The sequence below is a fragment of the Mobula birostris genome, chromosome 13 (genome assembly GCF_030028105.1).
Source record: "Mobula birostris isolate sMobBir1 chromosome 13, sMobBir1.hap1, whole genome shotgun sequence".
In the NCBI taxonomy this organism is placed as follows: domain Eukaryota; kingdom Metazoa; phylum Chordata; class Chondrichthyes; order Myliobatiformes; family Myliobatidae; genus Mobula; species Mobula birostris.
Window position 1 is genome coordinate 52,935,562 of NC_092382.1, and position 72,089 is coordinate 53,007,650.

The 72,089-nt window shown below is 45.3% G+C and overlaps 4 non-coding genes across 4 annotated transcripts; 2 read left to right on the top strand and 2 right to left on the bottom strand.

Moving 5' to 3' along the window:
* The first annotated feature begins 40,990 nt into the window (after nucleotides 1–40,990).
* trnas-uga (transfer RNA serine (anticodon UGA)) lies at nucleotides 40,991–41,072 on the top strand. Its single transcript has one exon. It is a non-coding gene; the product is annotated as a tRNA-Ser (tRNA).
* A 6,013-nt stretch (nucleotides 41,073–47,085) lies between these two features.
* Nucleotides 47,086–47,157, bottom strand: trnae-cuc (transfer RNA glutamic acid (anticodon CUC)). Its single transcript has one exon. It is a non-coding gene; the product is annotated as a tRNA-Glu (tRNA).
* Nucleotides 47,158–49,464: 2,307 nt separating this feature from the next.
* Nucleotides 49,465–49,557, bottom strand: trnar-ucg (transfer RNA arginine (anticodon UCG)). The gene is made up of 2 exons: nucleotides 49,521–49,557; nucleotides 49,465–49,500 (listed from the first exon to the last, which is right to left on the bottom strand). It is a non-coding gene; the product is annotated as a tRNA-Arg (tRNA).
* An 874-nt stretch (nucleotides 49,558–50,431) lies between these two features.
* Nucleotides 50,432–50,513, top strand: trnas-gcu (transfer RNA serine (anticodon GCU)). The gene has a single exon. It is a non-coding gene; the product is annotated as a tRNA-Ser (tRNA).
* The last annotated feature ends 21,576 nt before the right edge of the window (nucleotides 50,514–72,089 follow it).

Genomic DNA, 72,089 nt, shown 5'->3' on the forward strand with positions numbered 1-72,089 from the left:
GTGTAAGTTTCAGCATAAGAGGAACTTTTGATAGCTATCGTCCTGTACTTTCTGGCATTTAGAAGAATGAGCTGGGATGGGATGGGGGAGGAGTCTCATTGAAACGTAGTGAATGTCAAAATCCTAGACAGTAGATGTGGAGGGGATGTTGCCAATAGGGGGGCGGGAGAGCACAGCCTCAAAATAAAAGAGCATCTATTCAAAGCAGCGATAAGGAATAATATATTTTGCCAGAGGCTGGTGAATCTGTGGAATTCAGTGCCACAGACGGCTGTGGAGGCCAGAGCCCGGGAGAGGTAAGTCGATGGGTGGTGAGGAGGGATTTTTTGTGATAGATGGGCAAAAGTCTAAAGACAGCTGGGATCTGCCGGTCCTCGAACCACAGGGTTGACTCCGCACTGTTCCATGTGCGCTTCAACAAAGACCTTGCACTAATACCGCAACAGTGCTTGACTCTCTCCCTGGCGCTAGAGCAGCAAAACCGGGAAATGTAATGTGACCCGCAGACACCCCCTGTTCCGGACGTCACAATGTGTCCTGTGCAAGGTGAGCCTGAACATCACACCTCAGCCATTGCACCAACTCTCAATCATCATAACGCTTTTCTCCCTGTCCACAGAGTGGAAGATCTAGCATTTTCCACACGTGGAGCGATTGATTACTCTATGTCGGTACCACACTATAGGCGAAACCCACCTCTCCTGCACCCGATCGTACCTTTCATTGTGCCATCGACCGGGTGGAAAGCAAACTGACTGCCCAGCATTTGCTGTTTACAAAAGTCTACCGGCCTAATAGTCTACCAATGCTACCCCAGGGAAAGACGCCTACCGTGGTCCGTGGCAATTCTCGCTGGCACTGCTCCTCGTGGTTTATTCGCATTCGGCGGAATATAAACAACTCTCTACGAGGTGTGGGTCCACCCGCCACGGCTTATTTATAGAAAATACGTTTTTGTTTAACTTCTACATTAAAACAACAAAGAACACCGGAACTAGCAAAGTTAATTAACACAGATTAATTTAAAATAGTCCAATCCTCGGCAAGGATAACATTTTTCCTTGCTTTGCCTACTGTCCCGGAACAACTTCATGGTATCAATGGACGTTTAGGACAGTCTGACACCGTAGGAAAGAGAGATTCGAGAGACTGAGCGCCAGTACAGTGATTCCATTTAGTAACAGTATTAATACAAGCGTCAGAGATTGTTGTTGTAATTGTCAGTGATGTCACTGGATGACGAGGTAGCCGGAACTCACACGCTGATAATCCCCTGATAAGTGTAAACATCACGAAGAGTAAGGATGCAGTTAATCCGAAGATACAGCGTGTGTCTCGGAAGGTCATTCTGCGGCTCTCTCGCAATATTCAGATCCGCAGCAACAAGTCCATTTTATTATTGACATCAACCGAACAGATACGGAAAATAGTTCCTACGTTTACACCTGCCCCTGCGACGTATGGGAACAAAGAGTGCGATCTGTTAAAATTCGCAGAAGGGTGAATTTTAGTGGGGACTGCTCACGTAATGTTTAAGCTTCGAAAGGACGCAGAAAGGATTCACAATGATGTAATTGGAACTTGGAGTTTGAGGTAAACGGGAAGTATGGATAGTTTTTTTTTGTTCTGCGGTAGAGGCTGAAGGGTGAATATATAAAGATTTATATAAACTACGTTGAGACAGCATCATGTAGACAATCAGCATTTCTCCAGCCGAGTGAATTCTAGGACTAGTGGTTATATTTTTTATGCGCATAGGTGAAGTTTTAAAGTGGTTCCTGAGCAACACAATTTTCAGTGTGGTGGGCACAAGGAACGAGATGCCAGTCAGAATTGTTCAGGCAATGTAATTGGAATGTCTCTTTGGCATTTGGACAAGATCATGTTTTGAAAGCTTTGAGAGGATTGTTGTCTAAACACAGGCAAATGGGAGTCACTCAGGAAGGCACCCGCTTCGACACGTTCAATCCTCTTGACAATAAGCTGTGTTAAATCAGGCAGACAGATCGACAAGATTGAAGGGCATTGAAGCTTGCGGAAGGTAAATGCGAGATTGCTGTGCCTCAGTACCCTTTCGACCAGGTGAGAATCAGCTTCGCGTGGCCCGTGTTAATATCCTGAATAAATCTGTTTTCACGCAATCCCGGCATTGTGGGGATGGGGTTCCCGAGCGAACTGTGGAGTGTTGGTGATAGTATTACCTCCCTAAGATATGAACCATATTGAGATTTAATTAAAAAGTGAATGTGGGTCATCTGCACATGATTTAAGAAAATAAATTTGAAAAACAATGCATCGTGTGCTTATTTATTAGTTTTCACAGAAGGTACTCAAATATTTAGGTGTTGATCTCTGTCTTCTGTAAGGGCCAATTTCCATAAACTGACATATTGCGAAGTAACCTCGAGTATAATGTATAGAGGATCGAGAATGGAAGATTGACTTCTATTGCCAATGGGTGGAGTGTTCAATTGAAGAGGTTTTGTTTCAGCTAAGTGGCACTGCGGATCAGGAAGCAAATAGAACAACACAACGTAAGCTTAAATGACACAGGCAATTTACTTCCTAAATTTGTATTCTTCTACTAATTATCGAGAAAGAATATTTTCTATTCTCAATTCCTGCTAACGTTTTTGGAGACGGTTATGCAGTATTCGTACAGTTTTTGTCCCTCATTTTCGCTGTTGCAGATGATACAACTTGACAGATCGGGAAACATGGAATAAGAATGTTATTGACCGTAGCTCTCTGCTGCTTTACAGAGATCCAATGTTGGGCACAAATAATTTGGTTTCTTTAACATTGAAATGGCTCTTGTCCTAATTCAATACTCGATTCCATCCGGCCAATTCCACGCATTCATACATTTTATTTCTACGTTGAGCTAATTCTTATTAGATACGAATGAGGCACTTTAAGTTACCGAGCATCGCGATGTTTTATATGAGAATGTTTACCTTATTATCAAACTGAAAGCGCAGATCCTTTACAAGATGTTTCCTGTTGTAGGACGTGTGCGAGCTGGGACTGAATTCTACTTAGGGGAGAGAGCCTTAGATGAACTTACATTTGTCTTGGTCAATGCCCGGATAAGGGTCCATGGAGACAGTATCAAAGCCTTTAACTCTCTCCTGAAGTTAGTTTGGGTGGCTGCATAAATACACGTGTTTGTACAGGAGCTCATATTCGTGAGCAGAGTCCCGGTTTCAGCAGCAATATATCGGGCAGAGTAATAGTCGCGATCAGAATACATGGTTAGACTGGCGATAAAATGCGTCACTGTCGACGGCAGCCAAAATATCATGAAGCTGCCCGACACACAGAACAGTAACATGATGTCCTTTTTTCTGTTCTCCATTTCCGTGTCACGTTCAATCTTACTCTTATGGATTCGGAAGCCCCTCCGGGATTTGCTGGCCACCAAGATATGCCTGGCTGTCATCCCATTAAATAGAAATATTAAACCAAATGCGCACAGCAAGTTATGAAAGGATTTGAATTTGCTGAGAGCGACAAACATTGGAGAGTTGAAGAATTCCAATTTCAGGCGAATACCCCACGAAATATTTCCAATTATTTTTTAAGGCTGAAATGCAAACAAGAGGGGTACATTCTCCAAACAAAGCACTGCCAGTATTACTGCTGCCAGGATTCTGGCAGTTTTCACTCTGCAGTATTTAGTTTTAAGCTTCTGACAGCATATGGCAACATATCGATCACAGGTGAAGGCGACGGTGTACCACAGTGATAGTTCCAGAGTGACTGCCAACACGTAGATCGTGGCTTTAAGGACTCTCGTATAATGCAGAAATGAATTTGACAGGCGGAATATTAAAATCTCATAGACAAGGACATTGATGAAAATGACCAATAAATCTGCCACTGCCATCATCGTCATGTAGGCAGAGATGCATTTGGAAAGACCGCATTTTCTCCGTGAGAGAATAATAATTGTTAACAAATTAGCTGCAACAGAAAAAAAAAAACAACAGAAAAAGACGTCACTAAGGGAGGAAGACAAGTGAATCTTACAACTTGTTGTTGAAATATGTTCGGATGGATTTCTGTTCAGTCCGTGCACACTGATGGTCTGAGAGTGAGCACAGGCAAGGCAAAATAGGCACTTCGCAGTGTGATCTTCACCAGCTGGAAACGGGCTGAAAAAATAGCAAGTGCAGTTTACTGGAAGCCTGGGTAATGTGTTGCCCATCAGGAAGACAAACCAGGTTACCGTTGCATGGCGAATGGCAGGGTGTGAGCTTCTCCGTACAAAAGAAAATGAGCTGTAAATACAGATCCGTCATTCATTTGAAGTGAAACAATGGGTGACCGGGCGGCACCGTGATCTTTTTGCACATCGCCCATCACAAATCAGGACCTTGAGCACTGCGGTTGTGTTATTGAGTTAAAGTTATACAATACATAATTGAAACCGAATTCCTTGTATTGTTTACATTTGTAGTCACCTTAATACGTGAATTATATCAAAATTACTGACAGAGTTCAGAATATTTACAAGGATACTGACGGGACTGAGAAATCTTTGTATACATTCGGGGTATAGTTCGTCTAAATGCATTCCAGCATTTTCCCCTCAGGTTGTGTGAAACTATTTGGAACGATCATAGGATTAGCGTGAAAGTTGAAATGTTTCGGGGTAATCTGAGAGAAGTTATTTACTCAGAGGGTGCTGGGAGAGGGGAAACAGCTTCCTGCGGAGCGGACGATGCGGGATCTATTGTACCACGTAAGATAAGTTTGGATAGGGACAAGATGGGAAGGAGGTAGACGAATGTTAGTCAGGTGCCGGTTGAGAGGACAACAGAGGTACAGGTCTCTAAGGCGGGCCGAATGGCCGCTTTTTGTGTTGTAGCACACTTTTACTCTATGACAGGGACGATGAAAAATACATTACCTATTGAACGAAGCACTACTGCTATTTCAGGTATGGTATCCCTCCGTTATCTTTGCACCGCACATGAGGAGACCCCTCCTGTGTCCAGAAGAAAGTCTTCTCAGCGGCCGTGTGGACAGGTAACGATAAGGCGCTTACTGAGCAGCTTGTGCAATGGATACATTGTGGTGCATCTCCTGATCATACTTCATAAAAAAAAACAACATTGTCCTGCAGAAGGCCATTAGCTGTTACACAATGTATTAATAAGACTTACCGGGTAAACCAAACACCACTAGTACAGGGTAACAAACGTCTTTCATCTGTAGGATCGCCGGTCGACGCATTTTCAATTGCTTGAATTATCTCCCGTTGTGTAGTTCACATCGGCGTATGACTTGGATCACGAAACTCTGCTAATTTATAGGAAACACGAATTCTCCGTCACGGGTAAACGGGTTGTGCAATAAATGACGTTACTTGCAGCCAATGAACAAACAACGGTTGATATTCCGCTCCAGGTCCACCTGGTCTCCAGTTGAGAGACTGTGCAGCTGGATCATGAAGCTCCTTCACTCACATTCCTAACACAACAGTGTCACCCCCTCCCCCAGGGAGTGACGTCAGCGCTCCCCTCGCCTGCGGAGAGCATCGCTCCAGGTCCACCTGGTCTCCAGTTGACAGACTGTGCAGCTGGATCATGAAGCTCCTTCATTCACATTCCACAACAGAACAGTGTCACCCCCTCCCCCAGGGAGTGACGTCAGCGCTCCCCTCACCTGCGGAGAGCATCGCTCCAGATCGAGCCTTTTGCTGTATCACAGTAATTCAGTGAATAGGTCCTGTTCCGTTCGATAACTGCAATTGTTACACAGCCTTTGCTGATTCCTACTGACCATAACATTACTGATGTTGTACATGTCTTTACATTTCACATAATAATTCTTCAATAACATGTATCATGATGCGTCAAGTCTAATGCCAATCTGTTAGTCTTTGTCTAACCTTATAGGTTGTGATTCCTTCCTGAATGTGACATCATTTAAACCAAACAATTGATGCAGCGTCCCGGCAATGGTGTAGTGACCCTACTCTAACATTACTAATGATACATTCTGTTATAGCTGGTGGAGATTCACTGTTATATTCAATATAGTTACTCCAAACAAGCAGATATAAATCATCTCCAGCAGGACTGAAGATGCTGATATTGAAGCGTTCAGAGTCGCATGTGCCTCCACATTACTTTGGTGTGGGTACCAAAACCACTGGCACTGATGAAACTTCTCATCGGAGAGATTACAAAGTTGCACCTTTACTGGGCAATCGACATTACCAATGAAATAGAAGAGGTTTCCCGTGAGATTTTCTTTCCATTAGCAGACATTAGTATGACAAGAGTATTCGCTATGATATTCAGGATTTAAAGAGCCATGTGGAAGATTGTCTTACACCTTTTCATCTACAAATTTTATGGTCGATAAGGAACTTCATACCTGACGCACTTGGGGGTAGGGAGACACAAAACGTTTTTTTTTTTTTTTGTGTTGTTATGATCTTATAAAATATTATATACAAAATTACCGGCTCATTGCTGGGACCGGGGATTAATGTGCTTGAGCGGAGCAACGTTGGCGTCTCAGCAGTTGTCAGACTGCAAGTGCGAGTAATGATGCATATTGAACTTTATCAGTGATGCCCAGTCCTGAGAATTACATTTTGTAAATTAGATAAATTAGCGCAGTGTGGTAATGAACCACAATATGCATGTGCGCTGGCAGGTACTGTATGTAATATGAAACGAGAGTACGTCAACAGCCATGCTGAACGGCCACTATTCGTGACACAATGTCCATAGATCGTCGACATACAAATGCGTATCCAGGAGTACATCGGAATTAAGTCGATGATGTGTGATATTCTGTTTCCCTTCGGAGCTGAGGTAAATCAAATGACAAGTCCATCTCAGTGCCAGGGTTATTTAAATTAAGCAATTCGCTACAAACATATCAGATTGTTTTGTAAATCAGCACGTTCGCCAATTTGAGCATCAGCCACTGAAAATGTCCTTCATCATTCCAATAGATTCAAATCAGGCAGAAGGCAGCAGTGGTTGGCTGCCAGTGAGTAGTGGTTTTCCTCAGTGGTCAGTATTGGGAAAGCTACTCTTCAAACTGTTTGTCAATGATTTGGATAATGCAACTGATGGCTTTGTGGAAAGGTTTGCAGATGATACAAATATTGCAGGAGGGGTAGGTAGTGCCGAGGAAGCAATGTGATTACAGCAGAACTCAGATAAATTGCAAGAACGGGCAAAAATGTGGCTGATGGAATACAGTGTGGAGCAAAAAATAGATCATCAGTTTGGTAAAAGGAACACCATTGCGGACTGCTATCAAAATGGGGTGAAAATTCAAACATCGGGATGCAGAGGAGCTTAGGAGTCCTTGTGCAAGACTTGCAGAAAGATAAGTTAAAGTCTGAGTCTGTGGTAAAGAAGGCAAATGCAATGAAAGCATTTACTTCAAGAGGAACAGGATTTAAAAGCAAGGAGATAACGCTGAGCCTTTGTAAGTCACTAGTCAGGCCGATCTTGGAGTGTTGTCATCAACTATGGGCCCCATATCTCAGAAAGGATCTGTTGTTATTGGAGAGAGTCAAGAGGACATTGTTGAGAATGATTCCCGGAATGACTGGGTCGGCATATGGAGAGCGTTCGGCAGTTTTGTGTCTGTATTCACTGGAATTTGGAAGTATACATGAGGATCTCACTGAGACCTAAGGGATTTTGAAAGGGCTGGATAGTGTGGATATGGAGAGGATGTTTCCTATGTTTGAGGTACCCAGTCGAGGGTCCATCGACAACGTTGATAGACCACCTTTCCGAACAGAGGCAAAGAGGATTTTTTTTTTCTTTTAGCTAGAGAGTAGTGGATCTGTGGTATACTCTGCCACAGACTGAGGTGGAGGCCACGTCCATGGGTATATAGTGGCATGCAAAAGTTTGGGCTCCTCTGGTCAAAATGTCTGTTGCTGTGAATTGTTAAGTGAGTAGAAGATGAACTGATCTCCAAAAGTCATAATGTTAGAGACCAATCATTCTTTTCAACATTTTAAACAAGATTAGTGTATTATTTTTGTTTTGTACAATTTAAGAGTGAAAAAAGGAAAGGAGAACCATGCAAAAGTTTTGGCACCCCCTAGAGATTTCAGCTCTCAGATAACTTTTACCAATGTCTCAGACCTTAATTAGCTTGTAGGGGCTATGGCTTGTATACAGTCATCGTTAGGAAAGGCCAAGTGATACAAATTTGAAAGCTTCATAAGTACCCTGACTCCTCAAACCATGTCCCAAAAATCAGCAGCAATGGGCTCCTCCAAGCAGCTGCCTAGAACACTGAAAATTAAAATAAATAATGCCCACGACTCAGGAGAAGGCTATAAGATGATAGCACAGCGTTTTCAGGTAGCCGTTTCTCAGTTCGCAATGTAATTAAGAAATGGCAGTTAACAGGAACGGTGGGGGTGAAGTTGAGGTCTGGAAGACCAAGAAAACTTCCCGAGAGAACTGCTAGTAGGATTTATAGAAAGGCAAATCAAAATCCCCGTTTGACAGCAAGAGACCTTCAAGAAGATTTAGCAGACTCTGGAGTGGTGGTACACTCTTCTACTGTGCAGCGACACCTGCACAAATATGATTTTCATGGAAGAGTCATCAGAGGAAAACCTTTCCTGCCTCCTTCACACAAAATTCAGCGTCAGATGTTTGCAAAGAAATATCTAAACAAGCTTCATACATTTTGGAAACTGATGAAGTTAAAATAGAACTTTTTGGCCGCAATGAGCAAAGGTATGTTTGGTGAAAAAAGGCTGCAGAATTTCAACTCTTGAGCACGGCGGTGGATGGATCATGCTCTGGCCTTGAGTTGCAGACAGTGGCACGGGGAACATTTCACTGGTAGAGGGAAGAATTATTTCAATTAAATACCAGAAAATTCTGGAAGCAAACATCACACCGTCTGTAAAAAAAAGCTGAAGATGAAAAGAGAATGGCTTCTGCAACAGGATAATGATCCTAAACACACCTCAAAATCCACAATGGACCACCTCTAGAACCTCATCATCGAAAATCTGTGGATAGATATCAAAAGAGCAGAGCTTGCAAGACGGCCCAGGAATCTCACAGAACTAGAAGCCTTTTGCAAAGAAAAATGGGCGAAAATCCACCGTACAAAAATTGAACGACTCTTCGCTGGCTACAAAAAGCATTTACAAGTTGTGATACAGGGTGCCCAAACTTTCTCTTCAGGCCCTTTTCCTTTTTTTTTGTTATTTTGAAACTATAAAAGCTGGAAATAAAAAAAAAGAAATAATCTTGCTTAAATATTTAAGAAATGTGTCATCTTTTTTGAAATCAGGTCATAATTTACTCGCACACTTTTATACCTGCGGAAGATTATACCTTTACTGTAGTCGATTTGTGCTCAGCACTTTTCTCCCTTGCACAAGGACAGCCAGTATTTAATTACCTTATAAGAAGCAGCCCCAGATTAACACTTCCTTGCACATTTGGCGATAAGAGGGCATAGGGCGTATTTGGAGAAAATACAGTTTTGCCAAGATACATCTAACACCTTGGATTTCAGCTCAGTAAAGGTAGGCGAAGTTTGGGATGCAATCGAATGAAAGCAATAAAGCAGATCCTAGTCCCGAAAACGAAAGTGGAATTTTTTTTTCCTCTCCTGGGAATGGAAGGGTGCCGTCGACAGTGAACTCACGAATTCCGGAAGAAGGATAGATTATTGTGTTCTACTGTGCTGCAAGCGTTGCTCCCCTCCATCATGGACTGGACACCCACCCAAAAGGGAGAAAAGCTTCCACAACCTGAAGCAGGCTTTAGTCACAGCTCCCGCTCGGGTTACCTACCAGGAGCAAGCACTTTCAACAATACAGTGGCATGCGGAAGTTTGGGCACCCGGTCAAATTTTCTGTTACTGTGAATAGCTGAGCGAATAAAAGATGAACTAATTTCCAAAAGGCATAACGTTAAAGATGACACATTTCTTTAATATTTTAAGGAGGATTACATTTTAATTTCCATCTTTCACAGTTTCAATATAACAAAAAATGAAAAAGCTCGAAGCAAGTTTGGGCACCCTTCATGGTCAGTACTTAGCAACAGCCCCTTTGGCAAGTATGACAGCGGCGGATCCAAATGCAAGACACAGACACTGAAGTACTAGGGGCAGGACTAGGAGTGAAAAGGAAGCAAGGGAAGAGGGGAAGAAATGACGCTGGACATTGACCGAGGCCCTGGACGAGACAAGGATTCAGGCCCTGGGCTAGGTCTTGTCTAGGATAGGGGAACCAGGACATGGAACTGGCAACTCGGAGCCTGGACTTAGACTCCGAGCCAGAGACTGGACAAGGACCCAGAACCTGGGTCTTGACTCAGGCTCGGACTCCAGAACTAGGCGAGGACAAGACTTGTCTACAGGAAGGGACAAGAGACTCCACGACAGGACGAGGAATCCCCAGCACCGGGTTGGGCGAGGCGTAAGGACAGGGCGAGAACACGAAGCCTTGACTTGGACAGGACGAGGTTCTTGGAGTTGGCTAGGACAGGACGAGAGACACCAGCACAGGACAAGGGAACACCAGCACCGGGTTGGGCGAGGTACTCCTGGGCTGGCCAACAACACGAAGGCTTGACTTGGTCGAGGGAGACTCAGGAACGCAGAGCCTTGGTCGATGGAGAGACAGGAACATGAAATACAGAGTCGGGACCCCTCTTTGAGAACAGGACGTAGGGCCGGGACTCATTACACAGAATGCAGAATACGACGGGACGGTTCCCAACAAAAGAGGTAGACGGCCGGACCTACCTAGCGAATGCGTGGACACAGAATAATAAAATACATGTATTTTCTTTAAAAATCCCGTGTTAGGAAAGAATTAAGTTAGTCAAAATAACATTTGATCTTCCCTTGGCGGGCGTAAAATGGGAGACAGAGAACGACGGTTCTGAAAGAGAGCGGCATTAGCTTGAAATGTGGAGGTTTTATGAGAGAAAAAAGGACTATCAGCCTTCTGTGCAAACGTGCTCTCATGTGAGACAGGAGTAGCAGGTAGACAAGAAAGGCAGACATGGGGAGGAAGGGATGACAGGGAGTGAGAATGACAGTGAGAGAGGGTGACTGATACAGAAAATAATGGATTTAACTGTTGAGAACTGTGTTTCCTCCAGCACAATGTGGATCAGATCAGTGAGTGGCCGATAATCATTCTTTGCACACAGTCCTTCAGTGCCTTTACAAGTGACTGACTGGTAGTTATCATGTCATCCTGATATATTAGTAGTTTAATGATCTTCAGCATGTGTACTTTGTCCCAATTTGCTGCGAAATCCTGAAGCTGTTGAATCAGAACGGAGGGAGAAAAATAAAATATTTTCCTTGCACCCCATACCCGTACGCATATCCCATACAAGTGGGCACGCAGCAGTCATACAGACTCTGTCACTGTACGGCAGCTGATGCTGTTCCGCTGGGTGCATCGTGTCGGTGTGATAGGACGCACTTTAATCCAGGGGCATCGGCATCTTTCTATGCAATGACTTTGTATTTATTGGCAGTGAAAGGTGACGCTGTGACTTTTCACGATCTACTCTCCATTGAAGATCACACAAGATACCAGTGCTCTAAATCGGATATTCAATTTATTTTGTTATGAATTTTTCTTCTATATTCGAGTCCTTGGAATGCTTCCTCTCACTTGAGCAGTAGACGCAATCATATATTATTTCAATTTTTCTTTTGTTTTTGGAAACTAATGTTGTTTTAGTTTTACCCCAGACTAATGATATGGTATATCTGTGACCCTGCAAAGGCCGAACGGAAACTGGTGAATAACACAGGAATAGCTTATTTCCCTCAGCCATCAGGTTTCTGAATGGATATTGAGCCCATAAAAACTCCCTCACTACATGTTGTCCTCTTTGTGAAGAATTCAATTTAGCTCTTTTACATATTATCTTCTAACGTGATTTTAAACCTCTGTCTGGTTCTGATTGTGTACAGTCTGTGACTCGCTTCTAAGATTCGCGGTTGCTTTATTTAGTATTGCGTAGGGTCGATTTAAGAAATCAACGACGTCTCTGATAGTTGTAACCTTCCAGAAGTTCAAACTATTTCCCTTTTCCTATCTGGCAACGTTCTCAATCTACTGTGCAATATTATCCTCTACCACCAATCATCTTACAATGCGTTTGAGATTCCTTCCGATATATGGTAGGAAAAGTTTTTCTTCAGATCTCTCTGTATTACCAATCCCTTTACACGGTTCTATTGTCCAAATAGTGTCCCGTCGCGCAGGGTGAGAAGGCTCTTCCATTTGCATTATTTCCACCAGCGGGAGCAATGAAGAAGATGCTGATTACGATTTATTCTCTGTATGTGTTTGTGCTACACACGTGGAGACTGAAACGGCTACGCAAAAGCTAAAGTTAAAATGGTCAACATTTGTGACACCAAATTACATCATTGTATTGTTCAATCCCTTCGCTCCGACATCTGGGCTATAAAACAAGTTATTTCTGTTGGTGATCATTTGATATAATTTCCAGTCTGCTGTGCACAGGATGATCTATACAGAAACCATACCAGATGCATGTTGACAAATTGCAATCTCTGTATTGGCATCAGAATAACGGCACATCAGTTGCACTTTTAAGGTAAAAGCAGATATATGGGTTTGGCGGTGATCCTGCTTTTGAGGTTAACGGTGAAGGAGCAGGACAGTAGCACCTGGAAAAATTGTCCACCTGTCTTGCTGGTTACGCTGTCATATGGGGCAGTAACGTACAAAATACAATGCTGCATTTATGGTGCCTTTGATCTAGGTAATCGCGATCAGCTGACTGAAGGGAATTCTCGGGGAGTTGGATAAATCTCCAGTTGAATTCTATGCAGGGAAGAATAATTTAAAATATGGGTGTCTTAGGAATACATTTCAGTGAATGACCAGGGCATGCTGTAACATTATCACTGTGGTCACTGTTATGGCTCAAGAAACAACATTATCATCATGGTCAACTATTGGCCTTGAATAGTAATGACGTCGGCAGCTTGGTCTGCAGTGAGATCATCATCTCAGCTCAGTGAGCTGAGATCCGGAGAAGCAATGACAACATCAGCGTGAGCATTGACCAATTTTGAAAGTGTAGAACACTCTGTTTATTAAAGGCAAGTGCCCGTAATCTTTCTGAAGTTCCAGCATTACACTCAATGTGTCTGTTTCATAACTGCTGTTCGGCATTTCCAATCCAGGGAGTGGCTCTCCATGAGGTCAGAGAGATCAGTTTGCGTGTCAGCGGCTGAGACTTTGGACAGATTCATCAAGGATGTACTTCTCATCCGTCCCCATTTACAGAGAACTCTTCCTTTTCCTCTTTTAGAGCAATGTTTATAAATCATTGCAAGATCTTTAAGAATAGCGTGTTTTTTTTTAAATACAAACTTATGGCGTATTCCATAATTCTGGATGTGCCGAGCTGCAACGGGTTAACTACAGCTATTTCTGACTGCAATTAATCTGATTTGTGATGTGCATTAATTCTCTTTGTTGTTGTACACAGCCTTGTTGAATCAAAACAAACCTGAACATTTATTAGGAACATTCATCACAATACTTTTAAGTGTTTAAATATGTTAAATGTGTGTTTATATTCATACATGATATTTCAAGAAACATATTTGCTATGTCATTACCAATGTGCGAGACCGGAACAAGAAGCTGCTGTATAAAGCTGTAATTGATGTAGACTTAATATTATTATATTCCCATGCGTGTTCCATTATCTGCACCACTGAATACAAGCTGAACCTCCTTTCATACTTCCGGTTTTTTATCCACTTCTCCACTGAACAATGTCAGGAATTTTTTTTGTGCAGATAGACCAAATAAAGGATATGTAAGTCGCGCCTTTCCTCCGCTAGCCTGCAGGTCACACTTGATTATGGTGAGTCCATCTGCTTCGCCCACTACACCCCTCCACCCCACCGATCAGGGTCAGGTGTAGATGTGGGAGCAGGTGGAGGATGGTCCTATGAGCAGATGCGGTATATCACAGGTCCTGGTTACGCGACCATTGACGCCAGGCATACCATCTTTGAAGAGTACTGATTATCCCTGGAGTCCTCGAACACATGGGCGATCTGTTCCCGTTTTTCTCATTCACATTAACGATCAAAATGAGATCACATTTGAGATTGTGGAAGAGATTCTGGGAAAGGTACGATCTGTACCAAAGGGACAAGTTACACCTGAACCCATGGGGTCTAATGTCCTAGCGGGCAAGTTGGCTCGAGGTTTTCTGGTCAGTTTATCTTAATTTGGCATGGAGCAGGGAACCGGCGTGATAGTGCTAAAGATGCGGCAGTTGTTTGAGAAACAGAGGCAATGTGTAACGAGACCGCTAGAAAGGAAAGGCTAATGAGAGAGTAAAATTGCTATTAAGAAGATTAGTTGCAAATTAAAAAGGCGGCGAAATTGAAATGGGTGAATACTGGACTGAAGGTGCTATATTTGAATGCGTGTTGTTTACTGGACATTGTGGAATAAATTCTAGCAGAGCTACATATTGGCATACGTGTGTAAGCTGTGGAAAGAACAACTGAATCATGGAAAGAAGATTATAGCTAGGAGCTTAATGTGAGTGATACACATTGTAGCAAAAGTCCAGGAAAGAATGTAAAAGGGGCGGTGTTGCTGTGTTGGTTAAAACTGAAATCAAGTCATCGGAAAGAGGTGATAGAGGGTCGTGAGGCGTTGTATCATTGTGGGCAGAGCTAATCAACTGTAAGGATAAAACCCCTTGATGCGATTTTTAGACAGACCTCACAGACAAGAGTAGGGATGTGGTATGCAAATTACAACGGGAGATAGATCTCCATGCATAAGGGGTAAAATAACAACCGTCATGAGGGATTTAATATTCAGCACGACTGGGAAAATCATGTTGGTGCTGGATTCCAACAGTGAGAATTTCTAGAATGCCTACGTGATTTTTTTTAGAGCAACTCGAAGTTAACCCACTACGGTATCAGCTATTCTGGAGTGGGTATAGTGTAATGAGCCGGAATTAATTGGAGAGATTCACCAAAGAACGCCTTGAAGAAAGTGATCACAATATGATCTAATTGACCCTGAAATTTGCGAAAAAAAGAGCTGAAGTGGGACGCATCAGAGTTACAGTGGAGTAAATGGAATGAAAGCGGCATGAGAGAGGAGCTGGTCAACATTGTCCTGGAAAGGCACACTGACAGCAACGAACAGCACTGCAGCAATGGCTGTCATTTCCGGAAGGAATCTGGAAGGCACAGGATATGTACTTCCGAAAGAGGAGATGTCTTTTAAAGGGAAGATGGTACAACCGTGGCGAACAAGAGAAGTCAAAGCCAACATAATAGCCATAGAGCAGGTTTGCAATGCAGCGAGAATTACTGGGAAGCATGTTGATCTTCTGATGCCAACGGAAGACAACTAATAAGTCATTAAGAAGTAAAAGAAAATATGGAAGCCAATAAAATTAAAGAAGTTAACAGAAGTTTCTTCAGATACACAGAGTGTATAAGAGAGTCAAGAGTGGACATTGGACTGCTGGAAAGCAATGATCAAGAGGTAGTATGTGAGATAATTGAATGGCGGTCTTTCTGAAAAAGTATTCTACATCTATTTTCACTGTGACTCTGCCAGTATGCTGAAAGTTCCAGTTGTCAGGGGCCGTGAAATGAAATATACAATAATTCCAAAATCAGAGTTGCTAAGTAGATAATGTTTTGCATACCTACGAATAAATTCCCTGTCACATTACAAATACTTCCATGCAACATGAATCGTCATGGCAACAAACCTTCACTAGTCACTTTAGCATAGTAGCACACTAGATACTGGACCATGTTTTTTTTTTTTAACTGCGGATGCTGTGAAGGTTTAATTAAACGGAGGACATTATACACATCATTTTGAAGGGAATTTGGTGCACGATGTTTTGCCGAATTTAACACCACTTTATGCTGAGTGAGGGATTACTCCCTTATTAATAATGATCAGTTCGGCACAGGCACATTCTGTACTTATTGTATCAGCTGAAACACAAGTGAATTTACACAACCGAAAACCTGAGTGAACACGTAGTAATTTCCCAGACACCCTCCCCCATCCCACCAATGAACAACCAAAGAGTGTAAAACCTGGGAAGCAGTCTACACTGGCCAGGTGCTCTTCCTTGTCCCGATCTCATCCACGTGATCTATTTTTTACTTCAGCTCCTTTGCATCCGAAGCTTTATTTTGGAAGCTACGCTAACTGGTGACTGAAGATAATGGTAACATGCCACCAACGTAACCTATCTTGTTTGCTCTATCACGTAACGAGGTTCACCCTCGGCGTTGGTAAACTAAGAGCACAAATAACCTGATATATCTGCCTAACAGGTGCCCGCCACCCTTCAATTGCCAGTGGGAATTTCATTTTACTCGTGTCCGGAGCCTCTCTGCCCACACGACACCCCCTACGCCCCACGCCCCCCCCCCCTCAAAAAATACTTCCTCCTGTGGTGAATTTTAGCGAGACTGCTCAGATAACTAACTTTGCACCTATCCTTCTGCCATATTCTGCGTTGTAAACAATGGTCCTTGTTGATATCTGGATTTTGACAGCTTTGTGCATTGCCCTGATATATGTGTCTAGACAGCCGTGAGCTGAGAACCGTAAACGTTATGCTGTGTCTGAATATCCCTTTATGCTCACGCACCAGAGTTCGTTATGATGTTCCGAGCATAGATCTCTGATGTCACCCGTCCTTCAACATCACCCACTCCAGCACACTTTCAATGGCTTCACTGGAACAGCAACTCGGAAGTCGTTCGGTAAACATTTTTGTGCTGATTGTGAAGTTGTTGAATATCACCGCTCAGGGAATAATGACCCTGGGATGTAAGATTAAGGACCCCATAGGAGCATTCACTTGAACTTAGTTCAATAATTTTCATTGAATAATCTTGTCTCAGAAACATCGATATGTAAAGGTAATAGAATGCTGCCAACTATTGTTTAGTTTGTGCATTTTCGCCATTAATTGTTTTCTCTCTGATCAGTCTGTACCTCTCTGTCACTCCAACCCGATATCAATTCTCAAATATTGGGATTGTTTATTGCCATGCATCAACACACGAACATAATGGAGAACGAAGCCATTATTACTCGATTCCGATGCAGCTTTAAAAAAACAAAGTAAGCATAAAAACACAATAAATATCAATATAAACTTATACTATAAAATAAAACGTACAATGAGGTAGTAAATACATAGGGTTAATTTACATACGTGGACTGAGTGCATGTACTTAAATCGACGCTAGTTATGGGAGTACCTGAACATCAGATGACTCTGACAGAAAATGATAAAGTAATAAATTGAATGACCTCTAAAATGTGCCTACGGCCAGAACGTTATACGGCATAATTGCAAAGACATTTCACACAATACATTAAACCGTTTCGACCCGATCAATTCCCAACTATCGCGGGTCAGTGTCATAACGGGGGTGCTGGTGGCGGTCCCAAATGCAAGACGCAGTCACTGAAGTACAAGGAACTGGACTGAACTAGAGTTAGGGCCCGGACAGGGCATAGACTAGGAACTTGTACAGGAACACAGACTTAGGCTAGGAAAGCGGGACTAGGACAAGGAACTGGGAACTAGGAGCCTGAACTTGGTCTCCGCGTCAGAGAATGGATAAGGACCCAGAACCTGCGTCTTGACTCGCAACTAGGCGAGGACATGACGTGGCTACAGGACAGGACGTGGCTTGTGTTCTTCAACGCTTGGCTGCGGGACAAGACGGGGCTTGGGTTCTTCAAGGCTTGGTTGCAGGACTAGACGAGGAACTCCTGCACAGGACAAAGCACATATACAGGACGATAACCCGACCTTGACGTGGTCTTGGGAGAACAGGAATACGGAGCCGTGGTCTTGGGAGAACGGAAACACAGAGCCTTGGTCTTGGGAGAACAGGAAAACAGAACACAGAGCCGGGACCCCACCTTTGGAACAGGACTTGGGGCCGGGGCTCTACACAGAGTCAGGACCCCTCCTAAGGAGCAGGACGTAGGGCCGGGCTCATACCCAGAACATAGAGAGACGGTTTCCAACACAAGGTAGCGGCACACGGCCGGACCTACCTAGCGAAGGTGAGGACAAAAAGGGACAGTTCCAATCGACGATAGACAGATCCTTATCTTGACATACGAAGGCTCCGGTCTTGCTCCGGCGGTAGAGCTTGACAGCGATACAGGCGAGGACGCCGACAAGGTTGCAGGCAAGCCTTCCGGCCAAGGCATCAGGTAAAGGTTACAGGCAAGGCTTCAGGCAAGACTTCAGAAGGAAGGGGAAGGAAGGGGAAGGGAAGGAAAGGGAAGGAAAGGGAAGGGAAGGGAAGGGAAGGGAACAGTCCAGTAGCCAGAGGCTGAATCCTGAAGCTATTTATGAAGCCAGTCCAAACGAGAATCAGGTGCTTCAACGGAAACCGGGGAAAACTGGAAAACCTGGAATAAGGAAAGATGAACCGGAACGTGAACCGGAATGCGGACTTTACTGACTGGACCATGACTGTCAGAGAGATATAAGTTAAGAAACATTTGGATATCTAGGCAGAAAATCTCATTTGGTATCATTTTGAGTTTATCAGATGGAAAAAGATTCGCTTCTCTGCAGGAGAAAGTATCTCAGATATGCATCCACTGTTCATATAAAATGCTTAACCGAGCTTAAAGGAGATGCGGTGAGGTTGTGAGAAATGGGAAAGAGCAAATGAGGAACAGGTGTTTCCCTTTCAATGCTTCAATCATGAAGCGAGCATCTGCTGAATCCGAGTTTCTCGTATATCTCGGAATATCTGTGGTATAGAGTCTTCGAAAGGTCAACATCTAAGTAGTAGTTATCGGAACTTGCTTAGGATTGCACAATTGGTGAAGAATCTGGCAGCGGAGGGGATCATCTCTTTCAGTAACACAATGAAGCAATTACTCTGTGGTCTACGGAGTACTGGCTTAATAGTACTGGTCCACGGCATCAAATTTGTTGCGAAACTTTGCACTGGTGAATATTTATGCAAAACATTCATTTGCGACCTCCGCTACCACTTCCGACTCTAGGCACATATTTCTTTCCTCTGTCTTCTTGATGTTGTGTGGAATGTTGAAGTCCATCCTCTCTGTCTGTAGATTCATTCGACTTTGTGATTAGTCCCAGTTCACATCCCCAGTTTCCTGTCTTATAGCGTCATGATGGGTAGTCCCCCAAATTAAACACTTCCCAATATATTGTGCTCATATCTTTGTCCATGGCTATGTAAAAGTCCAGGGAGTTGTCGTCAGTATCACCAAAATACTCGCTAAGCCTCGTATATTTATTCTCTTCAAGCATCGGCTTGCTAAACTATTCCTAAACTTTTCTAAATTATATTTAAAAAAAAACTACATCACTGTTTGCGTTCTTTCTGCGCGATCCTCTCTTGTTTGTTTATTTCTTATTACTCATTTTGGAGCTTTTGGACGTATTGCACTGCACACGCATTTCACGACATTTACTGGAGATAGTAAACGTGATGCTGGTTCCGATTCTGATGATGGAAATGAGGAGCCAGTGATGATCCATAATGTGCACCGCCATTTATTGAGCCTTCAGGCAATGGAAGGCAAGACAGAAATTCAGGTGAGGCGAGAGTTACCGGCAAGACAAGGCAGGGCTTCAGGCACTGCAAGGCGAGACAGAACTTCAGGCGAGGCGAGAGTTACCAGCGAGACAAGGCAGGGCTTCTGGCAAAGCAAGGAGAGACAGAACTTCAGGCGAGGTGAGAGTTACCGGCAAGACAAGGCAGGGCTTCAGGCGAGCAAACAGAAGGCAGGGGAAGGGATACAAGGAGTAAGGACAAGAACAAACTAGCAACCACGCCCTGGTCTCTGGAGGTATTTATGCAGCCAGCCCCAACTAGCATCAGCTGCCTCAATTAGCTCAGCAAGGACAGAAACAGGGTAGATAGGAAAACCTGGAGCAAGGGTCGATGGAGCGGACCATGAACCGGAATACGGAATTCACGGACCGGACTATGACAAAAACGGTGAAGACTTCGACCAGCCGGACGACGATGAACACTTCACGTATTTTGTACGCATGGAATCCCTGATACTGTAGTCTGTGATAACTGTCCATCGTTTACAAGTAAGGAATTCCAACTATCTGCAGAAGACTATGGAGTTCGACCGCAGCATACGTCCCTTTTTCACCCATCATCAAACAGTATGGCTGAATGAGCTGCTCAGATGTCATGCAGGGGACTCAAGAGTTTCATGGGGACATGCACCACAGGATCTACTGGCTGTTTTTCTTGATACCGGATAACCTCACAAACCACCACATAGGTATTTATGGACCGCAGGTTACATTCCCGATTAGATTTGTCGCGCCAGATCTGGAAGAGCGAGTAAGGGAGACAAAAGACAATGAAAGTGCGGTACGACTGAATTAGGGAACATTGGAACATTGAGGTGGGAGATCCGGTTTATGTCCGCCGGAACCCTGAGAGCCCAAGGTGGATGAAAGGAGACCAGCAAGTTCCTTCAACACTTGAGGATGGTTACTTGAGCACTTGAGTGTATGCCGCCGACATCCAGACTACCTCAACAGATGGCCAAGTGAATCCGTCGTTCCACAACGGGCTAGTGAACAAGCCGGGTTAACGCTGGAACTTGTCGAAGAGAATCCCCAGTTGACAGCACTGAATCCGGACTATCAATCGAGCCTGTGGTTTCTGGATTATGCCTATCAGAACGGAACAGAAAACAGGAGGAATATTATCCAGTTGGCTTCACCTAAAAAAAAAAAAGGGGGCGGAAAGACGTCCGATCCATCGGGCGACTCTTTATTGGTGTGTCATGTGACATCACGGGATTGGTCGATTATGCCGTTAGGTTTGGCCTACTAATTCTGTCCGTGTGATCGTGTTCATTGTGTCCGGGTGACTACGAGTACACCAGGCCTGTTCGGCTGCAGATGACACGGTAAACGTTCTTCAATTGTAACAGTGGCATAAGCACAGCTCAGACATCATCTATGATTTTACTGATAACACAACTGTTATAGGCAGGATCTCAGAAGGTGACGAGGAACGGTATAGGAGTGAGGTAAATCCGCAGGTTGAGTGATGTCACAACAGCACCCAACATCACCGAAACTATTGAATTGATTGTGGTCTCCAGGAAGTAGAAGTGGGGAGAGGCGGAGAAGCTTCCGGTTTGAGATGGTGCTGGTGCAGCTCAGTGACCACTTACCGGTGGCAATAAAAAACAAAGAAAACAACAAACTACGTTATTAATAAATTTATTCTGGTAAACGATCGCTGCAAACAAAAGCCTCTAACTTACCATTCGGAGTTGAGCTTTTAAACCGACTGTATGAACTGGCATTTTTGCGGTGTGAAATGAAAGCTCGAAAGCGCTGGACGCTGCTGCCGTGAAGGCCGAATCAAGCCGTCGGGGTCCGGGTCGGAGATCCGAGAACGAGCCAATGTACAGCCATCGCAGGAGCGGACTGAGCCGATTCGATGTGGCAGAGCAGAGGCGAGCGGAGGCGAGGCAGAGCTCGGCCCCGTGCCCGAGACCGAAGACAGATCCGAGATTAGATCGATTTTAAAGTGGGGCCGAATTGGAAAGTTCGGAACGAGCAGAATAGAGGCGGTGAGGCCAGACCCGAGAGCGTATCGAAGCAGCAGCGCACAAGTCCGAAAGCGAGGAACGACGTGATGTCTGGACGTTTTCATCGAAGGACCAGTTTGGGCAATGGACTGGAGAAGGGACAGATTGGTGCAATGTCTGGCTTCCTGTCTGTCGGGGGGCACTTACTTTCCTGAACTTCAGTTCTGAATGTTATTTGCTTAAGTTTATCTTTTGCAACATTGGTCTTTTTGTTTATTCCCTGCACATCGAATGTTTGACGATTTTCTTTCTTAACCCGTGCTATTGGCTTTCTTTGTTGTGTGGTTATTTGTAAGGAGACGAATCTAAATGTTGAAAAAAATGTACAGTGATAATGAATACACTTTGAAATTTGAACTGTAAACAGCTACGTCTTCATTGACGGGTCAGCAGAAGATAGGCCGAGCAGCTTCGATTTCCCGTGGGTCCAGAACTCTGTAGATGATGAATTGGGAAAGAAGAATTAATGCAATTACAGGAAATTTTGAGAAGATTTATCATGTCTCAAAAGTCTCCAGAAAGTATATAGAGGTCCACCATGGACAGTGTGCAGGCTGTTGCATCACCGTCAGGTGTGGAGGTGCTAATGCAGAAGATCGGAAAAAGCCACGAAGTGTTGTAAAGTTGTCATCTCCAGTAATGGCATCAGGCTCCCCAGCATATTCAAAAAGCAATGCCTGAACAAGACGGCATCCATCATTAAGGACCCTCAAGGTGCAGAACACTTTGCATTACTGTCTTCAGTAAGGAGGTACCTGGTCACAAGTCACACCCTGAGCGTTTCAGCAACACATGAGCGCATAATGCATACAGAAATACGGTATCGTAGGCACTCGTTTCTGCCCACGTTTTAGTCTATTCCAAGATCAATCTGACCCTTTATTACAACATAGCCCTTATCTTTCCATTCATCTACGTGCCGATCTGAGAGTCAATGGACGTCCCTAACGTATATGACGCTACGTCACCAGTTACAAAGGGTTGTACGTACACACCACTCACTGTGTAAAAGAAAAGCCTCTGCCATCACCACAATACTTTCCGCCCAACTCCATAAGGTTATGCCTCCATGTTTTTGCCATTTCTGCCTGGGAAATATGAAGGTTCTCTTGCTGTGCAATCGACCATTGCCTCTCATCATCTTCTACGCCTTTCTGACGTCACAGCTCACATCCTGTCCTCCCAAAGCAAATTCTTAACTCGCACAACCTCTCTTCATAATCACGGTAAATCTCCTCTGCTCCGTCTCTAACGCTTCAACATCCTTCCTACAATGTGACGACCAGAACGGGACAGAAGACAGCAAATGCGGATTCAGCAGGGTTTTACAGAGCTGCCAAATCATCTATTGACCCTTGCACTCATTCGCCCATCTCATGAAGGCCACCGCAGCCTTTGTTTTCTGCGAAACCAACTCTGAATCCACATAGGTAATTTTCCCTGGAACTCATGCCTCCTGCCTTCTTGAATGAGCTGACTGAATGGGCGAAAATACCATACTATAATGAATTTTCACAACCTCCAGTCCTCGGTTTTTAATTAATATTTCTTTCCAATTCCTCAGGGAATTCACTTAGGTTCGTGACACATGTTCTGCTCTTCTGAAAGTCCTGTGGAATATCTTTAATCAGATTGTGCTTCTGCAAATGAATGGAATAAAATGGAACTTTTTTGTCATTGCTGAAGACAACGAAATTACTTTCCTCCCGCATACTGGGCAAAAACAGATATTTGCAATGGCCCTCAGGAAGAAGTTATTTCAGTCTACTGTCATGGAGAAGATGATTCCCTATCTCCTACCAGATGGCAGGATATTAAACAGACAATGTCAGAAATCGGATGGGTCTTTAATGTTGCCGTAGGCATCTGGAGTTGAAGATTATCTTCGAGTCCGGTAGTTGAGTCCCAGTGATGTTCTGAGCAGTCCTAATCGACCGTTTGAGAGGATTGCAATCTGTCTCGCTGCTTCTAGAGTATAGCACATACAATGTTGACCTGCTGTGTTTGAGACAGATTAGCTCTCCCTAATCATCTCATACAGTATAGTCACTGTTGTGCTTTCGCCACCAGCGACGTTTTCATGATGGACCGAGAGAGCTGCTCGGTGATAATCATCACCAAAACCTTGCACCTGATGACGCTCTCCATTACGTCACCGGTTAGAAACAATGGGCCTTGTTCGAGACTTCTGGCATTTTTGAAGTCGACTGTCATTTTTATTTTCTTCTTGATGTTGACTGGAAGGCTGAAGTTCATCCTCTCTAACTTTAGATTCATTAGACTTTGTAGTTAGTCCAGTCACTATTGTGTCCTCTGCGACTATGATGATTGAGTTTGTAGCGTGAACAGGAGTGCAGTCATAGGCGGAGGGAGAGTAGAGAACTGGGCTCAGTACACACCACTGTAAGGGACCTGTGCTCAGGGTTTCGGGATTTGATGCGCACCTGCTTAGTTTCACCGGCTGGGTACGATGAGTGAGGATGTCCACGTTGCAGTTACAGGTTGATGTGCCAAGACTTGTCGAGCTCCTGCGTCGTATCTCCAGGAACTCGCCACCATTTTGCCCATCACTCAAGTAGGAGTCGTTGATTTATCATTTCCAGGGTTATTCCTGTTACCTTTCTTGAACAAAATAATTATATTTGCCAGAACCTCAAACCATCTAATCCTTCACACCTATTCATGTAGCCAATGAGGACTCACATGTCATTAGCAAAGCCGAGACAATCTCTTTCCACGCACCCAGTAGTAGTATGTGCTATGCTCCGTTCGGTCTCGGTGTCTTATCTATCTTCATACTCTTCAAAATCTCCAGTGAATCTTCCTTCGAAACCTTGACATATTCCAGCATATGAGGCTGTTCACGCTGCCCCCTCGTTCATCAAGTTCCCTCTGGGATTCCTACTCTGTGGTCTACGGAGGACTGGGTTAATAGTGCTGGTCCCCGGCATCAACTCTGTCGGGAAGCTCTGCACTGGTGAATACTGAAGCAAAGCATTCATTACCGACCCGCACTGCCGCCCCCGACTCCCGGCGCATGTTTCTTTCCTCTTGTATCCTTCATCGTCTCTACGCTGTCGTCCTCCTGTTCTCCTCCTCGCCAATGCACACTCCTAACACTTATGTCCACTGTTTGCCTCATTCTTGATGACCTTGTAACTCTCCAGAACCGTCTCTGATGATCTCTGCTTCTTAAGCCTTCAGCATGCTTCTTTCTTCTTCGGGAATGGATATTCCACATCTCGTCACAGCCGTGACCCCTTCGAGGTAGCATACTTTCCCTACCTCAGCGGGACAAACCTACCCAGAACGCCAAGCAAGGGCAACCTAAACAACCTTCACATTTCTGTTGGGCATTTCCCTGAACACATCCGTTCCCAGTTCACATCCCCAGGCTCCTGCCTCATAGCGTCATGATGGGTACTCCCCCAAATTAAACACTTCCCAATATATTCTACTCCTATCCTTGTCCATGGTTGTGTAAAAGTCCAGGGAGTTGTCGTCAGTATCACCAAAATACTCGCCAAGCCTCGTATATCTTAGTTGAACTTATTCTCTTCAAGCATCGGCTTTCTAAACTATTCCGAAACTTTTCTAAATTATAAAAAAAACTACGTCACTGTTTGCATTCTTTCTGCGCTATACTCTCTTGTTTGTTTATTTCTTATTACTCATTTTGGAGCTTTTGGACGTATTGCACTGCACAGGCATTTCACGACACTTACTGGAGATAGTAAACGTGATGCTGGTTCCGATTCTGATGATGGAAATGAGGAGCCAGTGATGATCCATAATGTGCACCACCATTTATTGAGACCTTATTCGGCGCCAGAAAAGCCGATGCGCATTTGGTATCGGTAATATTCATCACAGAGGTTATTACAGAGATCTTTAACCTTCAATGTCAAAAATCAGGGGTTACTTCAATATATTTCGTGCTGCCGTTGTCAATCAGGCCTGCACAATGGGTTGGTGAGTTCAGTGTGACTGAAGAAGAATGGACAAAGTTGGAACAAGGTGATGAAATCCGTGCAGTCTGCAATTACATTGGGCAAATAACGCAGACTGTGCAAACCCGCTGTAAAGTTCATGCGATGTGGGATTGTCTTTAGGATAAATCATGAGCTAACTCAAAGCTAACATTTGCTTTGTGAGATATAGAGCGAGATATCATACAATTAATATCAAATAAAATGAATGTGAAGGCAACAGTAAAAGTAGATGATAGGTCATGACGGGCATTTCAATCCGGAATGCGCGGAACAGCTTTAAAGACTTTCTGATTGTCTACTTTACTAGACGGTGTTATGAACTGAGCTTTAAGTATTTCCCTTGGTGCCGAGGGAACACAGAAGTAGAAACGTCACCTTGTTTGTTAACTGAATATAAGTAACTCGAGTTGTCGTGCAACCTTTATTGCTGTTGTTTTTTTTTAAACGGGGAATAGATTAATATTTAAAAGTGCAGCGAGATCAGAACGCAGGCGACTGGCGCTTCCTGCAAGGAGTGCGGTACATTTTGTACGATACCCGAAAAATGGCTCTACCGACAATCCGGCAAGTAAGGATTGTATTTTACCCTATCCTCACAGCTTTCGGTGTTCCGGGTAAGTCGACACATCCTCTGTCTGAAATGTTAGGGACGGTCTTCTACTGAAACGAACTCAGCGCGGAGACACGGCAGACTACTGCTGCTGAACGGTTCGTCTCCGCTCTTTGTGCTGATGCAGGGTCAAGTTCACTGCCGCTACACTCCCTCCAAAGTTCAGCGCAAACGATGCTGCTGAAATTCAGAGAGATCAATCCTCTCCGCTGTTGACCACTGTCAGTGTGCATTTGATACCCCGGATTAATGCAGATTGAAATATATCTTGTGACCGAACTTTTGGTGAAGAAGCAGTATAATAGTACGAATTGTGGGAAAATTGTGGATTCTACCAGCCACCGCCGGAGCTGAACTCTCTCTCTCTCTCTCTCTCTCTCTCTCTCTCTCTCTCTCTCTCTCTCTCTCTCTCTCGTTCTGTCTCTCTGTCTCTGTGTCTCTCTTTCTTCCTGTCTTTCTCTCACTCTCTGTCACCTCACTCTCTCTCTCTCGCTCTCTTTCTCTCTCCCTCTCTCTCTCTCTCCTTCACCTGCTCTCTCCCTCTCATTCCCTCCCCCCTTTGTGGATTTCCGATCAAACCTTTGATTATATGTCTCACCCGTATCAGTTAGGATTATAGTAAATATTGCTAGCACAAGAACGGGGTATCCAGCTGGAGATTTCAGTTAATTTCTCCCTATCGCACCTTTCAGATGATAATGAATGTGATCAAAAATGGCGGATATATCCAAGTAGAAGAGCTTATTTATTGACAGACGTTTCTGAAAGTATTCGAGTTTAAGCTAGATTGTATACAAGGGACACTAGACGACTCAGTGAAGTCCGATTCATTTACTAAACGGAGGGAACGAGTGCATCGGTTTCACCCCGGGACTGATGACAAACAGCGGGCACGACCCCACTTACTCCGGGCCAGTACCGGCTCAATAATACTGAGAGTTCCGTTGAGTGGAATCTGCCGGCTGCACATCAGCCGATCCTCCTACAGCTACTGTGTTGAGCACTGTCACGGGTTTCATCCCCACGGCTGGTGCCTGAATGGCTCTTCGAGGGTAATTGCCATTGAAATGACGATCCCACCGGTAGGGAATGTAGGGTGCAAGGGAGGTATGGGAGAAGATGGTGATCTCCCCTATTTTTCTGGGTTGTGGTGGCGAATGAGTAGCAGTGCTGCCCCCTCTTGGTTACATCGCCAAGGTGAAATCGAGAGCACGTCACCAGCAACTTAACCAGCAGCAAATGTGGAGCTCGGCTGCAAACCGTTTTAGTTCACTGAATGAGAAGAATTTATTCTCTCTTGGAATATATTTCCCTGGTAATTATGTCGATCACTGTCAGCATAGTATTTTCACATTGGACTCCGAGAACGCTTCTCCTCTCAATCTCTTTGTATCTCTCAATTTGTGTCTCTTTCCCTAGCGAACCTATTGACAATGGTGGTGCTCTTCCGAGGGAATTGCGGCCTTTCCAAATGTATATCCCACTACATGTTTGCCATGGCAATGGCGGATCTCCTGGTGATGATGTTTTGTATAATCGCGCATATCGTCATGTACCAGTTTCCATTCACCTTCCTGTCCCACACATCCGCCTGTAAGGTCGTCCTGTACTTCATGTCGACCAGCTTACAAACCTCCGTCTGGTACACTGTTCTGTTCACAGTCGATCGGTTTGTAGCGATCTGTTATCAGAAACTTAAAGCGAAATATTGCACAGTGAGGATAGCCGTTACTGGCATGATAACCGTGCCGCTCCTGGTGCATTTACAGCATGTCCCGTATCTATTTGAGCTTACACCTGCGCGTGTAGTTAACGGTATTCAATGGGGCTGTCAGCCGAGCTCGTGGTTCAGGACGTCTCTTGTGGGAGTCGCATTCTCCTTCCTGCAGAGCATTTTAACGGTTATATTACCTTTTGTTCTGATAGCCCTGTTTAACTGTCTGACAGTGAGGCGCATTTTAGTAGCCAGTAAAGTGCGCCGAGAACTGCGCGGTCATAGCAGTCAAATACAGAAGGATGCGGAGATGGAAGGCCGCCGGAAATCCATCATTTTACTCTTTAGTGTGTCCGGCAGTTTCATTCTCTTGTGGCTGACGGTCACTGTAAGTTCTCTGATCACCGGACTCACAGGAACCGCGCATTACGACGGTGATTACACCGACCCTGCATTTGTCGCCACTGAAGCCGGATACATGCTCATGTATCTGAGTTCCTGCACGAACGCCTGCATTTATACAGCGACCCAGACTAAGTTTAGAGAAGAAATGTGGCTGGTGTTAAAATCCCCTTGGACCCTGTTTTTAATATTGGTTAAAAAACACAGTTAAAGCAAAGCACATGTTCCTAAAGGTCGAATGTTCTTTAAGTACTAATTCTCCGGGTCGGGCATCCGTCATTGGGTTGCGATGTACATCTGGGTTTTATGTGTTTAAGTATAATGCGCCTCGCTATTGAATTGACTTGGAATAAAATATAACTCCATTTCCGTGCAAGAGCGTCCTTGGCAGCCGTGACGTCATCAACAATCCCGGTATCCGATCACTCAGTTGATTTCATTCACTCGTTGCGTTTGACAGCTGCGTTGACACTCAGGGCTCATTCGGCCGCAGGGTAACTCGGGTAAAGGTGGAGTCATCGCAATGACTTTTACACTGGCACTGGAGATTCGCTGCGGTCAGCGCTGTGGCAGAGCCGCCTTCTTGTAGATTGCAGTGGGGAAAAATATTGCAGAGATTCTGCCCCAGCCCGACTATGCCAATCCCCAGAGCCATGATACAGCCCGTATACCGCTCTACCTCTGTTAACCAAGGGTCATCCAGCCACATTTCCATCATTTTGTTATCATCTGCATCCAGCACGTCCGCTGTAGACATAACCACGCAGCACTGGGCGAGAAAACAATCTCTTCAGATCTGAGTGTGTATGTGCCTGTAGTTTTAGCCACTGCTGAGGTAGGGAAAAAACAAAGCTGTTGGCTATCTGTACAATATACACCTACTCATAATTATAAAAACAAACCTTCTACAAGGACCCTTCAGTTTATTTTCTATTTGAAATAATCAATCTCCTCCTTGTAGTTTATCCCCTTCCCCGCAGACCATGAAACGATCTGGTGAATTTTGATCTGCCATCCCTCAGTTCTTACAACATACTTCCCATGGCGTGGCAATCATGATTGCAATCATTACTCTCCGTCTGCTCTAACCAGTGCTTTGTATAGTTGTTAGACCGAGTCGGAATTCTTCCACTCAAAGCCTCGGTGTACAATGCAAGTATAACATTACTAAACATTACTAAAGTCAATCCAAACTCTATCTACCTTTCGCTTCGTTAAGTCGTCATGTGCTTTTCCCTTTTTCCTTTAAAAGCACAGTTAAATTTGTGAGACAAGATTTCCCCGGCAAAAGACCACGCCGACTCAAGTGTTTGCACGAATAACGGCACAACGAAATCGAGTTCGTTGGGTTTATAGTTCTATGCCTTCGTATCTAACTCACTCCAAGGTCTCGTCCAAATCAGGCCCATGATCCCAGAGTTCAGCGCTGTTTCAGTCATGCCCGAATAGCCCTCCCTCCACCGCGGACGTCCATCCTTCAGCTAGCTGAGGTGAAATTTCCGCAGTACCATCCGTCAGCTCCGTAGCCTGTCTATTCCTTCCACTTCTGAGCATTCTCTCAGTGGACAATTGGGCGAGATACGCATCCCGTCAAAATCTCATCCACAAGAATGCTCCACGCCATATGGTAATAGACACGTAAGTGAGAGAGTTGCAGGAGGACGAAACGGGGCAAATAGAGCATAGCCTCCTGGGTAATAACTGGGGTATAGCGATCACACTGTAAAAATACGCGGAAATCCGAGTGGGCATATGAAATAGAAGCAAAAGCTATTCCTTAATGAGACATTATCACGACTAATATTTCCCCACGAAGACGTTCTTGTTTTGTTCCAAATCTAATCCCGTTGACTTTATATTAAGAAATGGCTATTAGGAAGTATTTCAAAGACAGAGACCCCACGGAACTTCGGGTAAAAATTTACTAACATTCACTACATTCCTCAAAGGATATTCTGTCACAATGGGGGGGGGGCGGAGGTGGTGAATGGACCCAAATGCAAGACACAGTCAGTGAAGTACAAAGAACAGAGGAACAGGACTTGACGAGAGTAGGGACGTGACAGATAACAGGAAAGGAGCAGGGGTAAGGACGCAGACTTGGGCTTGGACCCCGAGCCAGAGACTGGGCAAGGACCCAGAACCTGGGTCTTCCCTCCGGTTCGGGCCCCAGATCTAGGCAAGAACATGACATGACTGTAGGACTGGAGGCTGGGGTCTTGAGGCTTCAGATTAGAGACAGGCTTGGGGTCTTCAGGCTTGAGCTTGGAAACAGGCTTGGGGTCTGGAGTCTTGAGGCTTGAAGTCTGGGGTCTTGGTTTGAGGCCTGCAGGCTGGGGTCTTGGTGCTGAGGCTAGGGTACTTCGAGGCTTGGGGATGGACTCCGAGCCAGAGACTGGGAAAGGACCCAGTGATACTTCACTCGGGCTCGGACTCCAGAAGTAGACGAGGACAAGATGAGGATACAGGACTGGACATGACTTGGGTGTGGAACTCCTGGGTAGGGCGAGGCACAGTGACAGGGAAAAGCACATGGACAGGACTCGGATAGGACTGTACTAGGCACGGACTGGACGAGGGCCTTCAGGAGCACGGAACCTTGGACAAGGAGCACGGAACACAGAGCCGGGACCCTTCCGTGGGAACAGGACGTAGAGTCGGGACTCACATACTTAACACAGAGCCGGTACCCCTCCTTTGGAACAGGACGTAGGGCCGGGACTCATACAGAGAACACTGAACATGAAGAGACGGATCCTAACACAAGGTGGCGGCAAACGGCCGGACCCACCTAGCGAGCGCGTGCACACCGAGAGAAAATTCCACACAACGAAAGATAGTTCCTTATCTAAATCTAACAAGGCTCCGGTCTTGCTCCGGCGGTAAGACTTCAGCGATACAGGCGTGGTATCCAGGCTAGGTGAGCAGGCAGAGGGTCAGGCGAGGTATCCAGACAGAAAGTCAGGCGAGGTATCCAGACAGAAAGTCAGGCGAGGTATCCAGGCAGAGAGTCAGGCGAGGTATCCAGGCAGACAGTCAGGCGAGGTATCCAGGCAGAGGGTCAGGCGAGGTATCCAGAGAGTCAGGCGAGGTATCCAGGCAGAGTGCCAGGCGTTGGGAAGAAAGACAAGGAGGGGAACAGAACAGTGCAGCAGGAAATCCCTGGTTTGCAGAGGTATTTATGTCTCAGCCTGAAAACGAGAAACATGTGTCCACAACAGAAACTGGGGAAAACCAGAAACCCCGGAATAAGGAAGCATGCACCGGGCCGTGAACCGAAACACGGACATTACGGACCGGACTATGACATATTCTTCCCGTCACAGTTCCAAATTATCCCGTTTCTTAACTCCTAACCTGGAGACAATTCCCTCTGTGTTCTCTCTAATGCATCCTGTCCGTAGCGTGTAAGTTTGGTTCAGTTCATTTCTGTTTCGTGTATTCACTCCATGGATCTCCTCAGCTCCGCCCTCCTGCATCCATTCCACTCTGTCATCCTCCTCCTTTGGAGCTTTATCACATTATTACTGTTTCCATGTCTCCGTCGTACTTTTCCACGTTGGAAGATTCTCCACACAGTTACTCTGAAGTTCCGTCTCTCATTTGAAGTCTTCTCCGCCAATATAGGGAAAATTCTTTCTGTATTTCCATTATTTCCTCTGCATATTCTCCCCACAACTCTCCCCAGTTCATCACGGTGCGATTTGGCTGGTCTGCATGCTCTTCAATATCTATTAGTCAGCAAGATTCTACCAGCCTTCACAAATCTTTTTTTTTTCTCTCTCCAACTCCACGTCTTTCAGCATGTTGAAGAGACCATTCTTCACCTGATTTTCCCTCGCCACTATTATGTCCTGGTCCTGGATGTGACACATCCACTGTGATCCAGGGACTTGCAGCTTAGCAAAACACCGGGCTAAGTGCTGGGGAAATTCTAGGCAGTCTCTGGAGTAGGTCTCTCTGCTGCGGGCCGAAGGGCCTGTAATGTGCTGTAAATATCTGTTCGATGTTCTATGTTCATACAGATTTTCTCTCCATTCAGAGAAAACAGAAATGGAGTGGAACATCTGTTAATTTTGCGTTCTTCATTGAACGTTGAAAGACACGTCGCCTGCGCTTTGCGAAAAAGACAGACGGATGAGTAACCGCTCCTGCTTATCCTTGACTTTCTTGTTCCTACCACTTTAATTCCTCATTCCTCTAACTTGTGATCTTTGTGTGTCTGGCCACATGCGCTGATATATAGGTGAAATACCCTTGTTTCCTTGGCTGCGTAGGTCTAAGGACGGTACTCTCAATTCCCGCCAAACTCGTGAGATTGAGACGGTTCGATCCCACCTCAAACCCCGGGATGTGTGCATGCTGCGTAATTTGCTATTCTATTACAAATAACAGACTCTACACGGCATACGATTAAAGCAACTATATTTCTGAACCTTAACTTATTTAAAAGGTTTGTAAAGAATAACAAAAAGAAAAGCCCAATCCAAATCAAACAGTCAAATGCACACAAGTTGGAGCTCATCTGGAACTTCTCTGTCACTCCGGCGCTGGGTCCTCGGTCAAGGTGAAAGCCCACACCACCTTCTGAACGTCGCTCGCAATCCATCTCGAACAAACGGGTCTCCCACCGGACCCTATGCTACGGCCGGTCCTCCCCAACGTCTTCTCTCCCAGTCTCCCGCCGAACAAGAACCCAAGCCCAACCTTGGTGTCCCTCACCAGAGAAACATCCCCTTAATTCAACCATCCTAATTGGATGGCACATGTGCTTTTGTTCAACCATAAGCCAAAGAAGCTGAAAGCAAGCTGTTTTTACAGAACTGCCAATACGAAATACGTACAGCATAACAGTAAAAGTAGGAAACAGGATATTACATTCTCCCCACACCAAAATAGTCATGTCCTCATGACTTGGAAATAATTTGTCCTCTCATACTAATAACACTGCTTTCAATAAAAATTCGCAATGTCATCAACTCCCATCTATTTGTAAACTGCAGTGACATATCTCACTAGGGGGGTAGTCTTAGCACTCTTTTCCTCTGGTGCTACATAGGCAAGCTTGTCTGGGGGTCTCCTGATTCTTTGAGACCTCCAAATCCCATCTACTTCTTCAGTTTCAAACACTCCTTGGGATACCTCTGGTGTACACGACGAGGCTTCCCCCGGTCTATCACTCGTGCCTTCCTATAACCAGGATTCCTCTGCTCAGCTTCATCCCCAGTTACTCTGGAGCCCAGACCCGCTTCCTGGTCTCACAGCAAGCCTGCCCGAGCACTGCTAATCCCCCACACTGACCCAGCCCCCCACCACGCCCAGGTCACCTTCCTCAGCGAGAGATAAGTTGGAAATCTCTTGCTCAATTTTTGGGGTGTTGGCGAAAGACAGCATATACGACAACCCCTTTTCCTCATCTTCCGAGTCCATCAGCCTCTCTACGTTTCTTCAGAGTCCTCTTACTAGGTGTAGGGTTCAGGTAAGCCTCTGGGTTAACACGCACCTCTTGTCTCAGATGCAGAATCCTGACAGGCCCATTCCCATCCTCTTGTATCACCCAGAAAACTGGTACGTTTGGCATTTGACTCTCCATTACATAGGGTGTAGCACCCAGCGGTCAGCCAACATACGCTTCCCTGGTAGCCCCAAATTCATTATGAGTACTCGGTTTCCAGGCATGCGTTCGGAGAAATTAAGTCTTTGGTTATACCTCCCCTTATTTATTTGATTCTCAGCTAATTCATAAGCCCTTTTTCAGCTCCCTTATCATATCGGACTCACACTTCAGATAAGTCTTCTGTGGTAGATCTTCCTCTCAACACGGTGATCGACGGGCAAACTCTCCTCGTGTCCAGGCATCCGATAACATGGCGAGTACCCGGTAGCTTCATTTCGGGTACAGTTGTTGCAGTGGACCAGATGCCCAATATGTTGACTCCACTTGTTCTTTTTGCTGATCTCCAAGGTTCTGAGCGTATCTCGCAAGGTCCGATTAAACTTATAGGGCCGGGTGATAGAGCGTAGTTCTCGACTCCAAACATGCTTAGTAACTCATGTATAAGCCTACTCTCGAAATCCCGTCCCTGATCACTATTTATCCGCCTGGGGAGGTCTTAAGAAATGAAATACTTCTCCCATAACATGTTGGCCACCGTGGACGTACCCTGATCCTTGGTATGGAAGGCTTTCACATATCTGGTGCATTGATCCGTAATGACCAAGACATTCGCCATGTTGCTGGCATCTGGCTCTATTGACAGGACATCCATACACACGAGGTCAACGGTCCCCGCACTCTTCGAGTGGGACAACAGGACGAAACTCGTAGGCACCATCTCCCTCCCTATACATCTAATGCACGACTTGCAGTACTCCTCAATCTCCGGCGTCATTCGGGGCCACTGGAATCGATCACTGAGCAATCCAAAGGTCCTTAATCCCCCAAATAGCCAGAATCACCTTGAAGCGGCTTCAGCACAATCCTCTGATACTTCTGAGGCAGAGCCAGCTGAGAGTGCTGAGGCCGGTTCAGAGCCGACGTGACCCTGTATTGGATCTGGATTCTCCACTCCAGTCCGAGCCATTCACTCGGTAGTAGAGACACAGCAGAATGTTTCATCTTGTCTGTTTGGGTCATGTCCGCTTTCGCAACCGCTGACTAAATGGGACCAATGCCCAGGTCATCTCGTTCAGTGGCCGCCACTTCCCCAGGGCTGAGTTCTGGCAAACGCTTTCTCCTCAGAGCAGTCAGGTTACCGTGAGCTTGTGGAACGGCGCCATCAGAAGCTCCCGAATGATCTTCCATTTCAATCCATCCTGCCCTTACCTTTCCTCTGCCTTCCCAGTGATTGAAAACCAGCACATGGCCTTGATTTCAGGGGTAGGGACGCTCTCCCACTCTCCCTCCCTGTCCAGCCCTTCTTGCGCATGCCCGGAAAATGCATCGGCAACAGTGTTCCCACTTCCCGGCCGGTACTTCCGGCTGAAATCATAGACAAACAACGCCGTCAACCATCGAAGACCTGTGGCATCCAATTTCGCCGAGGTCAGAATATAAATTAGAGGATTGTTGTCCGTCTTCATCTCAAACTTGGTACCATATAGATAATGTAAACAACAGGAATTCTGCAGATGCTGTAAATTTAAGCAACACACATCAAAGTTTCTGGTGAACGCAGCAGGCCAGGCAGCATCTCCAGGAAGAGGTGCAGTCGACGTTTCCGGCCTGAAAATTCGACTGCACCTCTTCCTAGAGATGCTGCCTGGCCTGCTGCGTTCACCAGCAACTTTGATCTGTGTTGACCATATAGATAATCATAGCTTATCCACCACGGCCCGTTTCAATGCCAGGAACTCCAAACTGTAGGTGGGATAGTTTTGCTCAGAGGGTGACAGACTCCGGGTGACAAACGCGACAGGACTCAACCCTGTGCCCTAACCATGAAACAGAACATCGCCTAAGCCCGAAAAGTTGGCTGTTCGTTTGTCCGGATGCTGCCGACGTGCTGAGTTCCTCCAGCGTGCTGTGCGTGTTGCTTTAAAAACGTACTGTTGGTAGGGTGGGGGTTGTTAGTTTTGGAGGGGTGGCTTAGTGATTGGAGGTGTTGATCAGTCTTACTGCTTGAGGAAAGTAACCGGTTTTAAGTCTGGTGCTCCTGCTGTGGATGCTACGTAGCTTCCTCCCTCACGGGAGAGGGGCAAACAGACCACAGGCAGGATTAGTGGGATCCTGATGCTGCTGGCCCTTTTCCGGAGCCCTTCTGTATATACGTCCCTGATGGAAGGTAGGCTGGGGGTGCCGGTGATGCGTTGGGCAGTTTTGATGACCTCTTGTAGTGCCTTCCAGTCTGTCACAGTTATGCAGCATGTTGGCCTGCCCTCTGCAGCACAGCTGTAGAAGGACGGGAGTGTAGATGTGAGTACAGGTTAGACAACGTCTGTGGAAAGGGGAGAAAGGGGAGATGCTACGGGTCTATGACTTCAAATACATGTTTGAAAACCATGCGGATTTCAGGTGAGGGGGCGGGGGGTGAAGCGGAAAGAAGAGACCGAGTAATTTCAGTAGCAGGTGGTACAAGATTTCAACTGTCACCGGATCTGCTTAGAACACAGAACGGCACAAAAATAGGATCCTCAGCCCACAACGTTATATATTTCTGTTTATTTTGACTGAATCAAGTAACGATTACTCTCTTACTCTCAAACGAATACGGGCCCACCATATTTCGACATCAGGCCCTCCTCTCAACAACAGAAAGTGCAATGGGTTTTCCAACAATTAACTTTAAATGGCTCCGGAGTTCAGTTGTGACACAATCTACGAATGTGGGCTCGTTGGTCCAGTTGTGTGGTTCTTGTTTCCAGTGAGAAAGCATATTCAAGAGATCTCCGGTTCAAATCTCGCACGAACCCCTTTACAGGATATTATCAACATTCGTTCCACGATTTTTGCATCGACGCACGGGATAATTCGCTATTTCAACAAAAACATGGAAGAAACAACTGAAAATGTATTTCAATGCAGATAAATTTGAGGTCGCGCACTTCTGAATGTCAAACCAGCGGAATATTTATACATTGGATGTTAGATTACCGGGGAGTGGAAGGGCATAGTTCGTTGAAAGCCGTGTGATACGCAGAGAGACTGTGGGAAAGCTGTTCCGCAACTCTGGCCTTCAGCGGTTAGAGCATTGCGTGTAGGAGTTGGGAGATTGTGTTGATGTTACAGTCTATTATAGAAAGACGTGTAAAATGGAAAGAGCACAGTAACTATATGGAAAACGATGGGTTTGTTTGTTGATGAGCGCTGTAGACATTGCTGTGGAAGAACAACAAACTGGCAAGCGAACTTATATATCCTAAACTCTTCCCTCTTTCTGACCAGGGCAGAAGTGGCTCGACATTTCATGGAATTTCAAACCGGCGCGGACCGAAATTGGATTACAAACCTGAAACAAATGACATCGTTCACTTCGGTCACAAGGTGGTGTTCTACTTCGAGGCTACGGTTGTGATCATTAATTATATGCCGACTCTGTGAAGGATACCAGTAATATCTGACAACGTAACGAACCAACACCCTCAGGCTATATTCTCGTGAAAGTAGCTAACTCAGTCCAGCTTGCCTGTGCAAGGAAATGTGCAAACTCTTTATGAAACGTGTCATTCCTCGTGACGCCGCACTTTACTCCATTCTGTAGATACTGAACCATGTCCGCAACGACCAAGGACTGATTACTCACAGTCACTCACATCGGGTAGTCCAGAGGAACAGCCAATGCGTTGATTGGACTGCTAAACAATGACTGGGACGGGTAGCACTGAGGTGGCTGTGACTTTCCATGCTAACCAGACTGCACTCGGAACTTGAAGGAACACATGATTTTCGTGCACTGTGCAGGGAACCTCATGACTAATGGAGCCGGTAGGCGTACAAGCATCAGATAGATATGCTGGTTAGGTGGAATCGCAGCAACAATTTTGCAATCAATGTCAGTAAGACAAAGGAATTGATTGTGTACTCCAGGAAAATACGTCAGATGAACAAACACCAATCCTTATTGAGGGTTCAGAAGTGTGAACATCTTCAGGTTCCTGTGCCTCAACATCCCAAAGGATCCATACTGGTTCCAAGATGTTGACGTAGTCACGGAACAGTTGCGATAAGTGCTCATTGACTAGATTTAGTGCCGGCAAGTTATTCAATTAATTTCTATGGGCCTATGTGGAGAGCTTTATGAGTGGTTGCTTCACAGGCTGCTGTGGGGCGGGTATCCAATGCAGAGCATCGAAAGAGGCTGCTGAGTGGTGTAGCCGTCGTCACTTCAATCACGGGCACACGCTTCGCCACCATCGAGGATATGATGCTCAGAATACGATGCCAAGAGCAGGCTGAGTGCATCATTCAGGACCTGGAGACCAAACTGCTCAGACACGTCTCAACACATTAACACTAAAGATTCCGTTTTAAATATCTATTTAATTTGTTGTATTGTAACTTATAGTGATATATAGAAAATAAATCAAGTTCATAGAGAGAGGTACTATAGGATCAGAGGAAGGGAGTTATATACAGGCCTCCAGCAGTGGACTGTGAGTACAAATAACAACGGGAGATACACGGACATGTAAAAACGGCAGTATTGCGATGGTCATTGTAGCATTTCAATATGAAGATAGTTTGGGAAAGTCTAGTTGGCGCTGGATCATCAGAGAGGGAATCTGGACAAAGTCTACTAGATGGCTTCTTCGAAAACGCTTTGGTTGAGCCCATTAGGAAAAAAAAAAAAACAATTGTGAATTGCGGGTTGTGTTGTGATTTGTCTAGGAAGTTTAAGATACTGGAATGCTTATGATATGATCGAATTCACTCTGTAGTTTGAGAGTGAGAGGCTAAAATCACACATGAGAATTACGTGCAGTAAGTAGAACTGCAGAGGCAGGAGAGAGGAAAATGACAAGGTTCACAAGGTTAATGTTATTGTCGAAGTCTGCCTGTACAATACAACTCTAATATTTGTCTACTCCAGATAGCTATTAAATAGAGAGACCATGGGTGTAGATGTAAGGTCAGACATCAACCCCGGCCCGAAAAAAAGAAAATAAACAAATCTCGCAGACCCCAAAAAACCTCCTCCTCTGCAGCAAAATAAATAGCGAAAGTAACAGTCCCCGATCACGTCAATCGCAAAAATAAAATCACTGACGATAACTGTCCTCGACGCTTTCACTCGCAGAAGCGAACAGCGACCAAAGTCTGGAGATGGCCAAGTGGATTGGAGCAGGGATAACGGCAGATCCACAATGACTGGTGTTCCTGGGGGCAATTGCGATACATCTCAAATAAGAATAAATGTTCGAAAGGGAGGATGAGGCAACCGTGGCCGAAAATGGAAAGTAAAGTTAGCATAAAGGCAAAAGTGAGGGCTCATAATACAGCAAGCAGTAGTGGGAAGCTGGAGGTTTGAGACACTTTTAAAAACCAATGGAAAGAAACTAAAAAATGATAGAAAATAATAGAGATGAAACTACAAATTTTTCAGACATATGAATAAACGGGAGGCGAGAGTGGATATCAGAAGGCTGGAAAATGAGGCGGGAGAAGTAGTAATGGGCGAAAAATAAAAGATGGGCTAACTGAATGAATATTTTGAGTCAGTCTGCGCTGTGGAAGATAACAGCATAATGGCACCAATACACGTGTGGGAGAGGACATAAGGGAGAGTGGATGTTAAGACAACGGAGAAGGTGCTGGTGAAGCTAATAGTACTGAAGATAGATGTCACCTGGACCTGACGACTACACCCCAGGGTTCTGAAAGAGGTAGTTGAAGAGATTCTGGAGGCATTAGTAGTACTCCTTCAAGTATCACTACATTCCGGAATGGTTCCTGATGACTGGAAAATTGCAATTGTCACTGCACTCTGAAAGAAGGGAGGGAAGCTAAAGAATGGAAATAATATGCTGGGTAGCCTGACTTCAACCTGTTCCAAGATTCAAGAGACTGTTGAGGAGAATGGGCGAAGATTTGTCAATAGATCATCGTGTAGTACGGTGATGCTCCTTGGAAAAAAGATAACAAACGTCTCTATGTGAAGATAGTTTTCCGAAACCAGAGGTGCAAGGAGACCTTGTGCAGTATTCTCTACTTGCCTACTTCAAGGTTTAGTCATAGATAAAGGAATTTTAACATGCAATTTTAACATTCAGTTCAGGAGTAGAATATAAAAGCAACAATGTAATGTTGACAGATATAAAACGTTGGTCAGAAGACACTCGGAGGGTCCAGAGGAGGTTCACTGGAAAGACACCGGGAACGCATGGGTTATCGTGTTCAAACGAGGGGAGTCTGATAGTTCCGTGCCTGTGCTCACTGCAGGGGCATCTCATTGAAATCTATGAAATATTGAAATCCCTATTTAAAATAGTACGGAGGGTGTTTCCTATAGTGGGGCAGTCTAGGATTAGAGAGCGGGGCCTCAAAATAGAAAGATAATAGTTTAGAACAGGGATGAGGCAGAATATATTTATCCAAAGGGTGGCGCATCTGAGGAATTAGATGTCACAGACGGCTATGGAAGCCAAGTCATTGGGTGTATTTGAAGCAGTGGTTGATAATTTCTTGTTTGTTAAAGACGTCAATGTCCATGCCCAGTAGAATGGGGTTGAGGGGATCATAAATCAGCGCTGCTACATTGGCGAAACAGACTCGATGGGGCGAATTCCTGTTCCTGTTCTTTTTTTTTATGGACCTATGATCTTATATTATTATTCTATATGTGTTACACAGTACAGCTGCCATAAAACAACAAAAATACATATATCCGTCATTATAACCCTGATTCTAATCCTGACCTTTATCCCCAGCAGTGGAAATCTCCTTCATTGACGATACTGACGCCAGTGTTATCCCTCTACACTCACGTTCTGACCTACCTGTCCTGAAACAAATTCCCACATTGTCCAATCATGCTATTTGTATTGGAATGGTGATTTATCATTTCCATCACTGAAAATAAATCACTTCAGGTGCAATGCTACGGTGAGTGATTAACATAGATGGAGCTGCGATGGCCGAGTGGTTAAGGCGTTGGACTTGAAATCCAATGGGGATTCCCCGCGCAGGTTCGAGCCCTGCTCGCAGCGGTCACACTACAGGCACGAGGGACCAGAACTCCAACTGCCTGTCAATAACTCCCTGGCTGCTGTCTGAACGCTACATTCTCTGCCAAACCCAGGCTGCAAATGTTAAGATTCTTACACTCTTCAATACTCTTCCATTCTCAGTGCCAAGAGTTCATTTTCACTCCGACTCTGATCAATCTCGGTGAGGAATCTTAAACAACCCTTTCTCGCGGAGTTTACTTAGCGACGACATTGTTATTTTGCAAGCGAGTATCTAAGAATAGATTTCGGGTAGAAACAGAGCGATTGATGTCGGTAAGTTCTGCAACTGTATGGATACAGAGCGCCCCACTTCGTTCACCAACCTACTTCCTTCAGCTAGACTGGGGACGATATATCGCACTGAGCAGAATTCCTGCATCCAAATCAGCAGTAACTCTGGAATTTTAAGAATTAATGGCACCAATTTAAAGTTAATTGTCTTTATAATTGAAGAAACTCGGAGAAGTAACATCAATAAGTATAACGTAGCGCCCTCTGTTGCTCCCTCTGTTGGAAGATCATGTGTAAACGCATGAACTATTTCCCTCCTCCGTCCGAACGGTGACAATACTTACGAGCCCTCCAGCTTCCGACTTTAAATGAAGGGACGGAAAGAACCATTTCGTTTTCTCGCTGGGGTGAACTATTCTGATGGTCAAGAAAACACTATGAGGAAAACGATGGCCCAAAGTGAACATGAAATTGGTAAATTGCAGTGTAACTCTCTCTCTTCCACTGCCTTTCAAACTCCCCCGCTTATCTCTCTTGCCCTGTCTACGATGCGACTCTCTCCCCAGCTTCACTTCCATGTCTCACTCTTTCTCTATCCGTCTCTGTAACATACACAAACTCAGACACATTCTCTCCCCCCCTCTCTTCTCTCTCTCTCTCTCTCTCTCTCTCTCTCTCTCTCTTGCTCTCTCTCTCTCTCTCTCTCTCTCTCTCTCTTTCTCCTTTCTTCTCTGCACATACTTCTTTCCTTCTCACTCCCACACTCTCCTCTCAAGGCTGAAGCAAGCGTTCAGCAATCAATAATCGATGTTTGTGCTCAGTGAAAGGACTGCGTATTTGGGGTGGGAAGTTTATAGATATTCCTTTACGACACAGCTGGGGTTGAGTATAGGGTAGGAGACGTGAACTGGTGCGGCAACGTAGGGGCGAACAGGTAACAAGACATGAAGGAGTAGCGATTTTCCAATAAATCTGTTCCCGGAACTTTGGTTCAGTGCTCTGTTAAGATAGGACCACCATGTGAATTTTAGCTGAAAAAGTATTGAAGTTTGAACCAATAAAATATTTACTCCTTTCAATAAGAAATATTGTTCAGCCGAGGGTGGGAGGGGGATTTGAGATTATGACTCAGTCGCTGAACAGAGCCGACGGGTCCATGAAAGGGAAGAGCTTTCGCAGTTTCATGTCACTCGCTCTGCAGAATCTCCATTGCACTCTTGACAAGCGAGCGACCGTACATTGCCGTACATAATCTGGTTCGCTAATTTTCCGTCAATATCACCCTCGCCGGTTGTGACTGGTGGGGTGTAGCGACTGTGCACACTCCCGTCATCAGACAACAACCCACAAACCAACCCTCGTCAAAGACATGCACCATACCTGGCTGCCATTGGTGTGCGCAGATGTCAATCTAATATGTTAACCAATGGCGGAAAACGGTTTCACCCAGGGGTTGTTCTCTCCCACAGACCCTGACTGGCTCTGCCTCCCCAAAGTCCTCTTAATCCTGAGCAAAATCTCAGAACAATGTCGCGTTTTTTAACATTTATATCCATATGCTTCTATCGGAAGCTGAGGGCGTTGTCAGGGCGTAGAAATAAAGGCGGACGACAGAAGATTACCTCCTCTCACCTAGGGAGACGGAAGAAGATTTAGTGGAGAACATATGACCGGCAAGTGTGGTATGGGGAGTAGGATTGACAACAAGTTTAGACCAGCCTGACCTTATTGAATGTCAGCGCTGGCTGAAGAGGATTAGAGCCTTGCCCTTCTCCCTGTTGTCTGTGTGTTTAAAGAAAGGGAATAAACAGACATTTCTTTAGCATTTCTTGCTAACTCAATGGATATAATAGGGACCGATGGGAGATCAGTTGTTCCCAATCTATATAATCAGTTTGCCCGAGGAATAATTTCCAAGTCTGAAAACGGCACAAGATTTATATCTAGCTTTTGTTAATAATGCAGAACTGTATGATTTATGTTTTGCGGGCTCTCTGTCTCTTCGAGCCTGCAATGATGCTGCAAGTTTTTTATTGTACCTGTACCTCACCGTCCCGAGGCACACGGCAATAAACTCGACTGGACCAGGCAATACTCACTGAGATTTGAGCAGTGATGAACCGGTCCAGGTGAGTCAAGGTGATGAAGTCAAACTGAGTGATTACGACTGGAGTCCAATATGGGAAATACATGGTCACCTTCTTCTACAGAGAGACAGCATCACTGAGTGTGTTTAATAGGCGAGGGATTGAGGTTCAGTGAGTCGTGATGAAGATCAAATTATACATTGTATTTATTGTAAGTTATTGCCTGTAAGACCTCACACAGTTATTTCGGGTTTTATTGAGACTGCACCTGCGATTTTTTTTTTTTCAAAATCATTTTCTCCTTGTCAAACGAATGTCATACAGAACAAATAAGGAATCGCTGCAGGGATAGTGGACAGCGGGTCAGGTAACATCTCTGGACGATAGGAGATAGTACACAATTCCGACCCACACACTGCCGCTGAACTGAAGGTAGAGAGTTGATGACTGGAGTGGGGAGCTAAGAATGGGGAAGGAGTTGGGAGGGAACTGAAGGGCGCAAGTGAGGATGTGTGGTGGTCAGCTCGGTGTGTCACTGTTGTGCGTTAATCCTTATTTATGTCGCTAATTTTGATGCAAAGTCGCGTCCTGATCAGGACGTTTCTGCATGACACAAAATTAGGCGGTGCTGTTGATACTGAGGGAGATTACTCTTGATTACAAGCGTAGCTGGTTCAATTAAAGAAGTGGCGGATGTGTTGTAAATGGATTCCAACGCAGATAAGTATAATGTCGTACACTTTGGAAATAAAACTTGCAAAGCACGTGTGCTGTAAATGGCAGGGCATCCCGGAGTACAGTTGATACGAGGGACCCAGAGGCACAGGCTCACTGTTCACTGATTTCGGAAGTGTAGTGAAAAGCCTTTTCTCATTCCGGCCTTCCTCATTCAGGACAACAGGAAGCAACGAAAAGTAAGACATTATGATAGGTCGTTGTTGAGTTTGTGGATAGAGTGCCATTTAGAGTTTTGGAACTTTCTATTATGGAAAATAGTCTACTAAACTTAAAACAGTGCAAGTAAGTTATACAATGACGTTTACAGGACAAGAACTGGGTTATATAAAGAATTTGTCCAAGCCTGTCATTTGTTCATTCCAAGACGAGGAGAATGAGATTTAAAACAGAGATAAAATGAATGTTAACAGCCTTTTTTTTCTGTGCAAAAGAGACCAAATTATTTGAAATTGGAATATTTGAAAGGAACGTGGGCAGCAACGTTTCCATGAAGAGTTCAGTGGATATGTGGAATGAGCTGCCAGAAGTAGATCAGGCAGGTAGAACAGTTTCACGGAAGGGCGGGCCTTAGAGGAATATGGTCCGCACGCAGGAAACTGGGACTTACTCTGGTGGGAAGGTGGTCGGAATGGTTCTTTGAGTCAAAGAGCCTGTATCAATTCACAATTCCTTCACGACTCGTATCAGTGGAATATGTCAGATATCACTGGACAGACATGATATGGAAGGCAATGGCAAAGAAGAATGCTTGGTTACTAAGCCGACTACCGCTGTGATCAGGCGATGAAGATGCAGTCATATTGCTGAATAACCATATTGTCTCTGACTCACTTTTCATTTCTTACCGGCAATGCAGAACAATGTCATCCCGTGATGCGTTCACCGCCGGGACGAATGTGTAAACAAGAAGACTTCGATCAACCACCAATAGTCAGAATCAGAGTAGACACTGGTGCGTTGACTGTCCTCTTTCTAATTAAACGTGTCCTGCTGGTGCACAAGTAGACAGATGGCAAATAGATTAGATGAAGAAGCTTACACGAGCGCTAAATGGGCACAGAATATTGTCATGAAACGGTTTTTGAACTCACCGGTAAAGCAGATGAAATTAATGAAACATTCCAACAGTTCCACTGTAGGCACCTGGAACCTGGAATGGTCGAATCACTCCGCTCACCCATGTACAGATTCTTCACAGCGAAGCGAGCAGGAGGTCATTCTCGGAGGTAGAGAGGGTACAGAAGAACTTAGGCTGGGAGAATGGACAAGGGAGTGGCAGATGGGATGCAGTGCAGGGAGATACATGGTCGTACGCTTTGCTATCAAAAAAGAAGGAGCACGCTTTCTAAAAGGAGAGATATTGCAAGCAATAAAATTGAGAAGCTAAAATCCTTGGGAGTCCTTGTACAGGCCTCCCATTGCGACGTACACAACTGCACCATAATGTCCCAAAGGTTAATTTGTAGGTTGAATCTGTGGTGATGAAGGCGCTAGCGATGTTCACTTTCATTTCAATAGGACTAGAATATAAACAGTAGATAATAGACAATAGGTGCAGGAGTAGTTCATTCGGCCCTTCGAGCTAGCACCGCCATTCACTGTGATCATGGCTGGTCATCCACAATCAGTATTCACTTCCTGCCTTATCCCCATAACCTTTGATTCCGCCATCTTTGAGAGCTCTCTCAATCTCTTTCTTGAAAGCATCCAGAGACGTGGCCTCCACAGCCTTCTGGGGCAGAGCATTCCATATATCCACCACTCTCTGTGTGAAAAAGTTTTTCCTTAGCTCCGTCCTAAATGGCCTACCCCTTATTCTTAAGCTGTGGCCTTTAGTTCTGGACTCACCCATCAGCGGGAACTTGCTTCCTGCCTCCAGCGTGTCCAATCCCTTAATAATCTTATATGCTTCAATAAGATCCCCTCTCAGCCTTCTAAATTCCAGAGTATACAGGCCCAGTCGCTACAATCTTTCGACATATGACAGTTCCGCCATCCCGGGAATTAACCTTGTGAACCTACGCTACACTCCCTCAATAGCAAGAATGTCCTTCCTCAAATTTGGAGACCAAAACAGCACACAGTACTCCAGATGTGGTCTCAGCAGGGCACTATACAGCTGCAGAAGGACCTCTTTGTTCTTATACTCAATTCCCCTTGTTATGAAGGCCAGAATACCATTAGCTTTCTTCACTGCCTGTTGTACTTGCATGCTTGCTTTCAGTGACTGATGTACAAAGCAATATAAAGCAAGGATGTAATTCAGAGACTTTACAAAGAACTGGTGAGGCCTCGCTTGGAGTATTGTAAGCAGTTTTAGTTCCTTTACCTGAGAAATTATTGCTGAAGCTTGGGAGATTTCAAAGGAGGTTCAGGGGAATGATGCTCGGATGGAATGGCTGGTGATATGAAGAGCGTTTGCTGGCGCCGGACCCGCATTCACTGGAATTCAGTAGGTTGCGTGGTGACTTCATTGAAACCTATCGAATGGTGAAAGGCCTTGATGGGTCGGATGTTGAGAGGATGTTTCCTGTGGTGGGAGAAAATAAGACCAAAGGACGCAGCCTCGAGATAGAAGAGCGTCCTTTTAGGACAGAGATGAGGAGTGAGTTCTTTAGCCATAGAGCGATGAATCTGTCGAATTTGTTGCCACAGGCCCCCTGTGGAGTCCAAGTCTTTTTGTATAATTGTCCGAGATCGATAGATTCTAGATTGATCAGGGCATGAAATGACACAAAATCAGGAGAATGAGGCTCAGAGGAAATGTCGAAGCAAACCCGATGTGCCAGAGGGCCTGATTCTGCTCCTATATTTTGTGGTGCTGAATCAACCCAATGCAGATTAAGCATAGACAGGAATGGGGTTCTAGTGGAAGCAAGCTAATCCACACCATAATTTAAAATTAGCACATTAAATTACAGCAGGCAATATTTTGATTCCCTGACCGGGAATCGAACCCGGGCCGCGGCGGTGAGAGCGCCGAATCCTAACCACTAGACCACCAGGGAAGCTGATAAAACGCTGCACACAGCAATAGACAACTATCAAACAAGCAAAACATAAAACAAAACCTATAGATAAATAATAATAATGAGTAAATGTGATAGATATTGCCACGAATCCACCGCTCAGCATTTTGCAGATCCTTTGTTCACCCAGTGCTTCTGGTTAAGGAACACTCTGGACTCTGAATGACTCTGTGGTAAACACGCGTTTTCCGTGTCTTTATAAGCATTGTGACATTCAGATTATCTTATGAGACCTGGGTCATTTTATTTCTGTCTATCGCCTCGAAGCAATTCAATGGTCGGCCCTACGAACCCGCGACCACATCACTGTTACCGACATATCTGGTGTCTTCTTCCTAAAGGCTTGTTTATACTTCTGCGTCTTCTATAACCTACGCAAGTGGCCAACGCGATTGCGAGCATCCCTCCGCCTGGATGGAGGTAGGAGAAAGAAAAACAGACGTTCAGAATGCCCGAAATATGGTCTGGGGATGGAATGGTAGGCTTTCCTGGAATGGCGGCGACTCCTGGGCTGGGCGAGGAGCTGCAGCGCAGGACGAGGAAATCCGGCACAGGACGAGAAGCTCCAGCACAGGACGTGGCTCTTGGAGTAGATTTGGCTCTGTTCTTGGACTCGGCTTGATTAGGCTCTTACGTACAGAGCCGGGACCCTCCTTGGAGCGCAGGGCCGGGACCCTTCTAGGACGCAGGGCAGGGACCTTTCTAGGGCGTAGGGCAGGGACCTTTCCAGGGCTCAGGGCCGGGACACTTTTAAGATGCAGGGTCGGGACTCTTCTAGGACACAATGCACGGACCCTTCTAGGACGCAGGGTCGGGACTCTCCTAGGACGCAATGCACGGACCCTTTCTTGGACGCAGGGCCGGGAGAACTGCCCAGGATAATTGCCGAGGTGACTGCCGAGGAAACCGCCGAGGTAACTGTGAGGGATTCAGATGGGGAGGGGAAGGGAACAGTCCAGCAGCCAATCCTTGGTTTGCAGAGGTATTTTTGTGCCAGCCCAAAAAGCGAATCAGGTGCCTCGATTAAGGCATTCAGTGGAACAATGGAAAAAAGAAAAACCCGGAATAAGGATCGATGAACCGGAACGTGAACGGGAATGCCGATTTCACGGACCGGGCCATGACAGGTACATGGACTGTTTTACTTAGCCAACGAAAATAGAGACATAGCTGGACTCATGTGAGTGTGCATGGCTACCCATTGAGTTTGGAGTAATTGGGAGCAGCCGATGGAGAAACTGTTGAGGAGAGGACTGGTTCTGCCAGACGGAGGATGGTGATGATAGAAGGGAACTGGTTGGTTCTTTCCTTGAGAAATGTGGAGAGTTTTAAGGCCCTTTTAATAGCGGGACTGGATATCCATAGAGAAAATGAGACGGTCATAGCCAGGGGACTGAAAGTTAGTGAGTCGATCAAGAACACGGGAAGGTTCGCGAATGCAAGTGGGAAGGGACTGAGTATAGGACATAGGATGGACTGGTGCTCTGAGAACACAGGATCAGTGGGGCAGAAGCAGGCAGAGACAATGAGCCTACCTGGACAATCAGATTTGTGAATCGAGTAGGAGGTAGAGCGAGCAGTTCAGGGCAATGGAACCATGAATTTTCTACAGTGAATGCAGATTCTCCAGAGTTGATGACGTCAGTGATAATGTCGGAGACAGTTCTGTGACCGTCCCAGTCGGGATTATTCAAGGTGTAGGGATGAAGATGTGTCTGAGAGTTCCCGCCTTGTCTCAGCAAGGTAGAGGTCAGTCCGCCACTCTACAACAGCAGCACTTTGACTGCGTGATTGAAGGTAAATTTGGGAATGGGGGTTGAGATTTGGGAGGGCGGCGTATTCAAAGGGGTACGGTACGAGGAGAAGTCAGGATTTTTGATGCTGAGGCGGTTGATGTCTTGTTGGCAATTAGTGATGAAGATATCACAGAACAGGCAGAGGACCAGCGCGCTGAGTCCAAGAAGAGGAGGAGTGTTTGAGACAGGAGAATGCACCGTCAGTGCTGGGTGGTGAATTCTCACCGATAAGGTGTGCTCGGAGACGGAGCTCAATGGGAAATAAACTTTACCTTCCCAGCAGCACCTCCTGAGCGTCTGAGAAGCTCCAACCAATTGTTTATGAAAGTGTCTGCAGAAACACCACATAATATTATATGTTGTGAAGATGAGGCATTACGTTTTCACCGAGGGTGTAGTACTCCGGTTAATCCTCACGCGGAATTGAGAAAATTAGTTGGCTGCAGGGAGTGAGAGACAGAATGGAACCGAATCCGCCAGGTTTTCAAAACGACCGTGGCAGGACTCGAACCTGCAATCTTCTGATAACTTCCACCATGTCAAGCACCGAAGTCAGACGCCTTATCCATTAGGCCACACGGCCGTATTCTGTGAGAAAGGGAACATGCTGAATGCTGCAAGGAGTTTCCACCTGTTAAGTGGTTTCCTGACCGAGCTAAAAGTACACGCAAGCAGTGATTTCATCCCAGGTGAACATTCGACCTGTTGTCAATATCTCTCCATGCATTCCTGCTTTGGGCTGTACAATATTTAGTTTCTGTCACACAGAAAGGAATTCTCAAAGGCACATGCCACTGTCTTTTGCAGCGGCGTTATATTCTGCGATTGAAATCAGTGGAATGGTCCACCACATTCAAAACATTATTGATAGAGTCAACTCGATTTCTTTTCAGGTTTTCAGCCGTTGGTTTGGTATTCCCGAACCGAGCAGCTATGTGTATGTGTCGGGTAAGCGTTAGGATGTTCGGATCTGCGGCTGCGCACAGCCGGGCGAGCCGTCAGCGCTCATAATGTGGTAACTATCGGGTTATTGCATTTGCCCAAAACACGGAAAATCGTCATTCTCGAGCCAGATGGCAAATTCCTATAATATCTGTTTACTTGAAATCAAGCAATATGATAACAAAGCTATTCAAATTTTATTTAATTCGTGATAAATTTATCTCATTTTACAACTCAAAACATTCACAGTTTCTCCGAGTTACAGAGCACAGATTCGATAGGTATGCCACAGCACGTCCATGGGGTCCAAAGTGCATAAAATACCTATTTCCATGTTTCCTGTGGTTGGCACATGTCTCTCTAAACTGTCTTTATCCAAACTCCATGAATTCTGGTAAGCACGGCGAGCAAAGTAATTCGGCCTAGAATCTGAACACACGTGGGTGGGCCTAAAGCAGAAGTTTTAAATGCTGTGAAGAAAATCAGAACTTCGGAGTACTAGAGGGGGAAGAGCAGACGAGGTGGCCGAGAGGTTAAGGCGATGGACTGCTAATCCATTGTGCTCTGCACGCGTGGGTTCGAATCCCATCCTCGTCGCGACATGTTAATCGGGGGGACCACTTTTGAAACTGTCACTTTAAAACATCCAAGCCTCCAAATTTTGTCACAGGGACGCCAGGCGGTTTGTTATGTGAGTCATGGAAAGCGATATTCATCATTAATTTATCACCAAATTTGGCCTAAATACCACAAGATATAGGAGCAAAATTAGGCTATTCGGCTCACCGATCTCCGCCATTGCATCGCGGCTGACGCCTCACCTTGAGTATTGTGAACAGTTTTGGGTGTCTCATCTTAGAAAATATGGGCTAGCAGTGGATAGAGTCTAGAGGACGTTCACAAGGATGATTGATGACTCCGGGACTGTACCCGCTGGAATTCAGAAGGATGAGACGGGGATCTAATTGAAACTATTTGAATGTTGAAAGGACTAGACAGAGTAGATGTGGAAAGGGTGATTCCCATGGTAGGGGAGTCTAGGACAAGGGGGCACAGAGTCAGGTTAGAGGGGCGCCCTTTCAAATCAGAGATGCGTAGATATTTATTTGGCCAAATGGTGGTAAATTTGCGGAATTTATTGCCACATCCAGTTGTGGAGGCCAGGTCTCTGGGCGTATTTAAGGCAGAGTTTGGTAGGTTTTTGACTAGACATGGCACCAAAGGTTATGAGGAGAGTGCTGGGAGCTGGAGTTCATGAGGAGAGAAAAAAAAAGATCAGCCATGATTGAATGGCGGAGCAGACTCGATGGGCCAGATGGCCGAATTCTGCTCCTATTTCTTATGTTCTTATGGTCATACATATCATTCCTCTCAACTCAATTCCCCTGCCTTCTCCTCGTCACATTTGACACCCTTACTACCTGTCCACCTCCTCAACTGCCGCTTTAAATATACCCAATTACTTGCTTTTCACGGCTATGCGTGGCAATAAATTGCACAAATCCATAACTCTTTGGCCACAGAAATTGCTTTAGAAAAGGGACGTTTTTATCTGAGGTTGTGCCCGCTGGTCCTTGACTCCAGTACTACAACAAAATCCTCTGTATGTCCAGTCTATCTTGGTCTGTCAATATTCGATAGATTTCAATGAGATGCCCGACTCATTCTTCCGAATTCCAGCGACCAAGGCCCAGCGTCCTAAAATATTTCTCATAGGTAACTCTTTTACTCTGGGCATCATTCTTGTGACGGTCCTCTGGACTCTCTCCAATGCCGGCACATCCGTTTTAGATAAGGGACCCGAACCGTTCACCATATTCCATCTGCAGTCACATAAAAGTCTTATAAAGGCTCCGCATTACATACTTGCTTTTATTTTCTAGTTCTCTCTAAATAAATGTTGACAGTCCATTTGCCTCCCGTACTACCGTATAGTCTTTCTGGCACTTCATTGCCTATCTCTTCATCTGAACAAGGTCTTCCGCAAATTTTCTGCTTCCTCAAGACAACCTACTCTTCAACCTACGTTGGATTGTTCGCAACTTTGGCGGCAAAGTCACCAATTTCATCATCCCGATTACTGGCATATAAGGTGAAAAATTGCGGCCCTAATACCGATTAGTCACCAGCATCACGACCAGAAAAGGAAGGGGAGGGATGGGAGGGAACGTCGACTCAGACCATGAGAGGCCTACGCCGGGCATTTTCTTGCCTTACAAGGCGCAGTTTGGAAGTCTTTGTGGGGCGCCACTCCTCGCACAGACTAGAGCAATGTGTGATTAAGTGCCTTGCTCAATGGCACAAACACGCTACCACAGTTGAGGCTCGAACTAGCGACCTTGATGCAACTAGACGAACGCCTTAACCACTTGGCCACGACCAGAAAAAGTCCCTTTATTCTCACTATTTCCACCCAAACAGTGATCCATCTATCTATGGCGGTACCTTTGCAGTATTATGAGAGGCCTTTATCATTTTTTAGCAGACTCGTGTGCTGCACTTTGTCAATGACCTTCTGAAAATCCAAGTAAACAGCATTCAGTGACGCTCCTTTGCATATTCTGCCTGTTATTTCCTCAAAGAATTTGAAACGATTTGTCAGACTAGATTACCCCTTGAAGAAACCGTGGTGACTTCGGCCTATTTTATTATGTGCCTCGAAGTGCCGTGAAACTTCATCGTTAATAATAGCCTGCAACATCGCCAGTTTCCAATTTTCAAAACTATTCGAAAATATTGTGCTTCTCGAAGGATCACTGCAAATGCCTCCACAATATCTTGGGAGAAGTAGATTGGCGTGAATGTCGACACAATATGCCATGGCGATTAGTTTCGCTTTTTCGCTCTCCCTGTGCCTGTCCCTTCATTTATTATCAAAGTGTGAAGACTTTATACAACCTTGGGATTCGTCTCCATACAGGTAGCCACGAAGAAAATAAACCTAATAAAACTCATTAAAACAAAAGAGGACTGTCAAACACCCAGTGAGCAGAGAGCGAGAGAAACATATCGTACAAAAATAAAAGCATGAAAACAGTATTCAGGTCACAAAGCCAGGCATCACTGCAGCCGGACAAGCAATCCACCAGTTGCAGGTCACAGCGTCAGGTCAGCACAGAGACGAGCAAAACCCCACGGAGCAATAAGCAGAGCCGGGCAGTCCCCTGCCTGTAACAACGGGCCATTTCTATCCGGCCTTTTTCTCAAATTGTGAAAACTTTGTGACATTCCTCGCTCTCTGTTACTTCGATCGCCCTCGGGATCGGATTTCGTCGCTTCGATTCGGCCAGTACCCGACACAGAGGTCGTTTGTATTTCCATTTGACTTAGAGTGTGTTTCCATGTTTTCTGATAACTCGAAAGGAGGTGAGAGGGCCGGTTTTAACGCGCAAATTTGGACTTACGTACTGATAGATAGAAACAGTAATTGAAAAGCCGGCATGTGTAGGTTAATGGTGGAAAATGTGAGGGACGAAGAATTAAGTAGAGAAGATTACACGTAAGTGATGTTCAAAGGGATTGAGATGTTCTTGCGTGTGAGAATAGTATGATGGTGCATCGAGCAGTCAAGGCAGCAAACGCCACAATGGTATTTAATACAACAGGGCTGGGGATTGGGAATACAACTGTACAGACTATCAGCGCAGCCACACCTCGATCACTCTGCACGGTGCTGAATCCCTTGTTTAAGAGAGAATCTGTTCACGTTGACAGTCCAGAAGATATCACCTCAGCAGGTTCCTGGATCAAAGGTGTTTTCCTATCACGAATGGCTGAAGATGATAGAATGAGGGGTGATCGATTTGGACCAGACAGAAGCTGAGAGGACATAGCAGGGTGGATGTTGAGAGGGAGGCAAAGCGATAAACAGTATGGAAACGGGTTCTTCAACCTATTAACTCAACGCTAACCATCAAGGACTATTTTAAAATTAAATATGTCCCAGTCCTTCATATTCCCCTTACATGACCACTTGCTCTCGTCTGCATGCTGCCGCTCACCTACACTTAAAGAGACACATAAAGTAAATCAAAATCGCACATATATTTGGGGTGTTGGGGGAAACTGGGACATCGAGGTTAAACGCCTGTCATCACGCGGATTCCGTGCAATCTCCACTTACTCCCACCCAAGGGATATGTTTCCATCAGCGGTAGAGTTTTCAAAAACGGACATTATGGGTTGATTTACAACTGAGGTAGTTCTCAATTTCTTCCTACAGAAAGAGCGAATGGCTGGAATTCTCTACCTTAGGGGTTTGCTGAGATTAGATCACAGGCTGTACATGATGAGGTAGAGGATAATTTTTCAAAGACTGGGGATTCAGAACAATGCGATATGAAGGAGGAGAAAAGTTGTGAGAGGAGAAGGATTCATAGATAGTATCGACTGGCAGGAATGGTTTGATAGGCTGAATAGCCTACAGTTACACGTATTTGTTTATGATCCTGTCTATAGTGAAAGAGGGATCTCGGGTTGTAACCTCAGAACACAAGGACTTTGAGGGAAGGGTTGGAGAATTTACCTTCAGGATGATAAACTGAACGGGGCGGGGCAGCAGCGATATCCAGAGGGAATTCACGCCTCTCCCAGTCCATCGTCCCTCTTTCATCCCAGTCTCATTTGTATTGGTTTTCGAAGTCTTTGGGAAGAGTGTGGACACAAAATATTCACTGTCCATTCCCCCCGCACACATTAGTTGCCTGCCCTCCGGAATTCCTGCAGCAATTTCTTATTTTTGATTTACGTATCTGGAGTCTCTCATGTCTCCATAGTGCTCAATGGTTTTGTGAATTTTCACCAGATGTTGTCTCTGTCTCTGTGTTCCCCATGGTGACTGCATCTTTCTCTGTCTGACAACTTCCAGTAACAAACACCACATCAGTAAATACTGCTGCCGCAAAACAAATAGTATTACGACTGACAGGTCAGTGACGATATATCTGATTCTGATTGGAAATGACTTATGCAAACAATAACAGGCAGCAAGAAATTCAAAGTGCTCGAAGCAAGATCATAGGTGGATCAACTGTGGCAATTGACTGCGTCGTGGGGTAGGAATTTATAATCAATTTTAATAAATGTGCTCACGCAGTAAAAGCCCATTCAAGCCAAGCAGACCCAGCCTGCGTTTGTCACCTGTACCAGCTACATTAACCACGCCCCTTTTAAGTGACCGTCACATTACCTATTCCCATCTCTCCTTATGCAATTAGACAGCGTCCTTTTGAATAAATATTGAGCTGAATTTATAGGAACCATCTCCATGTGTAAAGAATGCCCCACGACAGCTGCAGATATCAGCTGAGTTCCCAGGGATATAATGACAACATTTCCCTGTGGAAAATGGCAGTGCACAGGATAAATCCCCCCACACCAGCACAATGTCCCTGTTGGGCAGATATAGAGCGAGCGGGGCATACATCCACAAAATCAAACCCCATACAATAATGTTGAACACACTGTGCGGTATGCACCCATGCATGACCACATCCACCCGTAGAATGGCCTTTCATAATCGAACCGCTCTTTTTCTCACAATCTTCTTCAGTACCTGGATTATCAGAGTTTTGGTCACTCTGTTGTTGGAATAAAATTATTAAACTGGAAGTAGTGTAGAAGGGTTTCAAGAGGATGTTACATGTTTAGAGGGTCAAAACTATGGGGTGAATTTGGCCAGGCTGGGTGTTTATTGCTTTGAACGTGAGAGGAATGGCGACAAAGGTTATTGGAATGTTTAAAAACACAAGAGTCATATATAAGGCTGTCGCTGATAGTTTTGCTCCTGAGTAGGAGTGTCGAAAACGAGTGGCACAGTTTTAAGTTGAGAGGGCAAAGATTTAGAAGGTGCTGAGAATCAGGAATGAGGCCAGGGAAAGTGGTGGAAGCAGCTTTACTGGGATAATTTAAGGAGCGCTTCTCGTGGTCCGGTCCGTGAAGTCCGTGTTCCTGCCCTGCCCAGGTGAACCGCGCCCTGCCCAGCAGGATCCTGCCTAGCCTCAAGCCGGAAGACTCCAGCCTCCTGCCTAGCCTCAAGCCGGAAGACTCCAGCCTCCTCCCTCCTGCCAAGCCTCACCTCTAGCCTCAATCCTGAAGACCCCAGCTTCCTCCCTCCTGCCAAGCCTCGCCTCTAGCCTCAAGCCTGAAGAATCCAGCCTCCTGCCTCCTGCCTCCTGCCAAGCCTCACCTCTAGCTTCAAGCCTGAAGACTCTAGCCTCCTGCCTCCTGCCAAGCATCGCCTCCAGCCTCAAGCCTGAAGAATCCAGCCTCGTCCAGCCTGCCTGCCAAGTCTCGTCCTTGCCTAGTTCTGGGGTCCGAGCCAGAGGTAAGACCCAGGTACTGGGTCCTTGACCAGTCTCTGGCCCGGAGTCCAAGCCTGGGCTCCTAGCTCTCTTGTCCAGTCCTGTTCCGGGTTCCCGGTTTTCGTGTCCATGTCCTTGCCCTCACCCTGTATACTAGTCCTGTCCCTAGTACTTCAGTGTCTGTGTCTTGCACTTGGGTCCGTTCCCAGCCACCTCCGTATGAGAGCGCTTCGATCGGTACATGGGCGATGTTTAAGTAAGTTGATAATGGTTGGTCTGATTATCTATCTAAGGCATCCGTAAGTCTTGCGAGACCATGGATCGGCGCCTGGAAAGTCTTCACTCTCCAGGGCGCAGGCCTGGCCAAGGTTGTATGGAAGACCAGCAGTTACCCATGCTGCAGGTCTCCCCTCTCCAAGACACCAATGTTATCCAAGAGAAGGACATTAGGACCCATACAGCTTGGCACCAGTGTCGTCGCAGAGCACTGTGTGATTAAGTGCCTTGCTCAAGGACACAACACGTTACCTCGGCTGGGGCTCGAACTCACGGCCTTCAAGTCGTTAGTCCAATGCCTTAACCTCTTGGCCAGTATCAATATTAAAATGTAAGGGTCAAAGGTAAAGTCGAATTTACAATTATAATTAGCACAAGAGCATGTATGCACAGTTACAATGAGCGAAGTTTCTGTACATCCAAACTCACCTGGAAGGACAGTTTAGAGCCCTGAATGGTAGTGAGGGAGGAGGTGTAGGGGAAGATGTAGCACTTGCTCCGCTTGCAAGCGTACGCGCCAGGAGGGCGATCAATGGGGGCGGGGGGAGGGTCAAATGGACAAGGAATCGGGTGGGGAGTGATCCCCGCGGAAAGCAGAAGGTGGCGGGGTGGGGCATGAAGCGAAGATACGCTTGGCGCTGGGATTCCCCTGGAGATGGCCATAAGAGGAGAGGGATGGAGAGATTAAATACGAAGGGTATTACGACAATAACATCAGCAATAATATATATATTTTTTTCAGATCATAAATAATAAAAGACGTGGGAGGGCAAACATTGCACTGCTGGGAAATAATGCTGGAGAGACTGTAACGGAGTTTGGGGAAATTGCCGACGATCTGAATAGTGTTTCCGCAGTCTTTACTGTGGAAAACACGAACAGGATGCTGAGAGTCCGAGGGTGTCAGGGGGCTGAAGTGAGTTCATTTGCTTTGACTAAGGAAAAGCTGCTTGAGGAACTAATCAGTCTGAAGGTCGATCGGTCACCTTGAAATGACGGGAAGACTTCTAAAAGTGCCGGCTAACGAGATTGTGGGTGCTATAGTAATCACCTTTCAAGAATCAATATATTCTGGCATGGCTGCAGACGACTGAGAATTCCAAATGACATTTCACTCTTTAGAAAGGGAGGGAAGCATCAGAAAGGAAATTATAGGTCAGTGAGCCTGCCTTCAGTGTTTGGGAAGATGTTGGAGTGCATTGTTAAAGATGCGGTTTCGGGATACTCGAAGGCACATGACAAAGTAGGCCAAAGTCAGCATGGTTTCCTTAGGGGAATCGGACAAACCCGTTGGAATTATCTGAGGAAATAACAAGCAGGGTGAACAAATGAGAATCAGTGGATGTTGTGCAATTCGATTTTCAGGAGGCCAGGTCAAGATTCCGCACATGAATCTGCCCAGTGTATTACATGAAAGATCCTAGCATAGGTAGAGTATTGGTTGATTGACAATCGGAAAAGTGGGGGAACAAAGCGATAACTTTCGGATTGGCTGCCGGTGACTAGTGGTGTCCACAGGGATTTTTGATACTTTTAAGTCCAAGTTGTGACGATTCCCTCCTAACCTATCTTCTCCACATCTGTAAAACCAGTATATGTGTGTGTGCGTGTGTGTGTGTGTGTGTGTGTGTGTGTGTGTGTAGAAGTACCTCTTACGTATCCTATTATATATATATGCATGACACTTCCTACTCATTTTGTGGATTTTGAAACGGTAAAATGACGGACAAAGCTGTTGTTGAATGTACCAGAGGAACAGTTAGATGCTGAAACACTGTGGCGTTCAATTGTCTATAGGAATATAATGGGCTGATAAGGCCGCCATTCACTGCCCTGTGGGTTACCAGCACTGCCATCAACACGTTTCACTCTGGTTTAAACATTGTCATGACATTTGCTTTCATTTATAGATTCAACTCCCTAATCAGATGTCTTCATCTCCTGCTTAACATAAAATACCTCTGTACTTGGGATTACTTCCACAGTGCCCTTGTAGAAATAAATGCAAGTCCGCCAGATAAGGCACACATCCAATAAACTCAAATTAGAATCCATTGTCACCACAGACGGACAGACAGACAGAGAGACAGACAGACACACACACACACACACACACACACACACACACACACACACACACACACAAACAAACACACATGAACAATCACAGCACTTTCTCCATCTCTGACACGCACGCACTTCTTCCATCTGTCTCTATCATTCGCTGTCTCCCTCCACTCCCTCTCTCTCCCTCTCCTTCTCCCTCTCTCACACGCTCTCTCTCCCTCTGCTCCTTTCACTCTCACTCACTCCCCCGCATGTCTCTCTCTCTCTCTCTCTCTCCCTCCCCCCCCCCTCTCTCTCTCTCTCTCTCTCTCTCTCTCCCCCCCCCCCACCTCTCTCGATATCTCGCCATTGCCCCTGTTCATGCTTTCCCTTCTGTCGCTGAAGGAAATAAATAATATTTTAGGTTGGACTCTGCATATCGATTAACTGACAGAAAAAAACAAAACAAAGCAAAACAGAAGTGACATTGAAACAGCCGCAGGACCATGTTGCAGAAACGAGAGCGGAATCAGGGAACAAAAACTGGGAGTCTTTTCTCTCATTTCTCTCATAATGTGCTGTACTATTCTGTGCTCTATGTTCCATATTTTTCCCAAAGGCATCGAGTAATAGCTCAGTCTACTGGAAAGGAGAGGATTCAGAATGCAAGCAAAGGACATCAAAGTTGCCGGTGAACGCAGCAGACCAGGCAGCATCTCGAGGAAGAGGAACAGTCGATGTTTCGGGCCGAGACCCTTCGTCAGAACTAACTGCCCGAAACGTCGACTGTACCTCTTCCTAGAGATGTTGCCTGGCCTGCTGCGTTCACCAGCAACTTTGATGTGTGTTGCTTGAATTTCCAGCATCTGCAGAATTCCTCGTGTTTGCGGATTCAGGATGCAGTAGGTTTGAAGACGAAATTGAAGAGAGGGTTGATAGGAAATTCACATAAATTATGGATTAGTGATAGAGCAACAACAGTGCAGAGACAATCTACAAACGGGAGACATTCAGTCGGATAATATGAGAGTGTGCTGTTCAGTCTGTACCTGCTTGTCGCGGGGATAGTGTGCAGAGAGGTGGTTGATTTTGTACCCACCGGTCTCAGTGGGCTGTGAGAGTGTGGGATTCCTTCTGTAAATATCAGTCCCTGGAGCAGCCTGAAAGTGTGGGTTTCGTTAGGTGTCACTCTCTGGTTCAGTGGTAGTGTATGCATTTCATTCTGTGAAATACCAGTCTCTGCTATATTATGACAGTGTGGGCTTCATTCTGTATCTGTCAGTCTCTGCTGCAGTGTGACAGTGTGGGTTTCCTTCTGTATCTGTCAGTCTCTGTTACAGTGTGAGAGTGTGGGTTTCACTCTGCATCTGTCAGTCTCTCTCGAGCGTTTAGTGAGTCGTTTCAGTCCTATCGCTGTGAACCTCTGATTCAGTGTGAAGAGGTGTATCTTTATCTCCATTTCCCGCTGCTCCTCAAATGTAGTAAATATCCTTAAAATAGATTCTGTATTGCCTGAGCTATTTTTAGAACAAGAGTCTTCTGCGTGGGTTTATAAGACCATGAGACTATAAAATATAAGAGCAAACGTAGACCATTCAGCTCATCGAGTCTGCTCTGCCATTCAATCATGGGCTGATCCAATTCTTCCAGTCATCCCCAGGCCCCTGCTTTCACTCCATACACTCTGCTGCCCTGGCTAATCAAAAACCTATCTACATCTGTCAAAATAACCATATGACCATATAATAATTACAGCACGGAAACAGGCCATCTCGGCCTTCCTAGTCCGTGCAGAACTCTTCCTCTCACCCAGTCCCACCGACCTGCACTCAGCCCATAACCCTCCATTCATTCCCTGTCCACATAGCTATCTAATTTAACTTTAAGTGTCAACATCGAACTTGCCTCAACTTCTTCTTCTGGAAGCTCGTTCCACACAGCTACTGCTCTCGGAGTACAGATGTCCCCCCTCATGTTTCCTCTAAACATTTGCTCTTAACTCTCAACTCATGTCCTCTTGTTTGAAACTTTCCCACTCTCAATGGGAAAAGCCTGTCCACGTCAACTCTGTCTATCCCCCTCATAATTTTAAATACTTCTATCAAGCCCCGCTCAACCTTCTACGCTCCAAAGTATAGAGACCCATCTTGTTCAACTTTCTCTGTAACTTAGGAGATGAAACCCAGGTAACACTCTGGTAAATATTCTCTGTACCCTCTCAATTTTGTTGACATCTTTCCTATAATTCGGTGACCAGAATACCCCATAATATCGATACTCCAAATTTGGCCTTACCAATGTCTTGCACAATTTCGACATTGCATCCCAACTCCTATACGCAATGCTCTGAGCGTACCAAAAGCTTTCATCACCACCCTATCCACATGATATTCCACTTTCAGAGAACTATGCACCATTATTTCTAGATCCCTCTGTTCTATTCCATTATTCAATGCCCTACCATTTACCATGTATGTCCTATTTTGAATAGTCCTACCAAAATGTAGCACCTCACAGTTATCAGCGTTAAACTCCATCTGCCATCTTTCAGCCCACTCTTCTAACTGGCCTAAATCTCCCTGCAAGTTCTGAAAACCTGTTTCATTATCCACAACTCCACCTTTCTTAGTGTTGTCTGCATACTTAATAATCCAATTTACAACCCCATTATGCAGATCATTAATATATATGACAAACAACACTGGATGCAGTACAGATCCCTGAGGCACACCACTAGTCATCGGCCTTCAGTCTGACAAACAGTTATTCACCACTACACTCTGGCGTCTCCCATCCAGCCACTGCTGAATCCATTTTACTAATTTAATATTAACACTGTCACACTGGGAGGCATTGGGAATGGACCCAAATGCGAGAAACAAACACTGAAGTACAAGGAAGAGGACTCGACTAGAGTAGGGACGTGACAGGATACGAACAAGGAGCAGGGACAAGAACGTAAACTTGGGCTAGGACATGGACTAGACAGAGAACCCGGACAAGGAACTAAGAAGTAGGAGCCTCGGCTAAGGAGAGCGGGACCAGGACTAGAAACCATGGACTAGGAGACAAGGCTTGGAATCCGAGCCAGAGACTGGACAAGGACCTAGAACTCAGGTCGTGTCTCGGGCTCGGACCCCAGAACCAGGCAAGGACATGTCATGACTTCAGTACAGGACGTGGCTGGGATCTAGAGGCCTGAACTTGGAGACAGGCTGGGGTCTTGGGTTCTTGGCTCTTGAGGCTTGAGGCCCGGGTTTTGGCTCTTGCGGCTTGAGGCTGGAGGCTGCAGGCTGGGGTCTTGAGTCTTGGAATGCAGAGACTGATAACTCGGAGGCTGGAGCTCGGAAACAGACTGGGAACTGTACATCAACATAGAGCCGGGACTTATCCTTCGAAAAGCCGGGACTCAACTTCATCTCCACACCAATGTGGGTCAGATCCCTCCGTCAGGTAACGGTAGAACGACTGGACTTACCCAACAGAGGCGAGGACAAGACAGGACAGATCCCCCCGCAGGGCAACGGCAGAACAGCCTGACTTACCCCACGGAGGCGAGGACAAGACAAGACAGATCCCCCCGCAGGGCAACGGCAGAACAGACTGACTTACCCCACGGAGGCGAGGACAAGAAGAGACAAACACCAAAAAACGACAGACAGATCCATCTCTGCATTGAGGTTGCTCCAAGTCGCAGTTACAGCCAGCAACCTAGGTTGGCTATGGAAACAGCCAGATCCCTACCTAGCTCAGAGTGGCTGACGGCCACTCAGCTGGCTCGGGAAACAGCCGAATGGATACCGCAAAGACGGCTGCGACTATCGAAAGCAAGGCTCCATGAAGCGATGGTTTTGTAACGCAGCCTAAAGATGGCAAGTGGCCGCTCTGGCCTTCCACCGGCAGGTTGCTCCCAGGGAATTTTGATAAGACATCCAGCCGCCCACACTTAACCACAAAGCTACTTATATTCTAACCCTCAAGATGGGAATCAGGTGACTATGATTAACTCAACCAAAACAAGGGACAGCTGGAAGACCCGGAGTCCTCAGTCCAAGGACCGGACCTTGAACTGGAGTGCGGACTTCACGGACCAGACCATGACAAATACCTAACGATTGAACCTTCCTAACTAACCTTCGGTGTGGAACATTGTCAAAGGCCTTACTGAAGTCCGTATAGACAACATCCACCGCTTCATCCTCGTCCACTTTCCTAGTAACCTCCTCAAAAAATTCAATAAGATTTGTCAAACATGACCTTCCACGCACAAATACATGTCCACTGTTCCTAATCAGACCCTGTCTATCCAGATAATTATATATACCATTTATAAGAATACTTTCCATCAATTTACCCACCACTGACGTCAAAAGCACAGGCCGATAATTGCTAGGTTTACTCTTAGAACCCTTTTTAAGCAATGGAACAAGATAAGTAACCCGCCAGTCCTGCAGCACCATCCCCGTTTCTAATGACATTTGAAATATTTCTGTCAGATCCCTGCTATTTCCACACTAACTTCCCTCAAGGTCCTAGGGAATATCCTGTCAGGAAATACACCCAATGACTTGGCTCCACAGCATATCTACAGATTTACCACCCTCTGACTAAAGTAGTTTCTCTGCATCTCAGTTCTTACTCCCTAAAGGGAGTAAAGGGAGGCCGTGGCTGACAAAGGAAGTAATGGACAGTATAAAAATAAAAGAGAAAAAGTATAACATAGCAAAGACGAGTGGGAAGCCGGAGGATTGGGAAACTTTTAAAGAGCAACAGAAGGTAACTAAAAAGGCAATACGCGGAGAAAAAAATGAGGTACGAAGGTATATTAGCCAACAATGTAAACGAGGATAATAAAAGCTTCTTTAGGTATGTGAAAAAGAAAACAAAATACTTAAGACCAAAATTGGGCACTTGAAGACAGAAACGGGTGAATTTATATGGGGAACAAGGAAATGGCAGATGAGTTGAACAGGTACTTTGGATCTGTCTTCACTAGGGAAAACACAAACAATCTCCCAGATATAATAGTGGCCAAAGGACCTAGGGTAACGGCTGATCTGAAGGAAATTTATATTAGGCAGGAAACGGTGTTGGATAGACCGTTGGGTCTGAAGGCTGATAAGTCCCCGAGACCTGATGGTCTGCATCCCAGGGTACTTAAGGAGGTGGCTTTAGAAATCGTGGACGCATTGGTAATCATTTTCCAATGTTCTCTAGATCCAGGATCAGTTCCTGTGGATTGGAGAGTGGCTAATGTTGTCGCTCTCTTCAAGAAGGGTGGAAGAGAGAAAACAAGGAATTATAGTCCGGTTATCCTGAAGTCGGTGGTGGGAAAGATGCTGGAGTCAATTATAAAAGATGAAATTACGACACATCTGGATAGTAGTAACAGGATTGGTCCGAGTCAGCATGGATTTACGAAGGGGAAATCGTGCTTGACTAATCTTCTGGAATTTTTTGAGGATGTAACTATAAAAATGGACAAAGGAGAGCCAGTGGATGTAGTGTACCTGGACTTTCAGAAAGCCTTTGATAAAGTCCCACATAGGAGATTAATGGGCAAAATTAGGGCATATTGTATTAGGGGCAGAGCACTGACATGGATTGAAAATTGGCTGGCTGATAGAAAACACAGAATAGCGATTAACAGATTCCTTCCGGAATGGCAGGTGGTGACCAGTGGAGTACCTCAGGGTTCGGTGCTGGGACCGCAGGTGTTTACAATATATATTAATGATTTAGATGAGGGAATTAAAAGTAACATTAGCAAATTTGCCGATGACACAAGGCTGGGTGGCAGTGTGAAATATGAGGAAGATGTTAGGAGATTGCAGGGTGACTCGGACAGATTGGGAGAGTGGGCAAATGCAGGGCAGATGCATTTTAATGTCCATAAATGTGAGGTTATCCACTTTGGTGTTAAGAACAGGAAGGCAGATTATTTTCTAAATAGAGTCAAGTTATGAAAAGGGGAAGTACAACGAGATCTTGGTGTTCTTGTACATCAGTCACTTAAAGGAAGCATACAAGTACAGCAGGAAGTGAAGAAAGATAATGGCATGCTGGCCTTCATAACAAGGGGAATTGAGCATAAAAGCAAAGAAGTCCATCTGTAGCTGTACAGGGCACTGGTGAGACCAAACCTGGAGTACTGTGTGCATTTGTGGTCTCCCAATTTGAGGAAGGACATTCTTGCTATTGAGGGAGTGCAGCGCAGGTTCACAAGGTTAATTCCCGGGATGGCGGGACTGTCATATGTCGAAAGATTCGAGTGACTGAGATTGTATACGCTGGAATTTAGAAGGTTGAGAGGGGATTTTGTTGAAACATATAAGATTATTAACGGATTGGACACGCTGGAGGCAGGAAGCATGTTCCCGCTGATGGGTGAGTCCAGAACCAGAGGCCATAGTTTAAGAATAAGAGGTAGGCCATTTAGAACGGAGATGAGGAAAAACATTTTCACCCAGTGAGTGGTGGATATATGGAATGCTCTACCCCAGATGGCTGTGCACGCCAAGTCTCTGTATGCTTTCAAGAAAGAGATGGATAGAGCTCTTAAAGATAGCAGAATCAAAGGTTGTGAGGATAAGTCAGGAACTGGATACTGATTGTGGATGATCAGCCATGATCACAGTGAATGGCGGTGCTAGCTCGATGGGCCGAATGGGGTACTCCTGCACCTATTGTCTATTGTCTATTGTAAAAGGGCGTCCTTCAATTCTGAAGGCGTGCCCTCTTGTCCTAGAATCCCCTACAATGGGAAATAACTTCGCCGTATCTAATCTGTTCGGGCCTTTTAACATTCTGGAAGCTAATATGAGATTCCACCCTACCCTCCGCAACCCCCCCCCCCCCCCCGCCACTCATTATTCTGAACTTCAGGGAATACAGCCCAAGAGCTACCAGACGCTTCTCATATGGTAACCCTTTCATTCCTGGAATCATTGTCGCGAATCTTCTCTGAACCTTCTCCAATGTAAGTATATCCTTTCAAAAATAAGGAGCCCAATACTGCACACAATACTCCAAGTGTCGTCTGAACCGTGCTTTATAGAGCCTCAAAATCTCATCTCAACATCACACCTGCGCTGATCTTCTATCCCTCTAGAAATGAATGCCAGCACTGCATCCGCCTTCTTCACAACCATCTCAAACCAGAGATTAACCTTTAGAGTATATTGCACAAGGGCTCTCAAGTCCCTTTGCACCTCTGCATTTTGAATTCCCTCCCCATCTAAATAATAGTCTGCCCGTTTATTTCCTCCACCAAAGAGCATCACCATACAGTTTCCAACATTGTATTACACTTGCCACTTTTTTGCCCATTCCCCTAAACTATCTAAGTCTCTCTACAGGCTGTATGTTTCCACAATACTATCCGCTCCTCCACCTATCTTTGCATCAGCAGCAAATTTAGCCACAAATACATTAATGCCGTAGTCCAAATTATTGACATACATCGTGAAGAGCAGCGGTCCCAATACCAACCCCTGTGGAGAATCACTGGTAACCGGCAGCCAGCCGGAATAGGATCCTTTTATTACCACTCGCTCTTTTCTGCCGAGCAGCAAATGCTACACCCACGCTAATAGTTTTCCCTGTAATTCCATGGGCTCTTAACTTGCTAAGCAGCCTCATGTGCGGCATCTTGTCAAAGGCCTTCTGAAAATCCAAGTACTCCTCGTCTACTACATCTTCTTTGTCTACCGTGCTTGCAATTTCCTCAAAGAATTGTAGTAGGTTTCGCAGGCAGGAATTTCCTTTCAGGAAACAATGTTGCCTTTGGCCTCTCTTGACATGTGCCTCCAGGTACTCCGTAATCTCATCCCCAACTATCGGTTCCAACAACTTCCCAATCACTGATGTCAGGCTGACAGGTCTATAGTTTCTATATGTCAAAATTGTGTGATGGACAGTGCACTTATGAATAATGACGTTTTACGGAGTAATACAGAAGGCCGAATGACGTGGACGTATCGGGTGATTAATTTCGACTTAGAAGCTGTTTTTGGCATTGTATGGCTCTTATATTCTCTACCATTCGGATATATTTCAGATATGGACTATCTGCATTCGTCACTGTGTTACTGCAGAGTGTTTTCTCAAACACGAGTGTCAATATTAAATTCATTTTCGATAGTTTAGCCATTTAACGTTTCCTGTTATAATCCCGATTTATAAAGCTGTGATTTTGAATTTCAGATAGTTTGCTGACATATTTCTTTAAATTACTTTCTACTGTTTGATGAGTTACCGGGCTGCGTCTCGTGCTGAGAAGAATCGCGTTTCAGCATTGCGATATTATCAGCAGCGTGTCACCATTGTGAAAAAAATCATCACTTTTTAGGAGTTTAAAATTACACCTGATCTGCTATTTATTTGAGGCATGCCCCTGTGTGGTTTGTTCTTGCGAGGCGATTTTCTTTTTGTGTACTTAGTATATTTGCTGGTTTTAAGATTGTATCGGACATTGTATATTCAGAGAAAATAAAGACTGTTATTACACTGTTGAACTAGACTCTGCATCCAGTATGTTAATACGGCTTTATGTGCGGTGTTACATGTACAATTGTGCAAGGCACAGAGATATTGTATTTATTTGGAGAATAGCCTGCCCGATGTGTTGGAATGTTTATACTGAATGTTTGAGTTTTATTTTAAGTCTCGTATATTCACCCATTGAAGTCCCGTAAGTCTCGTGTTGGGCACGTGACCAAGTGGTTAAGGCGTTCGTCTAGTTATCTCAAGGTCGCTAGTTCGAGCCGCAGCTGTGTCAGCGTGTTTGTGCCCTTGAGCAAGGCACTTAATCACACATTGATCCAGTCTGTGCGAAGAGTGGCGCCCCACACAGACTTCCAATCTGCGCCTTGTAAGGTATGGAAATGCCTGACGCGGGCCTCTCATGGTCTGTGTCGACGTTCCACTCCCCCCTTCCCCACGTATATTTTTTGACTTCAATTCAGATTGAAGTATATTCTGTATATTACGGTACCAGGGTCACGGTTTATTAGGGGAAGATCACTAATAATGCTGTGCTGTGTGATTTTCGTGTCCTCTTTGGCCCGACCCGTTGTACAATTTCACCTAACGTGATCCATCTGAGCCCTGTGGAGCTTGTTGACAGAACATTTGTTCCATGTCCCGTCAACTGTTATTATTGTCAATGCGAGACTGCAATGCAGACTCTTTATCGGCCCGCGGTGTTGAAGGCATGATTTAAGCTGAAGATGCTAAAAGCGGTTTCCGCATTGCTCTGCATGGTCGCAATTTGTTTGCCGGGTGCAATTTTGATTCGCATTTGTCTCCATCTGTATGCAATCGGATCTGATGTTCCTGACCTGTGGCAGAGTAATTCTGAATTTCACTGTTTTTCTCATATCCACAACTTTTTATATGTATTTAATTACAGCTTCTGAGGGTGAATTCTCTGAATACTGTGCATTGGCCTTCATCAATCCTGGGATTGGGTTTCAGAGCCAAGAGGTAATGTTGCAGCTATATAGGACCCTGATCAAACCCCACTTGGAATACTGCGCTCAGTTCTGGACCCTCACTACAGGAAGGATGTGAAAACCATAGAAAGGGTGCAGAGGAGATTTACAAGGCTGTTGCCTGGATTGGGGAGCATGCCTTATGAGAATAGGTTGAGTGAACTCGTCCTCTTCTCCTTGGAGCGACGGTGGATGAGAGGTGACCTAATAGAGGTGTACAAGATAATGAGAGGGGTTGATCATGTGGATCGTCAGAGGCTTTTCCCCAATGTTGCAATGGCTAGCACGAGATGGCATAGTTTGAAGGTCCTTGTAAGTAGGTACAGCAGAGATGTCAGGAGTAATTTTTTTTATGAAGAGTGTGGTGAGTGCATGGAATGGTCTGCCGCTGGCGGTGGTTGAAGCGGAAACGATAGGGTCTTTTAAGAGAATCCTGGATGGCTACATGGAGCTTAGACAGATACAGGTGTATTGGTAAAGCCTAGGTAGTTCTAAGGTAGGGCATGCTCAGTACAGCTTTGTGCGCCGAAATGTCTGTATTGTGCTGTATGTTTTCTATGTTCGTTTATTTCTAAAAGATAAAGTATGATCGCTTCTGTACTATTATGAGGTGCACCACTGGTGTAAGGTCTTGTATTACTACAGGGTGATTTGTCGTTCCATCACTGTTGACAGCAGAAGGGATATATTTTGTTTATTTTTGTGCTGAAATTCATTCCTGCCACAATTTCTTCCTTTCACATTTTCCCCGACAAGTTAATCTCCAAAATCACGTGCAGTGAGAAATATTTGTGAATGATTCTCTCATTCGTGCGTCTCCAACCATTTCAATTTTTCAAACGACATATATTTTAAAATTTTAAACATGTGAAATTCTGCACATGATGGAATCCAAAGCAACACACACAATGCTGCTGGAGCTCAGCAGGTCAGGCAGCATCTATGGGCATGAATAAGCAGAGAACATTGCTGAGTGTGTCATTGTGTGTGTGTGTGTGTGTGTGTGTCTGTGTGTGTGCGCGCGCGTGCGTGTGCGAGTGCACGTGATTTGTGTTCTGTTTGTCTGGAACATTATGGAAACATAGAAACATAGAAACATAGAAAATAGGTGCAGGAGTAGGCCATTCGGCCCTTCGAGCCTGCACCGCCATTTATTATGATCATGGCTGATCATCCAACTCAGAACCCATAGAGGGAGTACAAAGAAGGTTCACTAGATTGATTCCTGGGATGGCAGGACTTTCATATGAAGAAAGACTGGATGAACTGGGCTTGTACTCGTTGGAATTTAGAAGATTGAGGGGGGATCTGATTGAAAGGTATAAAATCCTAAAGGGATTGGACAGGGTAGGTGCAGGAATATTGTTCCCGATGTTGGGGAAGTCCAGAACAAGGTGTCACAGTTTGAGGATATAGGGGAAGCCTTTTAGGACTGAGATTAGGAAAAACTTCTTCACTCAGAGAGTGGTGAATCTGTGGAATTCTCTGCCACAGGAAGCAGTTGAGGCCAGTACATTGGCTATATTTAAGAGGGAGTTAGATATGGCCTTTGTGGCTACGGGGGTCAGGGGGTATGGAGGGAAGGCTGGGGCAGGGTTCTGAGTTGGATGATCAGCCATGATCATAATAAATGGCGATGCAGGCTCGAAGGGCCAAATGGCCTACTCCTGCACCTATTTTCTATGTTTCTATGTTTCCAATATGTGACTGGATGCAATAGGTCCTCCATCTACTTTCATGCCTCTAAATTGTAGTGAATAAATGTCGTGAGACCTCAAATGCTCCTCATATGTTAACTTTTTCATTCCCTCAACCATTCTCGTGAACCTGGTCCGGACACTTTCCAATGCCAGCACATATTGTCTTTGATAAACGGTTTCAAACTGCTCATAATTGCGAAGTGCCCAACCGTCCAGGAGGAACCGTAGAACACGGACAAAGACTGTTGGACCTGGAACAGTTTTTTTTTTTTTCAGTAAGACCACTGAAATCTCTGCCATGTCACATCACGTCAGCCCCGTCACGTTGTATCGGATATACATCCCATTTTTGTTTACTTGTGAGTGTAACATTACTTCAGTGCTGTATGTGCGTTACAGGTATTGTGTTGTGCACCGCGGTGTGGAGGGGAGTTTTCTCGCTTGGCGGATCACAGGAGCACGGTTGAATTACAATAACTTTGAACGTAAAACTTGAATGTACTTGTTTATATTTTCTGTCGAAATGGTTGCTAGCATTCTATTTGCCTTTCGTACCACTGGCTCAAGCTGCAAGTTAATCCTTAGGGAATCCCGCATGAGGTCCACCACGTCCCTTTGCACCTTTGATGCAAATTTGCTCCCCGTTTAGACAAAGGCCTGCGACGCCATTCGTTCTCGCAAGTGGTGAGAGCATACAGCTCCCTACACTATTTTCCATGTGTCACTCCCATGTGCATTCTCCGAATCTGTCTACATCCTTCTGTAGACTTCTAGCTACCTCAAACATTAACAGCCCTGCACCTTCCTTTCTATAACAAACATCTTAATCACAAAAATCCAAGTACCTCCAGAGAGTGAGACAGGTTCTACAATAAAAGATGAATGGGAAGAAGAAGATTGGAGCCGTCAATACATTCATCACACCGGTCATCAGATACCCAGTCACAATACTATGCTGGCCAAAGAGCGAACTGGAAGCTGTTGACATGCAGAGCAGGGGATAAACCACAATACATGGAGGATTCTACCCAAAGTCCATCGTTGAGTGACTGTACACTCACTGGAATAAAGGACAACCGGAACTTTGAAGTGTCAAGGCCACAGTCATGGAGGGCATGCGAAACACTCAAGAATATGTCAGGAAGATGGTCCAGAATGCAACTATGAGAAATACCTCATACAGCAGGCAGGGGATGTGGAAATGGAAGAAGGTGTGTCAGAGCCAGAGGACCAGAGGCATGGAAGGACAAGCCACTGCACGTGGTGTACCATCGACAGACGTCAGCGTTGGCTGACGTAGGAGAGTCCAGTCAATGGGTGGGTATGGCAGAGCTCAGGGGCAGCACACAGACTCTACTCATGGGTGCAAAAAAAAAAAAAAAAAAAAAAACAGAAGCTGAGCACAAGAATAAGAGAAACAGGGCTCTGTCACACTAGACAAGACCCACGATGCAGACTCCGCTGAAACCAGTCATCATGTGGTATCAGTGTACAAAATGCAGGCAGGGGCAGGGACAGAATATACTGAAAGGCACAACCAAGTTACCGGAATTGTGTGCAGGAAATGGGAAACTCCCGGGAAGCTCATGAAGAATGACAGAGATAGGATACTGTTGGACTTCCAGTTATAGACGGATAAGCAGGTGCTGACAACCCACCAGTCATACCAATACAGGACAAGAAACAGAAGAAAGCAATAGCAATGGCAATTCCGAATGCAGAGACATCGGGGAAAAAGAATAAACGAAGCTGGAGAAATACCAGGGCTTGAAAGAGCGGATATAAAGGATATGGAAGGTTAAGGCCAGAGTAATCCCGGTGGTGATAGGAGTACTTGGATCTGTGACACTTGGACTGGGAGTGTGGCTCTAATAAATCCCGGAACAACATCTTAGATCTCGGTTCTGAAGATTCCACTACTAGGAACATCAAGGCCAGTGCGCCGAACTCTCAGGCTCCCAGGACTCTTGTAGAGGACCTGAGATTGAAGGAAAATATACACACACGCCACCAATGAGAGCTGAGAGAAATATATATATGAACTAAAACATCAAAGAGTGCAGAGAAAATGTGCAAGCATATAACCAGATATGTCTCCTCAGTTATCCGGAAAGGTACAGTAGTTTAGGACATTATTCTCTAGATCGTAGGAGAATAAGGGGAGAATGGATGAAGATATGGAAAATTATGAGAGGACTAGAATGGTTCAATGTTGAGTTTGGGTGAGACTAGAACAATAGGTCAGGGGTTAATTATGGAATGTGAAATGTGTAAGGTGAACATGGGTGAAATTCTTCACGCAGAGGGTGGTGAGTGTGTTTATCGAATTATCGAATGGTGGATTCGAGTAGGCAC